The sequence below is a fragment of the Mus caroli genome, unplaced genomic scaffold, assembly GCF_978045245.1.
Source record: "Mus caroli unplaced genomic scaffold, Mus_caroli_1 scaffold_9, whole genome shotgun sequence".
Classification (NCBI taxonomy): domain Eukaryota; kingdom Metazoa; phylum Chordata; class Mammalia; order Rodentia; family Muridae; genus Mus; species Mus caroli.
The window spans coordinates 116,670,997-116,742,451 of NW_028227264.1; the positions used below are offsets into that span (position 1 = coordinate 116,670,997).

The window sequence follows — 71,455 nt, forward strand, 5'->3', positions numbered from 1 at the left end:
CATTCCTGTCTGCCCCAGCGTATGGCTTCATAAGAATTTATTCTTCATTTCGTGCACAAAAAGACTGTCCTAATCCCCTCTTTGGCTACTGGAGTATGTCCAGACCTTTTCAGTAGAAAAAGGCTTTTCTTCCTTGATCCCAGGCCAGAGTTGAAATGAATCTTAACTGGACCTAAATGGCCCAGCATCCTCGCGCCACCGCCGCTGACTTCTTGTTCAAAGGGGTACTCTGGGCGGCAGGTGGAGTTATAATTATAGATTAGAAAAGAGCAACATCAGCAGCTGTCACTTCTGTTTGTCCCCAGCTATAACTGTCATCAGTGGGCAAACTGGCACAGACAGGCCTCTGCAAGTGGAAAAACAGTTAACCCTGGACTCGCTACACGCTGGATCGCCACAGCAGCCGGAGAACAGGAGGAAACCCGGCTGGTCACCAGTGAGGGTGGAAGCCGGCACCTCTTCAGGGACGGCAGATCGTTTGAAGATTTCTCTTCCCTTGGGAGACTCCAAAGAAAGAGGTTAGTGCGCTAGCCGGCTTCTGCACTTGAACGTGACCTTAGTGCTTGGTGGGTGTCGGGTTTCTGACAGAGCCTGAACTGAGGGTGAAGGAGTGAATGGAAGAAAGGGGGGATTGGTTAGACTGTCGCTTGACGCGGCCTGCCTGGAGAAGAGCGTTGCTGTGCTGTTCTCCCCTGTCTGCTGAGTTCTCCCGAGGCAGAGAGACAAGGTGGCGATCTCAAAGCAAAGCCTGTTTTAGAGCAGGCACCCCACCCTTCTGTGGTGTCACCTACTGACTTAGGCAAAAGGCCCTGGTTTGTTTAATTAAAATCAACAACCATGGAGGACAAATCAGCACTCTGTTGTTGTTGCTGTGGATACAGCTGCCAGCTCTTACATCCTTAGAGAAACTGGATAAATCACAGTTGGATATTTGCCTGTCTAAATGAAACATTCTCTTATTTGTGATAGAATGTGTGATATAAATCGCTCTACAGGGAAAAAAAAATATGCGCTAGGGTTTGTTTGGTTGGGTTTTTGTGTGGGTATGTGTATTATAACTTTGACCTAAAAACTACATGTTTTCAGCCTGTGTTGCTCTGTGAGAAGCTCTTTGTAGTTACTTTGGAGAAAAGTTAACATTTTAAAGAGATCTCCTTTTGTTTGCACGTGACCTATACTACCCAGTTAGCTGAGTAAGGTTTCCAAACAAAGGTCGGCTTTGAGCCATCTATTCGAAGTCCGATGGCACATCTCAGCGAGAAGCCGAGGCATGCCAGGGAGCTCAAAGAAAACTGGGATTAGGCCCCGTTCTCATCCTGCCCATGTCCACGGAACGAATGCAGAACAAGGCGTTCTAAATTACAGACACACTAGGGATGTAGCACACACGAGACAGTGCCTGCCCAGCACACACAAGATTCGGTGCCAAGCAAAACGCTAAGTAAATACTACATACAGTGTCGGGTGGCACAGTCCCACCATTCCAGCGCTCACTGGAGATGGAGCAAAACTTCAAGGCCAGGTTCAAGGTCAATGTGGGATGACCCTGTCTTCCAAAATAAGAAAGAAAAGACTCAGTTTGTTTGTCTCTGATTATTTCATTGGGACTTTCCAAGGGGAAAGTGTAGCCTTTTTAATATCAAGTTTACAGCTCCCTTTGAAAGGTACAGAATTCCAACTGTACACCCTGAGAGCTGCTGAGAGACTCACATCTCAGAAAGATATCCCCCCCCCGCCCCCGCCAACCCACCCAAGTAGCCCATCTGTTAAACTGCTCTGGGGGCCTGGCTTCCTCCTGACAATAGCTCCTGGTTCCTAAGAAGGGATCAATAACTTTTTCCTCTTAGGAAGTTTAAAGGTGAAATCAATATTTCTTTAAGGATTTTAGCAGACACTGGCCCAAACAACAAGTATAGCCACTGCTTTTTAAAAACATCATCAGTTTAGCAAACCAACTTGTTAAATCCTCCTGCGACTAAGAAGTGGCTAGTGTGTCTCATGTGCTAATGTTGACTATGTATTGGGCAAAAGCTACAGACTCTAAACTAATGCTTATCGAATGCAGAAATGTCAGGGCTTCTAAAAACAGTCTTTCTAGAGACCATCTTCTTCCCCTTCTGTGCCAGGTTTAGTGCCGAGATGCTAAATGGTGACGCGGTATTATGTACAAGTTGTAAGCGATAAGAGGAGTGCGTGATGCACGGAGGGCGGGCAGGGCGGCTGATTAGTGTTTGGCTCTAGTTTCCTTCGGTTAAGGAAAAAAAAAGAAAAGTGTATGCCTATGTTGACATCCAACTTTACTTTTCACCCGTGTTTTGTCTTCTTGCTCTTCTAGAACAAAACTATCCAAGATGACTGTCACTTACTCCAGTAAAGTAGCAAATGCAACATTTTTTGGATTTCATAGGTTGCTCCTCAAGTGGAGAGGTAGTATCTACAAGCTGCTGTACAGGGAATTTATTGTTTTTGCTGTTCTTTACACAGCAATCAGTCTGGTGTACAGGTACCTTCGTTTTGCATGTCTCCTTAAATGGCCCCCAGGCGTTATGTAAGAATACAGACTCATAAACTGGATCCCCTTGGTTGCCGCTAGCCTCTGCATTATGTAACACCCCCCCCCCACCTCTCTGCATGAACCTCTCTGGCGTCCTCTCTTCAGGATAGGGTATTTTAATCCACACCTAACCACGCATTTGGAGCAATCGACAGCCACCGTTCAGACAATGGGCTCTAATTACAGCCCCACAGAGACAGAGACTGATCCCGATGAGGTATCAGCCTAGCTGCTTTAAGTGTCAACTGAAAGTTTTATGCTGACATCCTCATCCGTGTGCCGATTAACGGCAAAGCCCACAGACAAATGCTTTTGTGCTTCTCTCAGTGATGTCACGTGGAGTTTGAACATGTGATCTGAGAGCTTACTGCCACTCTATGTGGAGTTAACATATGGGTGAATAGTATTTACGAGGCAGCTTTCCTTCCCATAGTCTGGATGGTAAGCTCTGACCTGGGATGATGTCCTCCAACCTCACCAAAGAACTAAGGCCTGAGGAATAATGTGTTCTCTTTATGTCTTCTGATTTCAGGATGTCACATTTGCAAGAGAAGGTATCTATTCTTTATAACACGGGTACCTGTCAGGTTCATACTTTGAGGGCTAGCATATCCACCTCTCCCAACTGAAAAGCATTGTCTTAGTAACATTTCATCAGTGTGATTTAAAAAATGAAGCTTCAGGAGTTAATAAACTAAAGCTGAATTACATTGGAGGAAGCTAAAAGGAAAGCCTAAGATTTTCAAGGCTGTATTTCCATCTTAGCTAGGTATAAAATTTTTTCTTCCACCAAAGGTGAACTATGAGTCACGGTCTCACCTACATCCTTCTTTGAAACTATGAGACTCCACTTGGAGAGGTGGGGTATTCATTTAGTTGGCTGATCGTTACCAAAAGCAAACTGTGAACAACTATCTTGTTCACAACAAACCATCAGTACTTCCAGCCCAAAGCTGAGGATGTAGCTCAGTTGGTACAGTGCCTGCCTAGCAAGCACAAAACCCTGAACTCAATCCCCAGGCACCGATAGCACACACCTGTAATCCCAGTATTGAGGCAATGGAGACAGGGGGATCCTGTTCAAGATAACTTGCTGCTCGAGTTATAAGAAACTCTGTCAAAAAAAAAAAAGACAAAACACTATCATTCCATACCAGCATACATATTAGAACAGATTTTGTGGGACTTAGGAATTAGCTAGAATTAGGTAGAATGCTTTGCCTAGCAACTGTCAGGCTCTGAGTTCAGTCCCCAGTTCAAAAATAATCAGAACAAAAAACACCAAGGCAAAAATCGCAAGACTAGATTTTGTCAAATATTCTTAGAGTCCTCTAATATCTTTCAGTTCACTTATCTGTTCCTTGAACCTTCAGATATGAAATGGTGGCAGATTCGTGGTGTTCCAGTATAACTATCTCATTAGTTCATTCTTTACTAATGTGAGTTTACTGCTGCTACTGCTGTTTAGAAGAGAAAAGCCCCGAGAGCAACTGCTACATCCCTGGAAATGCTCCAATATCAAACTTACACCCCAAAACTCTACACAGATTTTTGTCTTTCCAAAGATCAAAGAGTACAAACATTAACAGCAATCACTTTAACTTGCTTTTTTCTTCTTTTTAAAAAAAAAGTCTCATTGTAAATTCTTATAAAAGCAGATCCTTTTTATCTTATATATTTACCAAGAACTGTTGGATTCATAGGTCACCAAAATCAAGCAGACCTGAAAATGTAACCATAGTTTGTGCTTTGCCTGGTATTGGCTTTGAGTTTATCTCTTCCAATTTGGAGGAATTTTGGCATAATACTCTCTGTGGTATTTTCTAGATAAGAATATTCATATATATCTGTCCAATTAGCATCAATACCACCCATTTTGGTGCCACATTTGAAGATATACAACTGCCTTACAGTTATTTATGTAACTGATATTTCTGGTCTTTACAACACCATAAACTAAAAAGAACCCTGAGACTCCTAGAGTTTTGACAATATCCCCAAGTCTAAATCTATGGCAGACCTGTTCTATACCTTGGCCTGGCCCAACTGATCCCAGGAGCTGTGCTGTCTACATTGAATACTTTAAAGTGTATAATTAAATACTTTACGTATCAGAAAGCCGCTCTGTGACTTGTTATCAACAGGACCCTCCCTGATTCCAGGAACTTGGTCGCCTCACTCAAAGCTGACACAAGAACTCCCCACAACCCCTATACCTCAAATTCTTTATTCACCAAGACCAGCTCCTGACAGTACTCTGCCGGCAGCCCCCGTGGCTGGACACTGCTCCTCTGCCTTCTATCAGCATTCCACTCACCGGCGGGAACTTTTGAGACTTGTTCTGAGAGGTCTTTGCTTAGGTTTCCTGTTCTTTATATGAACTATTGATCTATGCACATTCATATGTGGCCCCTCTTTCCACATTCTGGTAATTATTATTAATGTGTCTTTAGATTCCTTCTGGCTCTGAATTCCCTCACCGAAACATAATAATGGTCTCATTATGGGCAGGTGTGTTTAGCAATCTCAGAAAATAAGTTTGGGGAGATAAAGTCAGATCTACAGGAAAAGTTTGGAGCCCATGGCCAGATATAACAGTGAAAGTTTTTGCCTTTCAGATGAAATCAGTTTTATTTATATCCCAAGCATTGCAAATATTAAAGTAAACAATCACAATATTTCCCAAGAGGTAGTATATGCACAATCTAGAATGTATTAATTGGCTTGGTTAAATTAGTATGTTCTGGATTAAAGGTCAAGATGTTGAATGTTACTCAATAATGACTTAGTAACTCTTACCCACCAAATCAATACTCTCTATCTTTTAAGTATTCCTAATGAATAATTGAAAAATGGAAACCAAGCCTGGTGGTGAAGGCCTATAACCTCAGCTAATTGAGTGGTTGAGGTAGGAGAATTACAAGTTCAGGGTCTGCTTGGTCAACAGCAGCGGTTCTCAACCTTCCTAATGCAGTGACCCTTTAATACAGCCCCTCATGTTGTGGTGAAACCCCCCCCCCATCATAACATTATTCTGGTTGCTACTTCACAACTGTAATCTTGCTACTGTTATGAATTGTAATTTAAATATATTTGAAGATAGAGGTTTTCCCACAGGTTGAGAACCACTGGTCTATAACATGAGCTCAAGCCAATGGGGGCAACTTAAGTGAGAGAGACCCTGTCTCAAAACAGAAAAGAGTGACCTGCCGGTGGGATTCAGTGATTGTCTGTCTGACACGTCCCGGCCCTCCTGGCTTTAATTTCTCAGAAAGAAAAACAAAAGACTCTTTTGTAACATATCTTTCTCCAAAATCCAATGAACCAGTTATATAAAACTGTAAAACTACAAAGCTTTAAGAAACGAAGTGGTTAACAATTCCATTACTTAACGGCCATCAGATTTATGTGCTAAAAACCTTTAATACCGGAAGCACAAAGCAATTTTTTTTTAAATTTTAGAGGCATACCAGCTCAAGGGAAACCCCCCCCCCAAAAAAAAAGAAAGAAAGAAGGAAAGAAAGAAAGAAAGAAAGAAAGAAAGAAAGAAAGAAAGAAAAAGAAAAACAAAACCAAGCCAACTGAGATTAAGATTTGTGCTTAACTGTTTGCACTTGCTGTCTCCTGCAGAGCAGGGGCAGGAGTTCCGCATCATAAAGGGCTGTGCGTTTTATTTTTGCTCCAGATTGTTACTTACAGGAGCCCAAAAACGTTACTTTGAAAAATTATCAATTTACTGTGACAGATATGCTGAACAAATTCCAGTAACCTTTGTGCTTGGTAAGTATAGGTCACACGCAGAATGCAGCCACACAGCTGTCTCCGTTAGATGACACAGATGACCGCATGAGAGTGCTTCCGGGCTGTGAGGCTTGCTGGGAAAGCCGCTGCTTGCAATCGCGCACAGCCCACCCTAAAGTTCGCCTTCAGGGCTGCTTCCGCTAAGTTAGCATGGGACAGTTTGAGGTCGTAATCTGCTGTTGGACCTTTAAGCTTTCTCTTCACTAACCGTCCATTTTTGCAGTCAGTATTTGAGTTCTAATACCCACTTACTGGGTGCCCTGACCTTGTCAGGCATATATGGCATTTCCTCCCCTCCTGGAGGGCAGAAATCCTAAGATCTGGAGGATAACATACTTTCATAGCTCGAACCCCTAAGAAAGCTAAAATTCTGCTACACGTGTGTCCGCTGAGATGTCTGCTCTAAGAAACTGCATGATGGCGTCTGGTTATCCCAACAGGGTTTTACGTCACTCTGGTAGTGAACCGATGGTGGAACCAGTTTGTGAATCTGCCTTGGCCAGACAGGCTGATGCTCCTCATTTCCAGCAGTGTCCATGGGAGCGACCAGCATGGGCGCCTGCTCAGAAGGACGCTGATGCGCTACGTCAACCTGACGTCCCTGCTCATCTTCCGCTCGGTGAGCACCGCGGTGTACAAGAGGTTTCCCACCATGGACCACGTGGTCGAAGCAGGTACGGGGGGTGTGCGCTTGGTAGGAGCCACCAAAATGCTTTGGAAAGCACCTCGGTGTATTTATTCAAGAAGCCGGGCAGGAGCGTTCTTAAAGAGCAAAGATAAGTAGGTAAGATAGGACTCCTGCCCTCAAGAAGTTTCCTTGGCAGGTAGAGGACAGAAGTAGCCGAAAGCCAAGATGCCTTGAAATAAATACAGTGATGGTGATCGGTCATTAAAAGCAATTTATTTTGTTTATTTTGTTCTGTTTTTCACTTGTTTTTTTGCTTTGTTGGTGGTGTTTGTTTGTTTTACTTGTCTTGGCTTTGGCTTTGGTTTTGGTTTGTGAGACAGGTTATCACTGTGTAGCCCAGGCTAGCCTTGAACTCACTGCAATCCTCCTGCCTTAGCCTCCCTGGTGGTGGGATTACAGATGTGAGCCACCGAGCCTAGTTTATAGCTATTCCAGTTAGGTCTCAGGGTGTCCTGAAAACAGTAGAAGGTGGATTTTAGAGCTTGCAAGCTGTCCTGAGTCACATTAGCTGCAGAGTGGAAGGAACAGAATTAAAATTCAGGCTCAGAAACGCTATAATAAAATGTGTCTTGAAGCAAAGTTGATTCTGGACGGATCGCCTTGCTGTCGGGTTTCGTCCGGGTAAATTGGGTGAAACCCTCCTCCCCGGATATGATAGTGAAAGGCTCTCTCAGGGTGGACCTGTTGTCTCTCTTGGGTTTCATGAGACTGTAGATGTAGCTATTCTATGTAGGTTTCTGCGTCGTTCCTGGGTCTAGCAAGCTGAAAACGAGTCCCGTGTGAGGAGGTATGGTCCTCTCTGGTATGTAAATGTTTAGTGAAGAAGCTGTTCAGCCAGCCTTCCGAGGAGTGAGGGCTGAGTTGAGGTCATTCCTGGCCCACAGTGATGATCCGGGTGCTCGATTCTGCCTTCATTTAGGCTGCAAAGTAAGAAAACTAAAGTGTACTCTCCAGTGACTCTTTTTCCTCCAAGAAGAAAACTAGAGGGTTTTGTTTGTTTTGGTTTGTTTTTACTTTGATGTCTTTCTTCTTGTTTTGAGGTTTTTCATTTTATTTTTATTTTTATTTGATGGGTAGCACAGATAATATCTAAGAGCACACAGCACAAGGGTTGGAATTCTGACTCCACCGCTCACTAGTCACATGACAGTGCTTAGGTACTCAGCCTTCCTGTGCCTCTATCTCCACATCTATAAAATGGGCTTATGCTAGCACGGATAGGTTGTACATCTTGTAGGTTCAGTGTGAGAACTAAGTAAGTTGATATTCACAAAGCGCTCAGGGCAATTCCTAGCACCTGGAAAGGACTATGTACTTTCTTGCTACATTAAAGGAGCCATCCAGACCGGCTAGTACAGGATTTTGGTCACTTCTGAGGAATCCTCGTGCCCATGACAGCCCAGGTCTTCCAGATATATTTTCACCACAAGATTCAGAAAGTCGGGGCGGGGAAAGAAAGCAAGGGTGTATGTACGTGATAGGCCATTACTCCACCAGTGAAATGAGTTGATTCAGGCAGATTAGAGTATATTAAGGCAGGTTTGTTGGGAAGTTGCTCTAGGGCAAGTTCACTGCCCCCTAGACTGAGATCAAGGAAGTTACCATGGAAAGGGGGTGGGGGAGAGAAAGAGAGAAAGGGTGTGTGTACAGAGAGAGAAAACAGAGAGAGAGAGAATGGAGGGAAAGGGGGGGGGCATGGAAAATGCCTGGATTATATAAGGAAGAACCTCTAGAGGAAGGGCAGCCCAGCCCCTAGGCTGGAAAGTTCAAAATTGGGGGCAGGGTTTGTCAGGTAGGGACTGAGGGATGCTGGGAGAATCTGGAGGCCAGATCTGATTTGTTTATGTAAAATAATGCACCTCAGTTCCTTGTCCCTGGGTCCTAAATCAAACCGTAAGAAAGTTGTGGGGTACAAGGAACTAGTGGAGGATCCAGGCAGAAGGTTGAGTAGCCTGGCAAACACACAGGGGTATTGTGTGAAATGCCAGGATCCAAAACCGAGTTTAACCGCCTGCTGTCCCCCCCAGTGTATATGTAGGATAACTTCAGAATAACTAGCCTGAACCGCTCCTGGACAGTTTCAGTTTCTTACCCTACCACTGACTGACCTCTTGTGCATCTCAAGTGCATTGGCCTGGGCCCCACTTTGAACTTACTGACCGTAACAAACTTGACCCTTTAGATGTCATGCTTAGACCCCTCAGTTACACACGCTTCCCTGCCTCTCCCTCTGTCGTTGTATTTTAAGACAATCTTGTCACCTAGCCCAGACTTGTCTCTCATGGGATCAAAAATGTACAGCCCCATTCTTGACTCCATGTCACTTTCCTGCACAGAGGTTGACAAGCACTTAGTCCTTAAGGGGACACTTCAAAAGCAAACAACAACAGAACTCTCTCTGATTCCTGGGCAGAAAAGAAAGAAGGAAGAGGGCGAGGATTGGAGCCGTCACCACTAACAAATACCCACAAAGAAGATGGAGATTCAGACCACAGCCGTCCTGGGGACTGAGGAATTCTAGGGCGTGCCTTCGGGCAGTGAGTCTGAGTAACTTGTTTATACATAGCTAGAATAGTTCTTGGTTTAAAATTCTTAGTTTCTTAGGACTGGATGAAGGAGACAAAAAACCAAGAGATTAGAGGGAGCCAAATCTTTCTTAGAGCTCATGAACTCATACCAGCCATAAAAAGGCCCCGTTGATCCTGGGACAGTGGCAGATAGCGGGGGCTGCAGCAAAAGGGTTGTCCCAAGTTCAAGGCCAGCATGAGCTATAGAGTAAGTACCTGGCCAGACAGGAGTACATAGCAAGATCGTGCCTCAAAGGGCAAAACAGAAATGAAAGGGGCCGGGGTGCCTTTATAAAAGGGGCAGAGGATGCAGCTCGTCTCAGGAGTGTAAAGTGTGAGCACAGCTTGTGTAAGGCGTAGAGCCCCTGTGCTGGTTGGGAGAGCAAAGGTTCCAAGCTCCAGAGCTGCAGGAACAGCCCCAGAGGCCAGCACTTCCTGCTGCCTCAGCCAGCACCCTCTGTCCACAGCAGCGCTGACTCATGCAGCGTCTGGCTCCTTCCCCCATGGCCAGAGCTGACTCAGAGTCACCAAGGCTCTGTTCCCAAGGTGTCCCAACTGGACACATGCCTCTGCCACTCCCTGACTGTCCTTTGCCTGCCTGCGCCAAGGATTCTGGGAAGAATAGGAAGTTGGAGATAGTGGAAAATATTTGACAGATGTCCTGAGTCCAGAGTCAGGGCACCTACTCCTGCCTAAGGGGACAAAGCAGTGGTAACTATGCCACTACCCTGCACTCTGGGGACAAAATAAGTGGGTAATGCCGATGATAGAACCACAGCCACACACACATACACATATACATCCCACCCCCCACATACATACATATATACATACACACATATAAACACACATACACACATACATCCCACCCCCACCTACATACATACATACATATAAACACACATATACACATACATATACATACACACACATACACACACAAACATGCATACCCATATACACAAATACAAACACATATAAACACCCATACACACATATAAATACACATATATACACACATATACACATACACCTAAACACACACATATATACACACATAAATGTAAACACACATACACATATACACACACATACACAAACACACACCTTATCTACCGACTACCCTACTTAAAATCACCTGTAAGAAAAAAGTATGTATTTCAAGCTAGAGTGCACCTCAGTTAATGTTAAATCCAGCGATGAAAGATGTCTGTATCTCACAAGATCCCAGGGGCAGTGGTAAGTGGTCCCTGCCTGAATCACAGGCAGAGAGATACTGAGAGTTAAGATGGCTTCCTCAAAAGCTCTGCTTCCCACTGCTTCCCGGAGGGCTCTGGCTTGCACGGCCTCCCTCAGGGACATGGGAAGAACAGGGAAGGATGGGAGAATGGAGGCCAGCTACCTCCTCTGAATGTCCAGCTGAGCCTGACAGGCCAGGCCCTTCCCTGCCACTCTCTGAATTCCTTGGTTTTTACATGAAACAGTCAAGTTTTTATTATTCTGAGGAGTAGAAAGACCACACTGCATGGTACCAGGAAGATAGATCTGATTTGTTATCACAGGTTAAATTTCTCAAATTAATAATAAAAAGCTTGGATTTCTGCTTACTCTAGAATTGAACTAAAACTCAGTCAGTTGTGTTACAAAGCCCCTGAAGTGTGTGTGTGTGTGGCGGGGGGCACAGTTATTTATCAGGAAGACTGCAACAGAGGCTCTGCTACTTTGCCTGTTGACTCTGAAGTTGTTCTGGAAAGTTCTAGTCATTCCAATCACCTGCCCTGGAAAATGTCACTCGTCCTATGCTAAGGGCATAATCACGGATCTTTGCTAACTCCAGTCATGACCTTAATCAAGTATTTACATTTTAGAAGCGAGCTGAGTCCAAATCTTCACCTAAGACTTCACGAGTCTCAGGGAACAAAATAGGTCTCTGCAAAGAAACTCATCAGAAAATTACAAACTAGCAGCTCTCTGCAAAGAAACTCACCAGAATCGGAAAGATGGAAATAGAAAATTACCAACATACTCTTGAGAGAGTAAACAGTGAAGCTGGCAAAAGCTACCAGGCTCTTGCTCATTCAATAGAACTTCACTGGGGAGGGAATGTAGTTGGTTGGTAGAGAGCCTGGCCAGCATGCACAAAACTGTGGATCTAACACACACACACACACACACACACACACACACCCTTCCCCCTTCCACTGAAGAGAGCCAGACATGGAGGCTTGTACCTCTAATGGCAACACTGGGCGGCAAGTAGAGACTATTGCAACAGGAGTTCAAGGCTATCCTCAACTACATAGTGAGTTGAGGCCCACTTTGGTCGTATGAGAGCCTGTCTTAGAGTTAAGTAATTAACTAGTTTACAAATAAGAGGGTGGAAAGATGGCTCAGCAATACAAAGCATTTGCTAACCTTTTGAGTTTGGTTTGGCCTGGATTTAATTCTCCGCACCACGTGGCAGCTCAGAACTGCCAGAACTCCAGTTCTAGGGGACCCAATTCCGGGTTTCCCTGCATGCCAGACATGCCTGCAGTGCCTGCACATTCATGCAGACAAGAATTTATACACAGAAAAATAAATAGGTAAACAAATACATTAGAAAATCTTTTTAAAGAAAAAATTAAAAAAAAAAAAAACACATTTAGTGCACACTGAATGCCAGGCCATGGGAACACAACTTAAGCAAGAGCATAAAGGTCGCTGTGGACCAGTAACAATTACCATAGCTTTTGTTCTGCACTAACCATTGTCCGAGGCGAGCACAGACACATTTACAGCTGAACTTCGTGTCTCTATCATGGGTTTCTATCTCTTCCCCTAAAGCGAGTGGTTCCCTCTTGTGCTCCGCTAATAAGAACGTTTAAACATGATAACCTTTCAAGGAAAGTGCCCCTTTTCTTTTCTTAAAACCCTGGGACCTTAAACAAAGTTCTCAGAGCTTCTCCCGGGACCAGTGGAGTCCAGACTCCTCCACAGTTTTCAGCGTCTGACTCACATGACATAAAATGCCAGTGAGCTCTGGGCCTCCCCGTGGCTGAGTAGGAGAAGCCATGACTTAAGATGCACCTGCTGCAAGACCGGCCCTATTTGTGTTTCTGGCTTAACCAGATCATATAATCCGGGACCTCTCCCTGAGAAAAACACTTGGGTTTTGTATATTTATTCCTGCCCTTCAGCCGGCTGTCATTTTCTTGGGTGTGTTCCTGGTTCTCAGGCTCCTAGGGCTTCTTTAAGTGCCTAAGTGCCCTTAGAGGAGAGGTGGCCAAAGGGACCGTGGTATTCACACCTCGCCAGCTTCCTCCGCTGGCTGAACTTTTAGAGGCTGAGTCAGTTATTCCTATATTCTCACATGACGAGCCCGGACAGACAGAATGTCATCCTGTGAGGGAAACCTGGCTCACTGTGTGCATTCCTTGCTTCACTCAGGAGACAAAGCACAAGGCAGAAGTGGCCCTCCTTAAACTCATGGCCACCATGCGTCAGTAGACAGCCTCGCTGGTCAGTGACTAGAGTGGACGTCTGTCCACCCAGTAGTTCTGAAAGTATGACCACAGTCATTGAATTGTTGAGGGATTTTTTTTTCTTCCTTTTCTTTTTCTTTTTCTGTTTTTTTTTTTTTTTTGGTTTTTTTTTTTTTTTTTTTTGGTTTTTTTCGAGACAGGGTTTCTCTGTGTAGCCCTGGCTCTCCTGGCACTCACTTTGTAGACCAGGCTGGCCTCGAACTCAGAAATCCGCCTGCCTCTGCCTCCCAAGTGCTGGGATTAAAGACGTGCGCCACCACGCCTGGCTCTTTTTCTGTGTTTTTTAAGACAGGTTTTTGCTCTGTGTCCCAGCTGTGTGTCACCATGCCATGTCAGGCATGTTGTGTATTGTTGTCTATTGGTTTGCTTGTTTTGTTTGTTGGGAAACAGAATCCTACAGTGTCGTCAGGGTTAACCATGGAACTCACTATGTAACCTAGCCGAACCTGAAACTCAACAATCTTCCTGCTTCAGCCTCCCAGGGACTAAGATTACAGTCATGTGCCACCATGTCTAGCGAGAGAACTCCTATATGTTGCAGGCTCATGGGCAGCCTAGGGAATATGACTCTCTGGGGCTTAGGTACAGTATTCCAGAGATCCTATTCAAGAAAGAGACCCAGGACACTGCAGGATGTCTGGCTTCCAGGACACTGAAGCACCCAGCCTTCAAACCATTTTCCCCTAACTCTGCTGCACATTTTAGTCACTGAAGAACTACTGAGTCCTAAGGCCAGAGAGATGGCGCAGCAGGTAAAGATGCTTGCTGCCAAAGGTGCTGGCCCAGATTTGATCCCTTGGACTCACATAGTCAGAAGAAATAGTTCTCACAAGTCTCCCCTGACCCTCCCAAATATGCTGTGGCCTGTGCAAGCTTGCACACATGTATACATACATACAATAAATAACATTTTAAAAATTAAAAACATGACTGGGACCCAGCTTCTACTCTCAGACATGATTCAGTGCTAGTTTAACATGCAGCGAGCCTTAGGAAATGCTGCACATTAATTCTTCCTGTCGCCCAACTGGCTCAGCTCTGTTCAGTGAAGGCAAATGAAATTCAGGGGCATCCACTTAGACAAGGAGCTGGAAGCAGTAGGTGTGTTATGTCACCTCTTACGTGTGTGTGTCATTGCATAGAGTGCAGTGACCTGCCAAATGGAGTGCCTGCTTCGGGATGGAGAGAAGGATGGCTACGGATACTTCTGGTTATGTAGGGATAACTCTCTTCAGCCAGCGTCATCCCTTCCGGGGCAGGGGGCAGGAGCTGATGCAGAGGCCATGGAGGGATGTTCCTTACTGGCTTGCTTCCCCTGCCTTGCTCAGCCTGCTTTCTTATAGAACCCAGGACTACCAGCTCAGGGATGGCACCACCCACAACGGGCCCTCCCACCCTTGATCACTAATTGAGAAAATGCCTTACAGCTGGATCCCAAGGTGCCATTTCCTCCAAGGAGGACTCCTTTCTCTGTGATAACTCCAGCTTGTGTCAAGTTGACACAGAAAACCGGCCAGTACAGTACTATAACTCGTTGTTGGGTTCTTAAATCATTTTAAAAGTGACATTTTAAAAATCATTTTTAGTGGGATTAAGTGGAAACACAGGATATAAACTAGAAACAATGTTATCCTGCATGACAGTCAGGGAACACTTAATGTAGGAGAGATGGCATCTACTTTTTGAAGCAAGTAAGTCTCCCTGTGGCTCCTGACTTGCTGTGCTGCCCTGTGACATTGTCAGGATATTCCTCTGTCCGCTCTCAGTCTCGCTTAGGGTTTCTGAGTACCCTCTGTTGATAGAGGTCCTAAGCCTCTCCTAAAAGCACCCCCAGTTAAAGTGGTGGTTCTGTTGTTTGTACGCATTTGGAAATGAGCCAGGGACATCGAGCTCTTCTTGAAAACGCTGTCCCTGAGATGGCTCAGGCACTGACAGCACAGCTTTCTCTTAGAGGAAGAATTGGCATCACACCCACACTGCCTCTGAGCTGGGAGCAGAGGAGCAGTGGTGGTTCTGCTAACAGTCTCTCCGGAAGGCTAAAGACACCTGCCTCTGCTTCAGACAGAGGGAATCCAGGCCAACTATGCAGCAGACAGATCTGTGATGGCTGATATTGTGCCTGGCATTGATTTCATTAGTCTTTTGGCTGAGGGGCATGACAAACTTGCCTTCTGGTAGCAAATCCCACTCCATTAGAACTACAAGTTGTAATCAGTACAAGCAACCATCTCTAAGGACAGGTATGTGGATATCTTACCCTGAGCAGACATTCCAAAGAAAGCTGTTTTCCCAACAACTGGCATAAAAATAATCACTGGGCAGAACTGAGCCTGCCAGAAGGAAAAGAGACATTGAGAGACCTTCTAGGGGTGTGCCAAACCCCAGGTATGGCCTGACAGAGAGAGGTGTGCAGCCGCAGGGTGGTGGCAGACCAGACCAGCTACAGATCATCAATAACTGGAATTCATTTGCCTTAGAGATTGTTGCGGCCCGCCCGCAGTCCACAACACGAACGGTTCAACTGAGAATGGCAGTTCAGGCTGAAAAGAGAGGAATCTAGACGGGGCGGAAGAAAAGAATGGAGCCAAGACAACAAACATTCTGATCAAGGCTCAATTTTACTAATTCCAGACACTCAGTTATAAAGGAAGGGGGAGGGAACCCAACTTCCCGCCAAGTAACTCAGGGTCCAGTAGCAGGACGAACACGTGTGTGCCTCCAGGCAGCAAAGGCAGGTTCCAGCAGTGGGCGTGGCAGGACGAATGAGCCAGTAGCTCCACCCTTGAGCAGGCAGGTTCCAGGCTGGGGGAAGGGAGGCCACATTTCCCCCCATTAGATAACAAAACAAAAATTAAAAAAAAGGGGGTGGCCTGAGGCAGAAAAATTATCTATGTTCAATAATTCTGCCTGAGTTCCTAGGGCTAAAGAAAAAACCTGTTTCCATGGGATTCCCTAACTTTTCTAATGGTAAACTGTATCTGGCTAAGACTGTCTTTAAAGCACTGACAGAATAGCAGCGCTGGGCTGTAGGCTCTGACTTTATAATGCTAATTAGTGCTGAATAGGTAGCTACCTGTTTGCATTTTAAGTAGGGCGTTGGAACCCTGGCTGAGTTTAACTAAACAATTTTAGAATAACACTGAGCTGAAAATTATCCGAAATTTTGGGTGAAAGGCAGGGGAACAGGGAGAAGGGGGTAAGACTGGCTGGCTCCTAGTTCAAGGCCAGTTGGCTTTTTTATTTTTTGGGTGGGAGGCAGTGAAGGGCTTGCCCTTACGACAGCAAGGTCTCCAACCTCTCTCCCCCCTATTAATTAAGTTTAAATAGGCAATGCTTAACAGAGGTGATCAAATGATTTTTTTCATCCATAGATGAGTGGGCCTTTAACCTTGACTTGGGTGGACATTGACCTGATTCCTCCCGTGAGCATTGTAACAACTCACATCTGTGGCTCTTGGTATCTTTTGGGGAGGGGAGGCAGAGCCTTAAGTATTTTGGGTTTTTAACTGGAGTCAGATACCAACCTCCTTCAAATCAGGTGTGTCGCACAGGGAACTCAGAAACGGTCAAACTGGACCTTCCCTCCGCAGTAATCTCCTGCGCCAAGCGGTACCCATACTGTATTCATATGATTATGAATCAGTAGCGCAATTCTGAGTTATTGCGAGGTCTCTATATGAGACTTGTCAACCTCAGATTTAGCAAGGCCAAGATAAGAATTATGTCAGTATTAACACCATTAATTTTGGTTAAAATAGGAGCTGAAAGTCTTTCCTCTTCATCCCTGTTATTCCCAGTAGCCTGAGGAACTAAGGACACCTTGCAGTAACAGCAAGGGTGAAAAGCCAGAGGCCAGCTAAGGGACTAAGCCCATCTCTATCAAAATAAGAACTAATCTTTGTAAATATATATGAAATTTCTACTTCCCTAGCTCTCCTGGTAAATCTAGATCTTATCTTAGACTGAAAAGCCACATGCTGGGATGTCCTTGGAAGGGAGATTAGCAGTACCACCTGTTTGCTCGTAGGGGCGGAGAACCAGAGAATGTAGATTGACCTGCTTGAGAGAAGGAAGAATTCTAAACAATGAGAGTGTAGCAATGTAAATTTTCTGTTCGGAGAAGTCAAGGTACTTTATTTAGATGCAAATTGTAAAGCTAAAGTTAATCTCTGGCCTCTTGTAGGGGAATTGGCTCAGAGGAAAACAGTTTTTCTGAGAGCTTCCACTCCCAGCACAAGAGGAATTTTAGTCTTTAGAATGATACTTACGAGAAGAGACAGAATCTGTGTTTACCTGATGAATTAATCTCTCTGGTAGCCACCGTGCTTCATCTTCATCTCGTGAAAAAACACAAACCGAGCCTCTTCCCCAGATTAGAACTGGATCTGGACCCTTCCATTTATTAGTCAGGGCGTCCTTCCATTTTACCAATGCATAAGAATTAGAAGTAACTGGGTGCCAGTGGCGTTCCGCTGCAGACTGACCTTTAATGTCAGTTTGCAAAAAGTTTAGGACAAATAAGGTAAAGGCAAGATGAGTGACCTTGGTGACCTTGGTGACCTTGGGGGAAATGCTCTGAATTAACTTTGCTAGGTAATTTAGAATATAGGAATCTCTAATAATTGAACTGAATATTAGACCAGTCTAAGATTGAGTTAGAATGGCTGGTCACACTGAAGAAGAGTGAAAAATCATTATGACTCTATTAAATGACTAATTTTACTAAGTCTGAATATACAGTCTCTGATGTACTATTGCCATAAAGTTAAAAGGCTAGAAGCTAGTCTAAACTGGAAAAATGACAAGCAAGGATTTAAGGTAAACTTCCCTTGAGAAGCATTAGTTAATAAAATACTTTCCACTTAGGAAACAATATATACTGAAAGATTAAAACTTTTGGCTTCTTGTAAAGAAGCAGAAACAATAAACATTTTTCTTACATAATGTAAAGCTATATTAGCCATACGTAGAGGCAAAATTTTCTAGTGATTACCAGTTTACTAGAAGCAAAAATCTTTGAATTTAAGCATTATTTTAAACATCTGAATAGATCTGTAACACTGTTAAAAAGAAATTTTCTTGAACACAGGGAAAAACTTTTTTAGGCATTGTTTGCAAAACAAAAGAAAGGGCCACAAGCCGCTCTGGGACTGCCCAGAGCCCTGTATTGACTCAAAGGTAAAATACTTTTTAATCTGAGCATTAATCTTAAATTTGCAATCAAACTGCAAGCTGCAGTCAATGGAACAATGGCAGTTTTAACCATAATTTTTAAGTTTTTGTGCAAGGTTAGGATAATACCTACAACTTTGGGAAAGCAAAACCTATGTTTAAAACAATTTATCACTGTTAAAATCAATATTAGAAGCATTACTATCATATTACGAAGTTTGGATATCAATTAATACCTATGAATACCTATTAAAGCAAGCTTTAACGCTTTAATAAAGAGGCATTGCTTTATATCTTATCTTAAATTTTACTATTTAGGATAGGAACCACATTAATCATTATCTAAACTAGAAATATCTTAAGAGACTCAGCCTCTGAAGCTTAATCTCAAACTCTAACTCGCTTCAGGGCCTCACCAACTTTCTCCCAGGTTCCACAATCTATCGTTTCTTCTTCTTTGAACCATGGACAACAGCTATCTATCTTATCTAAAAAATTTCTTACTAATTGTACTTCAAGCCTTACTCCTTTTTCCTTAAGCAACTCCTGAAAACTAAAAACAACCGCCTGATCCATGACTTTGAACCCTTCCTTCTTCCACCTAAGCAGCTTTCTAAAAAGCTGCGGCACACCGCCTGTCTCCGTATCTAGTTCCGATTAACGAACTGCTGACCCCAAGCAGAAACAGTGTTGGGTCAGCACTGGTTCAAACTTGATTCGTATCCTACCGCATCCTCAGCAACACTTTACAAAACTGAAATTTTTTTTAGGCTAGCGCTAGCATGTGTACCTGTCCGTTGCTCCGATGCTCCTCCGATACAAAGATCCTTTCCTTTCTTGTGGAGCTCCACACAGCAGTCGTTTCTCTTAGCATCCCTCTGCCATTCTTCAGGTCCCAGTTCTGGCGCCAACTGTTGCGGCCCGCCCGCAGTCCACAACACGAACGGTTCAACTGAGAATGGCAGTTCAGGCTGAAAAGAGAGGAATCTAGACGGGGCGGAAGAAAAGAATGGAGCCAAGACAACAAACATTCTGATCAAGGCTCAATTTTACTAATTCCAGGCACTCAGTTATAAAGGAAGGGGGAGGGAACCCAACTTCCCGCCAAGTAACTCAGGGTCCAGTAGCAGGACGAACACGTGTGTGCCTCCAGGCAGCAAAGGCAGGTTCCAGCAGTGGGCGTGGCAGGACGAATGAGCCGGTAGCTCCACCCTTGAGCAGGCAGGTTCCAGGCTGGGGGAAGGGAGGCCACAAGAGATGAGGATAAGGAAACATTTTTCAATTTCAAAGCATTGGTGTCTGGGTATCGTGATGTGAGATGCTGGTGAAGATAATTTCTCTCCATAACCAATGCCCTCTCAATGGGTTTGACCCCCACTCTAGAGATTTTCTTTCAATTGACCATGGACTTGACTTCCAAAGTAGGGTTGCTTTAGATGTTGAAGCCAGCAGGAATGCTGGCGTCCTTCTTCCGACTGTACACTCCTGGACGATGCATTCAGTTGTGCTGCTTCTCCTCTCTCAGCACCTAGTAAATTATCGATAACTTTGGGCTGAAAACTTGAAAATCACCAGCTTTCTTCCCTCCGTGTGACCCGTCTAATCAATAACTCTACTTCCCGGAGTGTAGGACCCAGCTCCGGCTTCAGCATTGGCACTAAACGAACCCTTGCACTGTGTACCTGCTCTGTCCTTAGACGCCAAGAAAGGACTTGCTAGCACAACTTGATCTGCACTCAGAAATAAAATAATAATAATAGCAACAACAACAGCAATAATAACGAGACACAAGGTCGTTCTTTGACCAAATTACAGAAATTGCAGTCTGTATATAAGTGGGGTCTTTTTTTTTTTCACATATCAGTGTATGCGTATGCACCTTGTATGTGCACATGCACACACATACATTCGGGTGCAAAACTCCTCCTCTCTAACACAAATATAAACCACCAGAGACAAGAATCTTTCCTTCTTTAGCATCCTCCCCTACCCAAGTATGCTTACACAGAATATGTGAAAATATGGCAATGCACCAGTGCTTAACTTTGTGTGTATAATATCCTTATTGTTATTTTGTATGAAGGTTTTATGACGGCAGATGAGAGGAAATTATTCGACCACCTCAAATCGCCTCATCTGAAGTACTGGGTTCCCTTCATTTGGTTTGGAAATCTTGCAACCAAAGCCCGGAATGAAGGCAGAATCAGAGACAGCGTTGATCTACAATCACTGATGACTGTAAGTGTCCATGAAAAGGGTGCTAGTCAGGGTTCAAGAGGGTGCCGGATGTAACAGGTCAGACCAAAAAGTTTGCTCTGTTCTCCAAGGAGCCAGGAAGCCATCATGAAACCCCAGAGTGTGCAGGGCATGAAGGCGCAGGACTCCCTTAGGCTCCTTGGAAGTATTTGCTGTCCGCACAGCACGCTCTTCCAGAGGCTTATGGGAAAGTGTTAAGTCAGCATTGCCAAAGACTCCGAAGAGACACATTGCCCACGGGCATTTTCTAGTCCTTGCTTATGAATTCTAGAATAAAATCCTCTTTTTCTTTCTTTCCTTTTTTTTTTCTTTTCAATGATGGGATAAAACCCGAAGGGCCTTTTGCATACTAGGCAAGCAGCCTTCTTCTGAGCTGACCCCACCACCACCTAGAGTAAAATCCCAAGGTCGACCCCTGCCCAAATCTGAATAGTCTAAACTTAAGTCAGCCTTTTAGGTGCTCCAGGGAACAGTGTCTTGCGAAATAAAGGAGCTCAGGATTCATCAGAGAAGTCTACGCAGGGGCTGGGTAATCTACCGTGACAGCTCTGATGGTCCCGGGTGTGGATGTGGCTAAAGTGACTATATGGTTTTCATGCTGAGGTAATATTAGATTTCAGTCTCATATGGATAAAGAAAGGAATCAATGACCCTCCAGCCTTCCTGTTACCGATAGATTTCCTATCAATATGGGCATTTCCATGTCTTTTCCAATAGCTATAGCAAGAATGTGTTTAAGGAGAGAAAAAAAAAGTTTGCCAATCCTTTTTTACCAAAATAACTGGTAATCACTTATTTAAAATATTAAGGTTCTTAGCTTCCCATAAGCACCCAGGGCCAGTTGAAGATTCCAAGTTAGGAAAATGAACTTACCCTACAACAGTCTGCCATATATATATATATATATACCCAAACATCTTCATCATTTTGTTTTTGTTTTGCCTTTTTACAAACTGCTCCGTGGTACCCTTTAGGTCCTCATTCTCAGAACATTCCATCCACAGCAATCTTGGGGGCCGGCCGGGGGGGGGGGGGGCGGTTGTTCTGAATCCCAGCTAATGTTTATTACCGTGGTTGTCATTTTAGTAAAGTGTGGTTTTGTTTTGTTTTGTTTTGTTTTAATCTGTTTTGGGCTTAGGAAATGAATCGGTACCGCTCTTGGTGCAGCCTCTTATTTGGTTACGACTGGGTTGGCATTCCGCTGGTTTACACACAGGTATCGAACACTGTGCATGCGACTGCAGTGGGGACGGGGCAGGAAAATAGGAACCCAAGGTCAATCTTGGGTGTCACTCCTCAGGAGCCATCCATGCCACGTTTAGAGATAAGATCTCTGAGACCTAGAACTTGCCAGCTTTCATTTAAACTCGCTGGCCAGTGAGGACCAGGATCTCCCTATGTCCACCCCTTTGCCCAACATTGGAGCTGCGGTTCCTGACGTTTTACAAGGGTGCATGGACTCGAACTCGGGTCCTCATGCTTGTACTGCAAGCACTTCATTGGCTGAGCCGTAGCCCCAGCCCCACGCATGCACTTTTTGGTTTTTGTGGGGTTTTTTTGTTTTGTTTTGTTTTCCATCTCCCGCCTGCACACGTGCATGGACGCCAGCACTGTGCTCTCACGCCGCCTTCTCTCTGTCCCAGGTCGTCACCCTCGCCGTCTACACGTTCTTCTTTGCGTGCCTGATCGGAAGGCAGTTCCTGGATCCCACCAAAGGCTACGTGGGACACGACTTGGATCTGTACGTTCCCATCTTCACTCTCCTCCAGTTCTTCTTCTACGCAGGATGGCTCAAGGTAGGCGACAATCTCTGTATCCCAGACCCTCTGCAAACCCACCCCTCCCCCACCCCCACCCACTCCACCCCTGGATCCTCTACCAAGTCTTTGGCAAATAGTGAATAACTCAAGGGTAGACTTAATGCATACTAGCTCACAGACGAGCTTTTCCATCAAGATTAAAATGGCAAGCACAGCCGGGCGGTGGTGGCGCACGCCTTTAATCCCAGCACTTGGGAGGCAGAGGCAGGCGGATTTCTGAGTTCGAGGCCAGCCTGGTCTACAAAGTGAGTTCCAGGACAGCCAGGGCTATACAGAGAAACCCTGTCTCGAAAAACCAAAAAAAAAAAAAAAATGGCAAGCACAGAGGCTGACCGGCAGCGGTCTGAGGCGGTTCATTATGCAGAGAGGAGAACCTCTTACACTATGTCTTTTTCTCCAAGTCTCTGTGTGCTCCCAGTAGGATTGCGGTAATGTAATTAAAGCCATAGCTGCACCTGTGTTGGTCTCTAGGCGCAACTGGGCAGAGGAAATGAGAGCACCATGCCTTTGAGAGCAGACCTGAGCTTTAAGGCTGTGACAGATGCCGGGGTTGGTTCTGCTCCACTTTGTAAATCATCATTTGCAGCCCCCTGAGTTCCACTAGCTGTCACACCCATGAAATGCATTCCATTTTCAAAAAAAGCTCATCTGGATTAAGAGCAGAAAGCTCAGGATTAACGGTGACATTTCCTTTTGCCGAAAATTTGAAAGAGTGTCAGAGCAGCGAGAGAAGATTGTCCAGTCATGGGTGTGGAACTGTGTCTGTCCCCACCACCACCACCTCCACTCCTCCCCAGATGTAAGTCTGTAAATATCAGAAGCCCCATGTTCTATTACTGTTAATATGTGACAGAAAAGAAGCCAAAAGGCAACAGTTTCCTTAAATAAAATGCCATCCAGTAATACTTTCAGAGAGACTATGGAAACAAAATTTCTAAATACTTGCAAACAGTCCCCTGTGGTCAGGTCTTTGGGTAGGGACCAACTCCTCTGTAAATAGTACTTCTTTCATTGGCTTCGATCTTCATAAATATGTTGGCATTTCAAATCATACTCCAAAGACAAGCAGCATGTCCTTCCAATGGTAATAATGTTTTTAACCAGATGGCAGTGATTCGTAAGAACCTTTATTCATGGAGTGGTAAATAGTAAGAGAGCTGAACCCTTCTGTTAGACGGGAGAGTGGGCTTTATCCTTTTCAACCTAGTCACCGCTGCTCAACCACACTACCCCCCTGTTCCATTGTTTGGTTTTGTCCTTCATCATTGTGCCAAGCTCCTTAATTGTCTGTCTGCTTGTGTCCTTGGTAAGTGTTCAGCCTGAACCACAAAGAGGTTAGTGGCTCCTTTTTCTGGTAAGATGTCTAAATCTCTTTCCTCTAGAACCATTTTTAAAAGACCAAATACAAAAACACACAAGCCTGGCTCTGTTCGAGATAAGCCAGGGTAATAAAAGTGCAGTGCCCATACCAGCAAACCGTGTCCCCGTTTCCAGAGAACTGCTCTATCCAAAGTGTTGGAAACACACCTTGATCTTTCTTACTGCAAATGGGGCCTCCCAGGAAACTAATCTCCACGACATACTCAATGCACAGAGATGTCATTTCGACTATGAAATACAATCTGCAAGAACATATACAAGACTGATGCCATAAAAGTGAAAATAAGAATATAACAGAAATACTTTTAGGGCTGAGATAATGGCCCATTTCGTTTAAGCAAAACCTTGAGCAAGAAGAGGAAGACAGCTCTCTGCTTCCCCACCCTTGCCACGCTCTGACAGCCTCTGGGCGCTTTATTCAGTGTTGTTGCCTAGGTCTGCCCTCGCTCTCAGTAAATCAGAGGGCCTGGGGGAGGAAGGGACCCAGGCACCTGGTTTGCTGGGAGTGAGTTTTGCTTTGCTTGCTTATTTTTGTCCCATTGAACTTCGGGGATAGTGATTTCCACGCACAGCAGAGACTGGGGATAGCGGTTAGGTGTTTTAGCTTAAATCCTAAAAGCCAAGAGGATAGTTTCTTTTTTTTTTTAACTCTGTGTGACTGTGTGTGTGCAATGTGGTACATGCATGTGAGTGGGCAGGGGTGTGTACCCTTCTTAATGTATGTGGAGGCCAGAGTACAAGGTAGAGTGTCTACCTCTTCCTCAGTCTGTCTCTGCTCCATCGCCTTGAAGCAGGGTTTTTCTCTCCTCGTCCACCTTACCATTTCACTGGCCAGAGGACTCCCAGAATATACCCACCCGTCTTCCTCCCTACATTGCTGGTGCTATATATAAGTAGGCCCAGCCAAGCCTGGCTTTTTATATGGATGCTGGGGGTTTGAACTCAAGTTCCTGGGTTTGTAGCTTAAGCACTGTTACCTACTGAGTCACCTCCCTAACCCCAAGTGGATAGAGTTTCTACCGCATGGTCTCAGAATCTAGGAATTAATCACACACACACACGTGCATACACATGTTTAAAAAAATGAAATAAAATTGTTCAAAAATGTTAAATTTGACGTCTAAAGCTTGTGTTTAAAAGGCCATTCCATTCAGGAACATGGTAAGAATGTTTAGTATTGACCAAATATTAGATGATATATCTAATGAGAAACCAGCTAGGTGTCTCCCAGAAGGAGAACTAACTTCTTAGATAAGGTTCAATCTTTCGTGTAAAGCTAGAGAAGCCTGCAGGTCCGGCTTGTTCCAGGTCCGGCTATCTCCAGCTCTCACATGCAGTCACCTTTGTCTTACAACAGGATATTGTGTTTTTATTGCTTTTAATTTTGTTATCCACTGGGCTTTTACAGACGCTTGGAAGCTCAGACAACATGCCTCACATGTCGCTAATGGCCCTGAGGTATTCACTGGTTTGCTCCTGGCTTTCCCTGGGGTAGGACAGCCCCATCTAGATGACCAGACGGGTCCTTTTGCAGAGCAGGGTCTATGAAGGGGCTTACTTGCTGATAAACATCTGTAGAAGAGCCTACTACCCCGTAGGCTGCATCTATTAAAAGTGACTGTGAATGATCGACTAGGGCAGGGGGTGAACCTCCAGCTCCTTCTCCGTCGTCACAAGCAATGCTTCCATCCCCCCTGTGTTCTCGCCTGCAGGTTGCAGAGCAGCTGATCAACCCTTTCGGGGAAGATGACGATGACTTTGAAACAAACTGGTGCATTGACAGAAACCTGCAGGTGAGAGGAGCTCCCCTGTCCTTTGTGAACAATAACCATAAATCCCGTGGAAACCCAAATGTAAGTCCCCAGGCTTGAGAGCCCTAGCCAAACACTTTGCTGTTCCTTTGGGAACCTGGAATGTCCCAGATCTCATCTCCATCGCAGTTAAGTAAGTCAAGCCGCCTTTTCCCTGTGAGCAGTGGTCTGTATAATCTGTCCTCTTCCATCCAGGACAGAGTGCTGTCTCAATTCATTCTCTTGCCTCCTTTGATTTGTCAACCAGAGAGATTGGCAGTGGTACAGACTGGCATCCAGACATAATCTGTGTGAATTCCTGACCACCACCCACCAGCCCCCAGTGATCAGACATGCAGGGAAGGAGCCTAAGCAGTACTGGCTTCTTTCTCACATCTGCAGTCAGGAATGAGTTCCTTACCCCACCCTAGCCACTCAGGAAGGCACCAGGGGATTCTCTTTCTAGGGAGGGATCCCTTCAGAACCTGGGTCTGAAGCCTTCACCCATCCATCTGTTTGAAGCCCTGCCAGTCCGTCAGGGAGGAAGCATAAAGTTTCCCTCTCCATCAAAACTGGATTCCCAGAGGCTTAATAGTTTATCTGTCACTTTGTCTAAGCCAAGACAGAGAGGCCGTTACTGCCACGCAGGTCTGTTGATACACTGCTTTCCTAAACACACAAGTGTAGTCCAGCCTGGCGGGGTGTACCTGCAACCTCAGGACTGGGTAGGCCAAGAAAGGAGGACTGCAAGTTCAAAAGTGGATGGAGATACAGGCTGAGACCCTATTTCAAAGAAAGAGAGGACGGGGTGGGGGCTGAAGTTAAGGCATCCTGGAAGTGGAAGAAGATAGAGGTGTGTTTGTGGGATGGCAAGAGGAAGGACTGAGAATACTCATCTCTGCACTGCCTGGTGTTGAATGGTAGCTGTCAGGGAGCCACCAAGATGGTGCTATATCTGAAAACAAAACAACAAACAAACATGAGAAAGGAATCTTGCTAATGACATGAAATGCCACACCAGAGCATGTGGACAGAGGGCGAACCGGGACACACAGCTCCACTTACACAGGAAAGAATACTTGCACCTTCCCACGGAGACCCGGATGCAGCTATTTTGTCTGTCTGGGCTTTCCTGTTTTCCCTCGGCCCCTGCCCTGTTCTCCAGCCCCGATTCAGCTCGGAACTCCTCCCACCTGAGCTGCTCTAACAATTCGACCAACGATTCCAGGTCTCTCTCTTGGCCGTGGATGAAATGCATATGAGTTTGCCCAAGATGAAGAAGGACATTTACTGGGATGATTCTGCTGCCCGGCCACCATACACACTGGCGGCTGCCGACTACTGCATACCGTCCTTTCTGGGCTCCACGATCCAAATGGGGTAAGCATGTTTTTAAAAACCATGGATATTTCAAAGAACTTTAAAAAATGTACTGTGTGTATGTATGTATGTATGTATGTATGTATGTATGTGATAGGCATGTGACATGTTGTGCATGTGGAGATCAGAGGGCAACTGTGTAGGGTCAGCTCTCTCCTAGATGGATTCCTGGGATCACTCGGATCGTCAAGCTTGCGTAGCCATGTGATACAGACATGGTTGTTCCAGAGGCCATCTCTGAGTCCCAAACAATGAAGTATGATCATACCCACCCCCAACTATCCCCCCAAATTCCCCAAAATATCCGCCTTCCAACCCCATTATTTTTTTCTTTATTTTTTCTCCTCCTCCTTCTTCCTCCCTTCAAAGTCTAATTAATGCTGCCAATATGTGTACTAGAATATGGGAAACAAATCAGGGTCGACATCATCAAGGATGATTCTCCCTCCCACAGCTCAACAGGAAGGGGTGGGGCCTTAGAAGCACTACTACCCCACCCCTACCCGGCATCAGTGGTACAGCTCAGCCTAGCTTTATCTTATACAGGTCTCGTGATTTTTTTTTCCTTTGGTTTTCTTTGAGACAGGTTGTCTCTGTGTAGCCCTGGCTGTTCTGGAACTCACTCTGTAGACCAGGCTGGCCTCAAACTCAGAAATCTGCCTGCCTCTGCCTCCCAAGAGCTGGGATTAAAGGCATGTATTGCTAGTGTGCCCTCTCCTGTCCAGCAGTGTCCTGGCCCTGACTCTCCCCACGCTCAGATATCTAGCCTCTACCCTCTACCTGCAAAGCTCTGCTTCTGCTCAGACGTCTCCTAGTCCTTATTCGTTTGTATGCACTATTGTTCCAAAAGGGCCTCTGAAGCCAAACACCCTTTGAAACCCAAAGCAAAGTACCGGAAGCAACATTTCAGGGCTGGGGAGTAGGGGTTGTGGCAAACGATGAAAGAGACTCCGGCACCAGGAAAGTGACGTAGGTGCCCTCCCCACAGAAGGTTGCCCACAATAACACAGACTTGTTTCCAAGGCTGGACAATTCCATCCTTCCAGGCCAGTGCTCCTCCTCCCCCGGCCGATCGCTCACTCTTGAGGAAGGGCAGTTGCCCATTGCTGGCCCTCCTCAGTAAATCTAGTTCCTTCTCAGTCACAGAGCAACACAGCCACCTAGCAAGCCTCTCGGTTTCCAGAATCAATAACATGAGTCTCTGTGAGCTTGCTTTTAGGTAATTAAATACACTCTGTCCTTTCCCCAACCCCTTCCACGGAAGAACACAATGTATTTGAAGCTCTACCGCGTGGAGTACAGGAGGCAGACTCCACAGCCACAGCCAGAGTCTGGGAATCTGCCTGACACTCTGTGTCCCTTTCCTGATGCCCACTTAGCTGTTTCTGCACCGTGGCTAAGATTATTGAAGGAGATGCAAGACTTTTGTTTGATCCCCATACTTGCCCTGGTCATAATTTTGCCAACTTCTGTGCTTCTCAAAAAGATTTAAATTGTTCTTCCTATTCCTAAATTTGAAAACATAGACAGCTGGCAAGATCTTTGAGATGATGTGTGCTCCCACAGGTGATGGGGAATAGTCAATGAGATTGTAACCATAAGATACTGGAGACGTGGTTACAGAATTCTGTTATTGTTATCAGTTAGTCGGGCCTTTGATTTGTGGGTTCCAGACTGAGGCACAGAAAGACTAAATAAATCTAAGTTCTTTTCCATATTCAGTCAACTGTAGGGACAGAAAATGAGACAAACGAGAGGAAAGCAGAAGATATATTATTTAAAACTGCAGGAAAAAATTATCATTTGTCTAAGAGAAGGCCTCTCATCAAAATGACTGACTTATCTGCCTGGTATGGAGGGGCCACAAGGGAAAGCCAGCGGAAGGGAGAGTGGTAGGGTGGGAGAGGGGACAACAGACTCGAGACTCTGAGAGGTCCCGCTGAACTCCGCTGGAAATGACTAATCAAAGCAACCGTTAGGCAACAGCTCACCTGCTCTGGCTTTTCTGCAAGAGTGAGGACCATCAAAGGGACACTTCACACTCCCGAGACTTTCCCTGTGGGAACACGGGCCATGGGAGGTCAGGCCTCCACAGAGCCGCCTTTGTGCGCCATGACTACCAATGCTTCCTGTGGTTGTGGTACTTAAGGTTTCTAGTCACCTGAGACAGAAAAACAAACTCAAACCAATGGACCTAAAAATCAGCCCGACTCTGGGAAGGGCTCACTCCAGAGGTTGGGGGAATGCGAGGGGTTCGCGGTTGTCGAATCTTTCTCTTCCCATTCTGGGCCTCTGTCCCAAGGCTTAGCTTTCAGGCAGCCTCTCCTCCTCAAGCAGGCAGCGAGCCGCTCCAAGCCTATAACCTCCCTAATCCCATGGAGAGAGCACATGATTCCTCAACTTTCCAAACTCAAGTGCTGGCTTCGCCACTGTTGGCTAGCACATCCGTTCTCAAACTGACTACAGTAGACAGTGGGGAGGCACAGGATTTAGGTAGCCAAGGCTGGCTCATGTGTCCCTGCAGATGAGAATATGAGGAAACATTTAATCATACTCTGTGAAAGGCAGCGGTTCTTGACCTTCCTAACGATGCGACCCTTTGATTCAGTTTCTCGTGCTGTGCTGACCCCCAACCAAAAGATTATTCTGTTGCTACTTCATAACTGTAATTTTGCTACTGTGAGTCGTAATATAAATATCTGATATGCAGGATGTCTTTCATTGTTATGCACTGACCCAAAGGGACCGAGGTGTCCGATCCAGTTGGTTTATCTTTTTATATCACCTTTTCAGACATGTAGTCAGAAATTCTAAAATCAAGAAAATGTCCTTGAACACTGAACCAAAGTCCCCAGCAAGGGCAGGCTGGGGAGCTGTGCTGCTCGCATTCATCAGTTAGAAAGGACTCTCACATTCACACAATATGCACCTCCACATGAAAGAGAGTCCCCTTTGTTGTCAGTATTAAGGAACACATTCAAACCATAGGTTCTCTTTCCCCACGCTAGCTATGCATCATGAAATACCACCCCCTCAAATCTGAAGTACAAATTTAAACTATGTGTGTACTTGTACCGTTACATATAGAATGCGTTCATTTTCTCGGGTAATTCTTTTTCCAGATTCCTTCTGTGGAGTAAATTGTGTGCCAGACACTAGTCACAGCTGTAAGAAAGAGAAAGGATGAAATAGAGAGGGAGTAGGTTAAATGTCATCCAAAGGCATGAACTCCTGGGAGAAAGGAAAGGGGCTTGGGCTGGCCTAGAAGGGGGTGAGGTCTGATGCCATAAAGGAAGCCAGGGTGACACCTGAGGCGTTCACAGCATCTGGTATCATAGTGTGTTAATCCAGAGGCAGCTTCAGTGAAGCCCATCTGTCTCTGTTCAATCAGATCTAAAAAGTGCTATTTAAAAAATACAGCTTCATAAATTCTTTTTTAAAAAAAAAGATTTATTTATTATATGTAAGTACACTGTAGCTTCAGACACTCCAGAAGAAGGCATCAGATTTCGTTACGGATGGTTGTGAGCCACCTTGTGGTTGCTGGGATTTGAACTCAGGACCTTTGGAAGAGCAGTCGGTGCTCTTAACTGCTGAGCCATCTCTCCAGCCCCTCATAAATTCTAATATCAAACCAGTACTGATGTTCCATCTTCTGATTTTGTATAGAATATGCTAAAAAAAAAAAAAAGGCAAAGCTTCAGAATCAAAACTTGGAAGGAAAATTCCCTGCTTAAAACTCAGAAAGGAGGACTGGGGAGACGGAGCTGAAGTAGCTGAAGCATTTGTCACAGGCATGCTGTGACATGCGCTCACAAGCGCTTATACACACACGAGCACACACGCACATACACAGAATCTGAATGAAGTACCCTATTAAATTAGAAAGACTTAATAATCAGCGGTAATTGCCGTATAACCTTCAACCCGAATTTGGCAAGCCAGCCCATGGGCTGATCGAGCAATGAAAAAGTCCTCTTCCATGTTTGAAATCTTCCCGCCATCTCACCGGAAGTCACTTCAGCCTCGTGCTTAGTTTGCCCTTTTGTCCTGGCTCGAGACACTACTGTTTTAATGAAGGCATCTCTCTGTTAGTTTAGCCACGAAGACATTATCAACCAAGATGAGGAAAATTCTGAAGACAGCCAAAAGAACTGTTCACTCACACCCAAACCCTAAGTGAACATGGGTCTTGGCAGGACAGTAACAAAGACTTACAAGCCAGCTCTGTAATCCCAGCACTTGAGGAGTTAAGGCCAGCCTGGGACTATAGAGAGAGAAGGCTCAGTCTCAAAACAGTGATCAATTAACTAACCAATTAATTAATGAGAAAATAACACTTATAAAACAAGGTATGTCCCTAGAGTAAATGCTTAAAAGAAGCACTGTTGTTAGATAGAGAGATAGAGAGAGAGAGAGAGAGAGAGAGAGAGAGAGAGAGAGAGATAGATAGATAGATAGATAGATAGATAGATAGATAGATGATAGATAGATAGAGCACATTTGTGTAATTAGAGGATCGGGATTGTGGCATGATAAGCATACTTAGAAGTTCTGCCAGAAAGACAGATAAACGTGACTCATCATTTTCAACACAAATGACATTTTCCAAAACAAGTCTTAAATTTTACCATTTCTAACTAGAATGAACTCTTAGCTGATTGGTCAATTTCTCATTTCTCCTCTTCTCTCTACTAAGTGGATCCTTTTGCCACAGGGATGTGTGCATGTGTGTGTGTGTGTGTGTGTGTGTGTGTGTGGTGTGTGTGTGTGTGTGTGTGTGTGTAGAAATAGAAGGAAAATGCTTTTATCTTCATGTGATAGCATTATGGGTCACTCTAGAATTCCATTTTTATTACTTGAGTTACCCATGACAGCAATGTTGAAGATGATGAGGGACACAGTGTATGTGTCACGAGATGTGACAGACGACTCCAACCCTGCGAAACGGAGCTCCAAGCATAGCAGCAGTGCTTGCTCTCCGTGCAGCTGACTACCGAGCTCATGCTCACACGTGTACGTGCAGTCTGCTCATGGCTCCCGTTTAAATAACATGCCACTCCTCCGAACATTTGCAGTAATCTTCTAGAAGGATCCACGTGGCAAAAGGATCCACTCAGTAAAGAGGAGAAATAGCCCAGTCTGCTAAGAATTCCTTCTAGCTAGAAATGGAAAAATCTAAGACTTAATTTTAATCTAAGACTTAACGTCATCATTTGTGTTAAAAATGATGACTCTCACTAGTCTTTCTGACAGAACTTCTAAGCATGTTTACTTTGCCACAATCCCCATCTTCTAATGATACAAACTTGCACTCAGTGTATACAAGTATCCAAGCTGGCACAGTAGATAATAGTAATTATCAAATACAGGAAAGTGCATATCATAGCAAGCAAAGATCTTGCTAAAGTTCATTAATTATATTTTTTTTCATTCAATGTATTTCTAGCCTGGTATTTTCAGTAATCATTTCTTAGCCAGTATGTTCAAGTAATTTATTTTAGCTTTATAAGAAAACACATTGTCTACTAGATATGATTGCATGCTTATGTTATAAACCACTAAAAATAGCTCAAGTCCTGAATCACCCACTTCCTCAAAAATGTACTCTTGGCACATTGATCTTCTTTCCCCTAATGTGCCAGAAAGGAAGGAGCAGCAAGCCTCCCATAGAAACGAATGTGCGCTAGGTTCATCACCGCCTCGGGGACTCTTCCGCCTGCCCAGACAGGGTCACCTTGGGTGCTCAGTCCTCACCTTTAAATAGTATCAGGTGTGCACGGTGTAATTATCTTTGCCAAGAACATCTGCAGAATACAATAGTATTGGGGTGGGGGGCACAGGGCTGGGCTGTAGTGTCTCAGTCAAGCCGTGGGGACTGTGACATCATAGCTGAGGTGGTATCGTGTAGTTAGAATCGCCTCAGGACCGGGGCGGGAGACCAAGTTTGTCATAACTCTTAGTCCGAACTCTCAAATAGGCCACAAAGAGGTGGTGGGAAAGTGAAGGATCTAGGGCAGTTTCCAGCCTGAGTGACTACCCAGATGACTGTCCTCCAGGAGGCTGGGTAAACCCAACATTCTGGCCATTAACTTTTCCTCCTAACCCTAAGCCCCTTGTCTCCCAGTTCAGCCCGAGGGTTACTTGTCCATTTGTAAAGCTGGAGTCACAGCTTTGACCCTCATTCCACCATGCATGAGGTTAAAAGTAAGTGTTCTACCTATAGGGCTGCAGACCCCTTCCACTCCTTGGATACTTTCCCTAGCTCCTCCATTGGGGGCCCTGTGATCCATCCAATAGCTGACTGTGAGCATCCACTTCTGTGTTTGCTAGGCCCCGGCGTAGTCTCACAAAAGACAGCTATATCAGGGTCCTTTCAGCAAAATCTTGCTGGCGTATGCAATGGTGTCTGCATTTGGAGGCTGATTATGGGATGGATCCCCGGGTGCGGCAGTCTCTAGATGGTCCATCCTTTCGTCTCAACTCCAAACTTTGTCTCTGTAACTCCTTCCATGGGTATTTTGTTCACAATTCTAAGAAGGGGCAAAGTGACCGCACTTTGGTCTTCGTTCTTCTTGAGTTTCATGTGTTTTGCAAATTGTATCTTGTATCTTGGGTATTCTAAGTTTCTGGGCTAATATCCACTTATCAGTGAGTGCATATCATGTGAGTTCTTTTGCGATTGGGTTACCTCACTCAGGATGATACCCTCCAGGTCCATCCATTTGCTTAGGAATTTCATAAATTCATTCTTTTTAATAGCTGAGTAGTACTCCATTGTGTAAATGTACCACATTTTCTGTATCCATTCCTCTGTTGAGGGACATCTGGGTTCTTTCCAGCTTCTGGCTATTATAAATAAGGCTGCTATGAACATAGTGGAGCATGTGTCCTTATTACCAGTTGGAACATCTTCTGGATATATGCCCAGGAGAGGTATTGCGGGATTCTCCAGTAGTACTATGTCCAATTTTCTGAGGAACCGCCAGACTGATTTCCAGAGTGGTTGTACAAGCTTGCAATCTCATCAACAATGGAGGAGTGTTCCTCTTTCTCCACATCCTCGCCAGCATCTGCTGTCACCTCAATTTTTGATCTTAGCCATTCTGACTGAACTAATCAGTTCCCCCAGAGCTCTTGTCTCTAGCTGCATGTGGATCAGAAGGTGGCCAAGTCGGCCATCAGTGGAAAGAGAGGCCCCTTGGTCTTGCAAACTTTATATGCCCCAGTACAGGGGAACGCCAGGACCAAGAAGTGGGAGTGGGTAAGTAGGGGAGTGGGGGGGGGCAGATGGGGGACTTTTGGGATAGCATTGGAAATGTAAATGAAGAAAATACCTAATTAAAAAAAAAGAATGCTAGTTAGCAACACTGACTTTTTATTACCAAGTACATGATAAATATCATTTCTGCTGTGACCCCTTCATTTTCTCTTTTTCTCTTATCCATATGCTCACTCATTTTTTACTTGTTTGATTCTTAATTTAATAAAAGAAGGATGAGGGAAAAAAAGAAAAAAAAAGTAAGTGTTCCCCTCTAATGGGCTTGGTAGCTCTGCCGCCTGTGGCCAACTGCCCTCTGCACGGGCCTCTGCCCTGACAGGCCCTTAGGCTCCCACCAGCTCTTGCTGGTGTAGCCTCCTGACTGAGAGCACCACAGTTTTAAAACAATCTAGCTGACATGGGAACTAGAACTCCCCATATTAAGTCCCATTCCCCCAAGCTCCTCGTTTGAATTATGTTAAGACAACTTTTTATTATTTAAATTGTTGAAACACTATTTCAAATGTGGATCAGAGAAAGGCCAGCGAGGTGAGATGTGCTCTCTCAACTTCCCAAAGCTCTATAATCACACCCATTAAACTCGGGAGGTCAGAGCTGCTTTGAAAACAGAACAGAACACATTAAGTCTTCCAAGTCATTCGCAGGGGCCATTTCTGGTCTTTCTACATCAGACACACACTAAGAAAGCAGGCGCTGTGCTGTGACCTTTGGAAGCCAGGCTCTTGCCTCTGCTTGTTACAATTACATGGGATGGAGATTGTTCCACACCACGGAACAGGCTTCTCTATAGCTGACCCTGCTCACGCCCTTAGCGCTTGTCTGACGGCTTTGCAGGCAGGTATTCAACAGATGCTTTTAGATGCCAGGCCTTATTATTCTCTTTCAACACTGGATGTGAAACTAGCTTCCACTGAGACGTCTCTCTGCTGCACCGCATGTTTTCCTTCCTCCTATACTTCTTTCAAAAGCAGTCTGTGTGGGACAGCCTTGCTCATTTCCACGGGTCCCGCATCTGTGTATGGGTGACTTACAGAGGCGGCAATGTCCAGCAAATGGCAATAATCCTGAAAGGCCAGGGCGGGGCAGAGCTGACTCCCAGCTCCCATCATGTAGTTAGCCCTGGCCTCCTGCCCTGGGTCCCAGCTTCTGCCAGCCCTTGTACATCCTCTCCACACACAGCCAGTGCCCCGATCTGTTAACTAGCTGCTAAGTCATCCTATCTAAGGATTTCAACTGTCTGGGGAAACCCCCAACTGCAGTGACCGGTTTTTAAAGAACTCTTTCAAAGAAGAAAAAGGCCTTGACTGGCGAGCATTTTTACCACTCCCTCTGGCCCCCAGGGACTGCTTCTGAGAGCTGCCAGTGACTGACAGAATCCCTTTCACAGCATTTGTTCTCCAAAGTCCTCTGATGTGTGCCCCCCTTTCAGCTCCCGAGCAACATAAAAGGCAGGTAAAAATGTCATTGCCACCGGTTTGCCATGTGTGGTGTTAAGTCACAGAGAGTCACATGAGTCTCCCAACTTGGCAGGGATAGTGTCTGCCTGGGTGGCAGCATCCTGCCCCTCAAATCCCCAGAGTCATTTGTCCTACCTGAACAACTCTTTCTCTCCACCTCTCTAAACCAGTGGCCATGTGGCACCTCCCGGGAATGTCGTCCTGTGTCCGATTACCTGCCTGTCTCAATTCAAATGAATTTCTGAAATACAAACTGGCTGTTTCTGCCAACATCTCTGACACGAAGCAACAAAGTGGGAGTGTTCCTAGCATGTACTGTTTCCGCTGTGGTTGTTAAAGTGCCATTATATGGGGGCCTCTGGCATGTACTAAAAATATACTTTATAGTCAAAGGAAGGCGCAGGTACGTTCAGTCCCCAGCACCTCACCAGCCAGGCGTGTACGGTAGTATCAGGCCAGTACCTGGGAGGTGGAAACAAGAGGAAACATCTGAAGTCTCTACATAGTGAGAGCAAGAGCAACTTAAGTACACTGGACTTTGTCTCTCTCTCTCTCTCTCTCTCTCTCTCTCTCTCTCTCTCTCTCTCTCTCTCTTTAACATATCCTCTAATCTTCAGGCCATTCTGTTTTTGTTTAGTTTTTTTTTTGGGGGGGGGGGGTTGAGACAGGGTTTCTCTGTATAGCCCTGGCTGTCCTGGAACTCACATTGTAGACCAGGCTGGCCTCGAACTCAGAAATTCATCTGCCTCTGCCTCCCAAGTGCTGGGATTAAAGGCATGCCCCACCACCGCCCGGCTCATTCTGTTCTTCAACTGAGTTTCTGCATATCAGAACATCAAAACACATTGTGCATAAACATACACACTGCACACACACACACACATACTGCACACACTAGATGTACACACACACATACACATGTCATCACACAAGAATATCAAAACCCTGGCTTTTAGAGGAAGAGCACTGGCGTTGAGTGTCAGCAAAATCCTTTGGTGGCCCCAGAACTCCGAAGAAATGTCACTCATTCTGTACTTACTACTGAGGAGCTGTGTGGTGCTCTGTCCTGGCACAGGGACCTTGAGGACACCCCTCATTGCCCCATCATGAGATCCATGAGACCCCAAGTGTCTTCCCCAAGGCCCAGTGCCAGGCTGGCGGGATCCGTGGGACCCGTCCAAGGCGCGTTTCCTACCCTACGAGCTCATCAACATTGCTGTTCATGTAGCCTCTCCAGGGCAGGCAAAACCAGGCCATTTCAGCCTGGAAGACAAAGCCTGAACCCTCACAACACACCCGAAGACTCTCATCCTGGCCAGGACCAACACCAACTCAAACGCACACTAATTCCCACTCCCTTGTTCATCGAAGTCACCACTTTCTCGGGAAATGTCCTGTCTGTTCTTCATCTATGCAGGTCTAATTTCTGAAAAAAAAAAAAAATGCTGGCACAAAAACTTAATTGCAAATGTAGAAAGTAATAAGGTATATGGTGTAATAAATTGTTCATGGTTGAGGCTGGATAAAGTCAGCCATAAAATTTAGCAGGTAAATCTCGTGTGTCCACACCACAATCTTATGAGGCAGGAAAGAATAATATGGTGGGTCTCCCCAGTGTGGATCAGTTAGGCGACCTTCCCCCAGTCAGCACGCTCGCTTGTTGGGTTTCTGCAATGTGATTTGGGGGCTTACTGTGATTGCTATAGGTGAGTGTACCTCTCCTCTATACTCGTGCACAGTTGGAGGGTTTTTTTTAATACTACTTGGTGAGTGTGTGTGTGTGTGTGAATGTTTATGTGTGTCTAGTGTGTATATGTGTATGAATGTGTAGTGTGTGTGTATATATATATATATATATATATATGTGTGTGTGTGTGTGTGTGTATAAAGTATATGTGTGTCTGTGTGTCTAGTATGTGTAAGTATATGAATGTTGTATATATGTGTGTGTGTGTTTATGAATTTGTGAGTGTATATACATGTGTGTGTATGTATTGAACACACACAAGCCTTTGTGCATATGTGGAGTCAGAGGATAACTTAACAAATACCTCGTCTCCCCTTCTACCATATGGGTTCCAGAGATCAAACTCCATTCATCAAGATGGGTGGCAAACGCCCTTATCCACTGAGCCATCTTGCCGGTCCATTTTGTTTTGTTTTGTTTATTTGATTTTTCCCTTTTGAGTCACAAAGTTCTGAAACAATACAGATTTTTGTTCTAGAAGACTATGACCCTCTCTCTGACAGTTAGGGTAGCTTGGATGTCATCAAGGGGAAACAAACCAAATGAATTGTCAATGTCCCAAGAAGAAAGTATATGTCTGTCCCATAAAGCGTGAGCCAGCAAGACCTCATATTCTCAGAGCATCTCCAGTGTGGCAGTCATAGTGTGCGGCTGTGTCTGCCACTCCTCTGCAAACTCCCCAGCTAAGTAGATTGCTGTAAAGCATGACTAATGAGGTCCTGTGAGCTGACCTAATGAAACCCAACCAGCAGGGTCACCGGGGCCACCAAAGCGTGAGTCTGCATCTCCCTAGGCGGTGTAACCAGATCCACACTGGCTCTGGAGGGAGGGCCAGGAGACTATCCAGTAGCCAAGGGCACTGCCGGGGCTTCAGAATAACAGCCCGCAGTTGTAATCGAGCCCCATCCCAGGACATTTAGCTGAGCGATCATCTCATCCATCTTTTATTCATAAACGCAGGAGCGTGTCTCCTTTGGCTGTTCTCTCTGTGCTCTCACCTGCATCCCCACCAGCCTTTTCCTTTGTGTCACAGAAGACGCACCTGGCATAAGGCACCTTTGTTGCTGTGGGTATGGTCACTGGCCCTGGACTGGGACAGCATGGCTGCTGCTCCCTGAGCCAGCAGGAACCACTGGCACCTCGGTTCAAATGTTCAAGTTGTTCTTCAAACCCCAGCAAGGCTGAAACTGACAGAGATGTGGGGCAACCCTCGACTCTGAGACAGGAGTAGACCTCACTGCCAAAGGGCTTCCTTGCCTCACTTAATTATTTTATTTAATCCTTGAAGGGGATTGAAAAGAGTAGACATGGCATCCTGCATCTTAAATGCCAGCATTTCCATCAAACCTACCCAGGGACCCCAGCCACACAGAGAGCCCACCTCACCTCCACGCGTCCTATCCATGACTTTCTGACTCCTCCTCACCAAGCCCTTGACTGAGTAGCTGAAGTGTCAAGCTCTCTCCAGATGTATCTCAGCTCCTTCTGAGAACTGCATCTCACTTGTTATACAGTCCTGGGCGCTAGCATCTTTTGATGCCTGGGTGGCAGGCTTTATATCAAAGTGAAAAGAAGCAAAAAGTGTTGGAGTAAGGCTTCCACTTTAGCCTCAGTAGCTCCTCAGGCGCGATGATCCTCCCGGACCTCACTCTCGGGGCTTTAAAGTGTTTTAACAATAGCAACATGAAGGGCGATCATCATCACTGATAGCTAAGGGAGCATTAGCAGTCTTTTGCATTCCTGATCTCTTGTTTAAATTTATCTGGGGGCAGGACACACGTGCAGCACAAAGGCAGTATGACAGTCAGAAGACAACCCTGTCAGGTCCTTTCCCTTGGGTTCTTGGGATCAAGCTCAGGTTACCAGGCTTATACGGCAAGCACTATGCGCTGAGCCATCCCACCAGTCTGTGAAGCCTCTGGAGTTTAGCTATGATCCATTTTTTTTTTTATAAAGTGGGGTGAATGATGGGTCACGGGGAAGTCTGTCTTTATTTCAACTCTAATAAAAAGAGGAAAATGCACTTTTTGTACAGTGTATACTAGCGTTCAAGTTGCTAGGTCAGTAATTTTTCAAAGTGCAGTCTGGAAACCCTCGGAGGTCACCGAGACTCCGGAAGGGCGTCCATGTGGGTAGAACTATCTCATCCTAACACGGTGGTGCTGACCCTTCATGCCCTGCCTTTATTAGTACATGAAAAGCCCCTCTGGTCTCTGCCGCTGGTTTCAGTTACAAAGTCAACCACAGCCCAAAGGTGTTAAGTAGGAGGTGTCAGAAACAACTCATGGATCATAAATTGCATCCCACTCTGGCAGTGCGAGGGTATGTGGGGCTCTGACAGCACCCCATCTGGCGGTGAACCAACCCCTCTGTCCCGTGTATCTGTAGTGCGCGCCCTACCTGGCCCTAACTTCCTACCCAGCTCAGTTATCAGGTCGACAGAGGTACCCGCATGGAAGTGCTTATGTCAGAAAGATACCTAGGTCCACAAGAGTAACAGCACTGATAGTTTTGGGCTCTGTCTAAGAGAGGCTGTGAGATGTGTCCCTTACGTGAAAAGTGAAAGTTCTTGATGAATGAAAAATATGTGCCGTTTGTTAATATGGACAAGAACGAATCTACGCATGGTATCGTTAAGAATGGGAAGAGAACCCATGATAGTTTTACTGTCATGCGCGACGCTGCTAACATTACAGAAGGATAGTCAAGATGGCTCGGCTGGTAAATATAGACTTGCCACAGAAGCCTGATAACCTGGGTTGGATCCCTGAAACACACTCTGAAGGGAAAGAATTGACTCCAAAAAGCTGCCCTCTACAATCACGCCATGACACATGTGTGCCCACACTCACACACATACATCATACACAGACACATAGTAATAACATTTTTTTTTTTTTTTTTTTGGTTTTTCGAGACAGGGTTTCTCTGTGTAGCCCTGGCTCTCCTGGCACTCACTTTGTAGACCAGGCTGGCCTCGAACTCAGAAATCCGCCTGCCTCTGCCTCCCGAGTGCTGGGATTAAAGGCGTGCGCCACCACGCCCGGCCTAGTAATAACATTTTTTAACTTAAAAGTTATTTAGCCACATAGTCAAGGATGGTAGCGCATACCTGTAGTCCCAAAACTTGGGAAGTGGAGGATATCAGGATTAGAAGTTCAAATGATCCTAGGCAGTATAGTCTGGGATACACAAGACTCTGTCTTTAAATAAGTAAGTGATAGCCACGAGTGGTGCACGTCTAGCTAAGACAGGAAAGGTATTCCCATCCTGCTGGGAATCCACTGGGGATCTTGGAATGTAGCTCTCAGAGATAAGGGGAGACGTCTGTCTATTCAGTGGAATTTTCTAGAGGAGACTAGATATGTGATGTCATCACTTCATTCCTAATGGACCATGCGTTCATAACATTCTTTCCCTCTACGTCTCCTCCGTTATCATTTTGAATGTGTAAGTGGCAAGTCGCTGTGACTCACCTCTTAACTTTGTGACCAACCCCACGGTTCATCCTGCAGCTACTCTGTCTTCTGTCATGTGCTCCCTTCAGGCTGTCCGGGTCCGACTTCCCCGCAGAGGACTGGCTGTGGAACTATGAGAAGCATGGCCACCGGCACTCGGTGATGAGGAGGGTCAAGCGCTTCCTGAGTACCCACGAGCATCCTGGTAGCCCCAGGAGGAGGCGGAGCTTCGGCAGGCAGGCCAGCGACAGCTCCATGTTCTTCCCCCCAAGCCCAGCTCGGGATCTGCTGGATGTACCGTCCAGGAACCCCCACCGAGGCTCACCCACACGGAAGCAATCCCGCTCCCAAGAGGGCAGCCCCAAGCTGCACTCCAGCATGGGAGAACTGTCCACCATCAGGGAGACCAGCCGTACCAGCACACTGCAGAGCCTGAGCCCTCAGTCCAGCATGAGATCCTCCCCTACCAAAATGCCCCAGGTCCCTGAGGTCCTAATCACTGCCGCTGAAGCACCGGTGTTCTCAGCAGACAGCCAACAGCATGACTCTACTACCTCCATCTTGAGCCTCGAGTTCACCGGGGTGCAGCCGAGCGGGACTGAGCAGCAGGTAGAGCCTTCAGGGAAGGTGACCCCACCTGGAGACCCCAATCCCCAGACTACGTCAGCCAGTACTGAAAGAGACTTGTTCAAGTTCGAGGAAGATCTAGATGATGACAGATTCCCCAAAAGGTGGAGCCTGCCAGAGTTTCTGGAGTCCAGGCACACCTCGCTGGGAAACTTAGGTCCAGATCCTGTGAGTCCCCGGGATGCTCTTCTTTTACCTGACACAGAAACATCCTCAGAGACCAACGGAATCCATCCTGGGGCTGGCTCTGCCCTCTCCCCCGACATCCTGTACTTAATGGAAAGCTTGGATAAGGAAACAGACATCTTGGAGTTTAACAACGAGCATACTGGAGAATCCCCAAAGGGAACACCACAGCGCCCCAGGACCTGGTTCTAGCCCAGCTCCCTACTTTACATAAAGCTGTCCGCACCAGTCCCGGAATCGGCCCCCAGGAACTGGCCAGCATTTGGAGAAATGGTCCTACTATACAAGCTACTTAGAACTCTGAAGGGCATTATGATCAAACACATCCACATTGTCTAGCACACAGGGGCTTTCATGGAAGTTTTACAGCCCAAATTGATTACCGTAACCAAATAAGGGATATCATATAAATGCATATGGCTTATACACTTACACTTGATTAGCTTTGGGAAGAGCCAAAACAGATCATAGTCCAATACTGTAGAAACAAAGGCCCAGACACAAAGTGTCTTGTTCCTTTCCTGGCTCCTTCCCGTACCTCTCTCTTTTCCTTTAGCTACAGAGACAAGAGACAGACCATGCCATGCCCAGAGATCCTTTTCTGCTTAGAGTTGTTCCACTGACTTCCTGACCATCTCACACCCACCTTCTATAACATTGCTACCATCTTTCCTTAATCCTTAAACTCCCTCAGCTCCAGAAAGTTCCACTTCTCTTCAAGAACTATCTCATTGTCGGATCTTCGTTTTTCTCTCTCTCCCTCTTTTACTCTTCCATTTTTCCTCTTCCTTTCTCCCTGTCTAGCTCCTCCCATGACTCTAATCTGTCCCTCTTTCCAACTCTGTCACCTGCTCAAACTATAAGACACTAGTACAGGAATCTAACACACCTAGCCTCCCATGCTTGCTTCTAGACTTGCCAGAGAGGTGAGTGTGGTTGATGGTATCCACCATCATCTCAAACCCCCTGCTCCTCCTCCTGCTCCTCCTCCTGCTCCTCCTCCTCCTGCTCCTCCTCCCGTTCCTGCTCCTTCCTCTTGGACACGGAAGGACAACAAAGCTAAGGGGATATGAAAACTGCACAGCTGAGTGCTACACCAATGAAGGATGACATGGTTTGGATCTTCTGAACACAGTCCTAACCAAAACCATCCCAGTTGTGTCACAGCATGGGACCAGTTACTATGTCAATCTGCTTGTCTTATTATGAAGCAGGATATTAGAGCTTTGTGGATTACAGGGTCCAGGACCGCACAATGAGAACAGAGTTGCCAACCGCCCTTGAGAAGCCTGCACGTTACATTGTGCAAGCTCGAAGCCCTGAAAAGCTTTGCGTCCTGAGGGCTAGCCTTTCCACCTGTCATGTCCTGAAGCTTGAGATGTGGCTTCAGGAACAAGAAAGTCTAATAGCAGTGACACTGATTGGGTGTCTCCATGCTCCTTGCAGTCAGGTCTGAAGTCCACAGATGATCTCAGAATCCTTGAACGAGAGCGATGAGACCAACACGTACCTTTAGCTCCACTTTACAGAGATGAAAGCAGGTGCATCTGAGAACTCATTTTCCTGAATTCATATAGCCAGGTTATCTGGCTCAGAGCCCACACTTCCTTACTATACCACGCTGTCTGTGAGGCCCTGGATCTGCTAGCACTTTGTCCCAGCTTCTAGAGGATTCTCCCATCAACTAGTCACAGGTTTGTGCCAAACCTCTCCAGCCCTAGAGACCTCTCTGGATTCCCCCCTGCTCAAGGCAATCTTGAGCCACAGAGGAGAGCAGAGCTTCCGTCTTTGAGCCCTAGGCACCGTCGTCTTCATCTGTCGTTACAGAAGCAAGCCGGCAAGAACCTCCTATTCCTTCTCTCATTACACAGTCCTGACATGCTGTGTTATAACGAGTGCGCTCCCACAAGACCTCAAATCTCAACAGGCCGCTTAAGGGGCCAAGGGCAATGACCCCCTCCCTCCCTTAACTGGCTTTTCTTAAAGGACTAAAATGGTATGCTATTAGAAGAAACGCTGTGCACAGATGGTTCCCTAAGCTGCTCCACACCATTTGCACCCAAGAAAGGACTGTAATCCCCAAAGCATTATAGACAGATGAACCCATGGCCTTTCTACAAAGCCAGAGCCCCTGCCCTTCCCAGTCACCACGGCCCTCAGGCCCTTTCCTTGAGTTCTTCCATTTAAGCCCCGCCCCCTCCCCCATCTTCTTCTCTTTGGTTCTATCCATTGCTCACATACAAACAACTTTCTACTTAGCTGCCTTTAAAGTATAACCAGTTCTCATTCTTAAATCCAATGCCATCAGCTGGACGCAGAAGAACAGTTTTATGAAGAGATGGGAAGGTGTCCCTTATCTCTATTCCTGTGCATCTCTTATGCGCCTTTAATGCCGAGAATTCTTTAAGCTCCTCAATATTTCCTCAAGATTTGAGATTGCCTCTGCTTTAGTTAAGGCTCCTATTGCTGTGATGAAGCACCACGACCAGAGAGCAAGCTGGGGAGGAAAGGATTCACTCAGCTTACACTTCCACATCGATAGTCCGTCAGTGTTGAAAGTCAGGACAGGAACTCAAGGAGGGCAGGAACCTGGTGAAAGGAGCTGATGCAGAGGCCGTGGAGGGATGCTGCTTACTGGCTTGCTTCCCCAGACTTGCTCAGCCTGCTTTCTTATAGAACCCAGGACTACTAATTCAAGGATGGCCCCACCTACCATAGGCTGGGCCCTCCCCCACTGATCACTAATTGAGAAAATGCCTTACACCTGGATCTTATACAGGCATTTTCTCAACTATAGCTCCTCCCTCTCTGATGACACTAGCTTGTGTCATACTGACATACAAAACCATCCAGTACTACTGACCCTTTGACAACCTGACACACGAACATCACTATTAAGCCACCTCTCTGATTTATCCCCCAAGATCTAAATAACGTCAAAAGTCTCACAGTCCCTAACAAATCCAAGCACATTAAATTTTCAGTCCCTTTAAACGATCTAACCTCTCAAATCTAAAGTCTCTTAACTGTGGACTCCAGTAAAAGACTTTACTTCGAGAGGGAAAAAAATCAGGGCACTGTCACAATCAGAGCAAAGCAAGATCAAATTCCAACCATCCACTGTCCAGGATCCACTCGTGATCTCCCGGACTCCTTCAAAGTGTTTGGGTCACTTCTCCGGCTCTGCTCTCTGCAGCACACGCAGCTTCTCTTCTAGGCTCCAACTGGTTCCAACTGGCTCCACTCCACTTCACTGCTGCTGCTGTTCTTGGTGGTCACCCCATGGAACTGGCATCTACAAAACCACTGAGATTCCTTGCTGCAACTGGCTGCCCGGTCACCAATAGCCTGTCACAGGCTCTTTTCCTGGTCCCAAGCCTCAACTTCTTTGCATAACCTTTTCAGTCCTGGGTTTTCTCCTGCCACTGTGGCTACACCTACACCAGTGGCCTCTCCTGACCTGTCCCTGTGCCAAACCTCAGCTGTTCTCCATAACCCCTTCATGCCTTCAAAACCAGCACCACCTGGTGACTCACACATTACCAAGTTTGGTTCCCTCCTCGGCTGCCTCTGGGAAAGAGCTTCTCTATGCTCTCAGAAAACACTTCCCAGAAGATTTCACCTCAGTGATGCTGGTCTCTTCTTAGCTCCAGCTAACCAGCATCAACCGTCCCAGTAACACTAAAGTTTCACCTCAGTAGTTCTGGTATCTTATTAATCACAGGTGACCCTTCATCCACAGCTAACCAGAACCACAGAATCTTACTTAGATCAAAATCGCAAACAGCCCTGATCAAGTCTTTAATCTTCCCTCCGAAATGTCACAAGCCAGGCCTCCATCTTCTGCACAGCTCTCAACATTATCATCTTCCAAGCTCCCACAGAACATCCTACTGAGCTCTCAACACTCAATGGCTCTTCTAGCCCAAAGTTCCACAGTTCTTCCACATTCTTCCCTAAAAGATAGTCAGGTATGTCAAATCAACATCCCACTGCACTGGTACCAAGTTGTCTTAGTTAGGGTTTCTATTGCTGTGATGAAACACCATGATCCAAATGCAAGTTTGGGAGAAAAGGGTTTATTCAGCTTACACTTCCAGATCTATATAGTCCATCAATGGAGGAAGTTAGGGCAGGAACCTGGAGGCAGGAGCTGATGCAGAGGCCATGGAAGGGTGCTGCTCACTGGCTTGCTTCCCCTGGCTTGCTCAGCTTGCTTGCTTATAGAACCCAGCATCACCAACCCAGGGATGGCACCACCCACAATGGGCTGGGTCTTCCTCCATTGATCACTAACTGAGAAAATGCCTTACAGCTGGATCCCATGGAGGCCTTTTCTCATTTGAAACTCCTTTCTCCCTGACGACTCTAGCTTGTGTCCCGTTGACACACAAAACCAACCAGTACAGCCTCCCATTTTGTCTTCACACTAAAAATGGAATTGTGACTTGCTCAATGAGCCCAAATGAGGAACTTTTCCATCCTAAAGTGAGTCTTTATCCCACATGACCAGGGCTCCAAAATAAAAGGATGTATCTTCTTCTGCCTGGCTTCCTCACCTGCCTAGATCATTTTCTTCTGAGTTCTGCCTCATAGACAAATAGCCAAATGTCCCTGTGGTTTGACCAATCCAAGAACAGGCTTAGCCTAGTCATGTTTTGACATGATCTGCATGTTAGGGTGAAGCGAAGCCAAGCCTTTGTGTATTTCCTCCCAGCTCCTAGGGACAGCTTGGCCCTGACTCTGGGGTTCAATTTCAATATGATTTTTTTAAAAAAGATTTATTTATTTATTTATTTTCTGCATAGGAGTAAACCATTTCTCTCTTCAGACACACCAGAGGAGGGCATCAGATCCCATTACAGATGGTTGTGAGCCACCATGTGGTTGCTGGGAATTGAACACTCAGGACCTCTGGAAGAGCAGTCAGTGCTCTTAACCACTGAGCCATTTCTCCAGCCCCAATCTCAATATGATTAAGAGCCCACTGATTTTTCCTCTCCTGTCCAAGCACTTAGAGCTGCCTGATCCCTGGCCGCTCTCCCTTCTTCTTCATTGTCCCATCCTCCCAGTCCAGGGCTTCCATGACTCTGGGCATTCACTTTCAGCCTCCTTCAGCCAAGTGATAGAGAACATAGATTAAATGGGATAGGGAAATATAAAATTTACTGTCAGTACAAAGAAAAATCAATGAATCACCTCGAAACAACTTCAAAAACTTGAACAAAGCCGTATATGGTGGCATGTGCCTATGACCCCAGCACTCAAGAGGCAGAGGCAGGAGTGCTGAAAGTTCAAAGTCAACCAGGTCTATGTGATGTGTTCAAGGCCAGCCTGGGCTATGTAGCAAGATCCTACTTACCTCTAAAGTCCAAAACAAACAAACAGCAGCAAGACATTGAGAAAGAACAAGGCAGTTAGGGAGCCGGGCGTGGTGGCGCACGCCTTTAATCCCAGCAGTCGGGAGGCAGAGGCAGGTGGATTTCTGAGTTCAAGGCCAGCCTGGTCTACAGAGTGAGTTCCAGGACAGCCAGGGCTACACAGAGAAACCCTGTCTCAAAAAAAAAAAAAAAAAAAAAAAAAAAAAAAAAAAAGCAATTAGGAAACTGGACAGATACCCATCTTTACAAACATCACATTCTCATCTGGAAAATAGGTTGCTCACTAGGATTCCCGGCTCATTCTTAGCCATCATGAGCATCTAAGGGAAAGGATGGGCACCTCAGATTGTCCTGTGTGACCAGCAAGCATGACTGTGACTAGTGTTCCAGGGATTTATCACCAAGTTCTTGCTATGGTAATCTGTTCTTCAGGGTCCCTTGGGATTCTCTGTCATTTAGAAAGATTCCCTTCTGACACTCACAGCATTGAACCTCCGACTTAACGGTTTTGTCAGTCTCTTCAGACGGTTTTTCCTCTCTGATGCTTCCCAGCCTCCACCATCTTCCTTCTCCCTGGCATTTTTCATCATTCCTTCACATACACACACACACACACACACATACACGTGCATGAGCACACATGCCCATACATGTGTGTACACATGCACACATGTGGGTGCACACATGTGCACACATACATACGCATACACATGTGCACACATGTGCACACACATGAGCATGCACACACACATACGCATGCACACACACACACATATACACATACTCACAAGTGGGTACACACATGTGCACACATGCATCACACACACATACACACATGCACACATGTGTGTCCACACAACACAACAGCATCCCGGGGCAGATCACCAGAGCTATGAATCCCTCATCTAACCCATTATGTATATCAATGTCCTCCATCACAAGGTGGAAACAGACTTTTACAAACTTTGATTGCAGTCGTCCTTCCCACTGTGAGTCTAGAGGACTTAGAACACTGGCTTCAAAGCTGGAAGGTTCCTTAGGACATCGGCTCTCCCCGATGCTGGTCCTCATCAGCTGGTTAGGAGTAATGCAAGCGTAAAACCAAACACAACACCCAAAGAAAACGCAAATCAGAATCTAACCCACTGCCTGCCCCTCCTCACAACCCGCAACCTGGCCAACAGCAAACACCAATGCCTGTGCAGCCCAGGACAGAACCAGGGAATTACTTTGTGTCTGACTGGATTATCTCAGGCAGGGACTGCACGCCTTTCCAGACTTTTGGCCTTAGTCCTGTGAACCCAACTCATAGGACAGTTCTCCCGTTGATAGGACGGCTGAGTTGGGAAAAAAACCCAACTGAGCAATATCAGGACTCTCTGACTGCACATCTTACAAAATCCAGAAGACCCCAACCTTCCCGTAGAGCTTTTGAGCCGTAATCCAACTTGAATCCTTCACCACACTCTACGCTGTCACTCGCATCTCTGAGTATGCCGTCAGCACGTCCCCGACTGTGGCAAATACGAAATTCCCTAAAAAATCTCACATGAGCCAGACCAGATATTAACTTTTTGTTTGAGCTTCTTTGTTTCTGAATTTTAGAAAATGGGCCCAGTTCTACCTTGTGCCTTAGGTGTCAATGGTGCCATGGAACCCTCTTCTCTGAGCTTCTACTTTCAGGACAATTGCCTCACAGAGATGAAGGGGAAGTACATTTTGTGTCTTGAAACAAATAAGACATTTCTAAAGTTGATTTTTTGCAGAAATTCTATCCTGTTCCAAGTTCCTTGGGTAGTGTCTCTGCATCAGATGCGATCATGCACCCAGGAGACACTGGGCAGTGTCGAGAGAGGTTTTCAATCATCATACTGGTACGTAGTGGAAGAGGCCAAAGATGCTATTGAACACCCTGTGATGCACAAAATCAACTTTAGTGCTGGTTCCCCAAATAACGTGTACCCAGAAGCAAGCATGGTTCCGTTTGTCTGTCTGTCTGTCTGACTGACTGTCTGTTCAGGTATTGATGCTGGGTTTTGCCAATGCACAGAACAGTGCACGGGCCTCCTTGTTACAGATATTCAGCTTCTACACAAGAGGCCGGTCCCTGATGCCAGGGGAACCCTGCTCTACTGAATACAGTGCTGCCCAGAGAGCAGTCTACAGGGACGGGGATGGGGTGGGGTGGGAATGGGAGGGTGGGGGTTGTGGGGATCAGTTAGGGTGGGGAGGAAGAACAGCCATGCTGCATGAGATGATGGGCACCAGAGGAAGTCAGCTTTCATTTTGTTTCTTATGTGGTTGTAGTCAATAACTGTTATTACTATTAACAGTCAAAAGGAATGCAGGGACTTTGATATCTGGCTTGAGTCTGTGGACTTGGTTGTTGGCCACCTGTGGCAGGGCTTGTTAATTGTCCCCCAGTATCCTTAGGGGTGGCCGAGTGAGACAAACAATTGAAATTTAAAAAAAAAAAAACATGAGGGACCCTCTAGAGACCTTTTTTTCTTTTATTATATGTTTTTATTGGTTTATTTAGTTCTTCGTTCATTTCGTGTGGAGACGGAGGGTAGGCATGTGGAGATCAGAGGGAAACATACTGGAATCAGTCACTTCTTCTGCTATGTGGATCCTGGGAATCCAACACAAGCCACCAGGCTTGGCTGCAAGCACCCTCACTCGCTGAGCCATCTCGCTGGCCCATCACATCAGCCTCGGCCACACTGCCTTTACAGTAATATCCTGAGCCTGCTGTGTCACCAGCATCCTGCTAAGGCCTCTCAGCACCACAGTGAGAACCCGAGCATCAATGTCAGCCTTCCTGTTTCCCATCAATAGTTTCATGTCTAAAAACTCCAAGGCTCGAGGTCTCAGAAGTTCAAGGCCACTCTGGGCTACCTAATGACACACTGAACCATATATATGTGATATATATAAATATGTTAAAAACATAACATAAATATGTTAAAACCATATATATATATATATAATAAAACACATCTTAGGAATTAGTGGTGTTGCCCTTCAGGGAGAAGGCAGGAAACCAGATCCTGGCAGGAGACTCTCTGGTTTGAATGGAATATGCCCTCCTACAGGTCGTCAGGTCAACTTCCACTCCTGCCAGGGAAACCAGGAAACTCCAGCTCGAAAGGGGGTTTCTTTCTCAACCTTATCTGGAGGCTTCCACATCGGCAAGCAAGACCGTTCTGCTTTCTCCCATCTGTCTACTTATGAATCATCAATGCCCATGCCGGTGTTGACTCCCAGGTCCAGGAGTGCCCCCTGGCGGCCATATGACCAACTTATTTCTCTTCTCCTGGTGGGTAAAGCCAGCCAGCTATCTGGTGAGCTACACAACTCTCTCTCTCCCGCCCAGAAGCAATTTGGATGTTGATGACTAATAATAAGCATTTACCACGATCCAAATGTGTCATCAAAACCTTACTCAGACTGTCCCCTTTAAGACTCACAAATTCTATGATCTATGATAATATCCTGCAGTTCACAGTTCAGACTGCTTGGCTCTGGGACACCCAGACCCCTCTTATATATTTTAAAGATATGTTATGTGTACGAGTATTTTGTCTGTATATACATATGTGTACCGCGTCTGATGTGTGATGCCTGCAGAAGAGGATTCTGGATTCCCCGGGACTGGAGTTACAGTTTGCGAGCTGCCATGTGAGCGCTGGGATTTGAATCCTGGTCCTCTGGAAAAGCAGCCAGTGCTCCTGACAGCTGAGCTAACTCTGCAGCCCAAGAAGACACTTTCCACCAAACACTTTCTACCTTCCATTTTGACCCATGATTCGTCTCTGATTTCTACAGATTTGCATTCCCAGCAACAGGTGGTTCTTAGGACATCCAGGTCAGCCTGACCTGGAGTTTACGCCAGCATATTCCCCACCCCACCCCCCCACCCCGTGTCCCAGAATGCCCCAGGGTACTACCCAGAAAGAGCCAAGGTTTCTAAGGAACAGGTCACGTGGGGTCAGGTGGGGGTGGGAGGATGGTCAGAATGCACTGTTCTCCCTGCAGGTATTCTAAAAGGGACCGCTGGGGACTTGGGGCTGCCTCACTTCCGGCACTGGATATTAAAGAGCCTGGTCTTAGGCTCAGAGCTTGGTGAGCCCTGGACAGTCAAAAAACCGGGCCTGAGATTCTGGGGGAAGTTTTGCTATGGGGATGTGGCTCTCCCCACAAATCTTTCTACTTTTCAGTTTCTTCAAAAGCAGTTCCCTCTTGTTGAAGCCTCTGGGCCTCACATCAGGACTGAGACACCCCCTGCCGGATGCAGCCACTGTCTGTGCAGGTCGGAGCTCATGACCAAGAACTCGCTCATGTAGAGTGTCCAGTTGCAGCTTGTCTCAGAATTTGCAAGTGAATGTGAAAAATAATGAAAGGAAAGGAGGGGGCATGTCTACCTCTCGAGTATGGAAAATATTTTTATTGTCGATATAAAGGAGAAAGTAGGCAGAGGGAAGAGTCCAGGCCAGCAGACCAAACCGGACTGCAAGAGGCGTGGAGTGGGAGGGGTGGGATGAGGGAGAGCAAGCGGGGAGCCGCGGGCTAAGGCAGCCCAGGCAGCCCAGGCCAAGAGGAAAAAGAGTAAAAGGGCAGACAAATGGACCCGGAAACCAAAATGTCTGGATTATATAAGGAAGCTCAGATGAGGGGAGGGCAGCCCAACCCCTGGGCTGAAGAAGTTTAGGGTAGCGGGGCTGGGTATGCAGCAATACCCTGTACCAGATAGGGATGAAGGATGCTGGGAGAGCCTGGCAGCCATTTGTCTCTGGTTTAAGACCTAACAGCAAGCCTGGGGAACAGGGAATCTGAGAGGGCCTGCCTGCTCCTGTCTTCCAGTGTTTTCTCAGTAACACAGCAGGGACTCCACTAGAGCCAGCGCTAAATTGTGACCACTTGGAGGGCACGATGCGGAAACTCAGACCCAGAGCCCCTGCAGGAGGCCTTACCTTCCCATCTTCACCTAAAAGCAGAAAATGGTACCAGCATCTAAGGAGCAGCCTGGGTGTGGCATTTAAATAATAATAATAATAAAAAGCCCTCAACTTGGGGCACGACAAGAGAGCAGCTATTATTATTAAAACTAACTGCAGAATCTGCTGAAAGTAAACTTTTTTTTTTTCCAAGAGCCTCAAGTGTTTCCTGAAGCAGAGGTTCAGATTGAGCCAAGTGTTATGCCAATGTTTATCCTGTACCCGTAAGCTGGACCAGTTCTGTTACTCTATCCCTTGGATCTATTCAACGATAGAATTAGATAGATATTTTACAAACTAGGAAATCAAGACGTGTTAACGGCCGTGTGGTAAGGTGTTTGCCTAGCATTGCACAAGGCCGTCGGTTCATCCCAAGCATTAAAAAACAAAAGCAGGGCTGGAGAGATGGCTCAGTGGTTAAGAGCACCAACTGCTCTTCCAGGGGTCCTGAGTTCAATTCCCAGCAACCACATAGTGGCTCACAACCATCTGTGATGGAATCAGATGCCCTCTTCTGGTGTTTCTGAAGACAGCAACAGGGTGCTCACATACATGAAATAAATAAATCTTTAAAAGGAGAGAGAGAAGGGATGGAGGGAGGGAGGGAGGGAGAGAGAGAGAGAGAGAGAGACTGAGAGAACAGTGTGTTAGGCATAGGATTTCAGAGGTTTCAGGCACTGTAGCAACTTGGTCCCATTTGAGGGAGAGCCTTTGAGGTAGAAAAAAACGTCATGACAACATCCGTGATGAATAAATATAAGACCAGACAGGAAGGGACTAGAGACTAGAGACGGTCTTCTCTAGTGCACGTGCCCGGTAATGTAACTTTCCCAGGAGGCCTCACTCTCCTGGAGATTCCATATCGTCCCAATAGCACCCACAGGCTGGAGACCAAAGCCCTTCCAGGTGAGCCTGGGAGAGGCCATGTCAAACTCAAAGGATTCCAGAGACTAAAGGGAAATTTTGCATTTTTCTATCACCATGGGAAAATAGGCTGTAGTGAACCAGGAGGGTATAGAGCTGGCCAGATCTTCAGATCTTTCCGAAACCAATCTGAAAGGCAGATCTAGGAAAGGGAGACACCACCACCTTCAGGCTGGCCCCGGGCCCAGCCATCTGAGTATCCAAGGACTTCCTGGAATAATCTTTCCCCACATCTGATGATAGCACTAATATAAAGGGATTATAACACAAAGCAGCTTCCGTGTATGAGATACTTTGAACCCAGTATCTCCATGACCTCAGGCCGAGCCCACTTTGGCAGATAAGTAAACTGAGGTTGTAAGATGTCACCCGACCCCAGTCCAGAGCAAGGTGGATGTTAAAACTCTCGACTCTCCGTGCGCACAGGGCCCACACAGTTCATGTCTGGTTCATCATGTTGATCCCTCTAAGTGTCTTAGGGAGATGTGCAAAGCAACAATGGATGGGGACCTTGTTGATTATAGCTTTACGATCTGGAATTTGAATGAAAATTCAAACAGCAGTGTATTTCTCAAGCTTGACCTCTGACCCACATTCCACACTTAGCCTACGTCTTAGCTGGGGTTACTATTTGCTCTGATGAAATACCATACTCAAAGGCAGCTTGGGGAAGAAAGGGTTCGTTCATTCATCTTATGGTTCCACATCACTGTTCATCATTGAAGGAAGTTGGGGCAGGAAGTCAAACAGAACAGGAAGCTAGAGGCAGGAGCTGATGCAGAGGCCATGGAGGGGTGCTGCTTACTGGCTTGCTCATTGTGTCTTGCTCAGTCTGCTTTCTTATAGAACCCAGGACCACTAGCCCAGGGATGGCCCCACCCACAATGGGCTGGGTCTGCCCTAATAGGCTTGCCTACAGCCCAATCTATGGAAGCATTGTCTCAGTTGGGGCTCCTTCCACTCCAATGACTTCAGCTTGTGTTAAGTTGACATAAAACTCACCAGCAGAACCTACATTTCCAGATAAAAATATGCCTAGTATTTGTTAACGCTAAAGTCTCCCAGCAGAGAGTCTATGCTTCCTAGCCTGATAGCCTATTAGGGACACAACCTTCTTCTTTCTAGAAAAGGAGAAAGAGACATAGAAAGATAAACAAGGAAACAATTGATAGAGTTCAAAGAGACCTTCAGAGTCCAAGTCTAGGACCCTTCTGTAGTGGCTATTCCTGGTTGTCAACTTGACTATATTTGGAATGAACTACAATCCAGAATTGGAAGGCTCACCAGTGACCCTTATCTGGAGGCTGGGAGATAGAAGTTTCTGATCTGGATCTTGGTATGGAGATCTTGAGGCATAGTGGCTATGGATCCCAAAAGATTAAATCTCCGAGTTCAAGGTCATCTGAGATTAAAGGTGTGGTGGAACACACCTTTAATCTGGGCTACACCTTCTGCTGGAGACAATATAAGGACATTGGAAGAAGGGAGTCTTGCTCTTGCTCCCTCACCTGCTTGCCGTGTGGGACTGAGTAACTGCTAGATCCTTGGATTTCCATTCACAGCTACTACTGAACCATTGTTGAGAATTGGGCTGCAGACTCTAAGTCATCAATAAATTCCTTTATTATATAGAGACTATTCATAAGTTCCATGAGTCTAGAGAACCCTGACTAATACACCTTCCAACCACACTACCACACACAGTTCAGGTGGGCAGTGTCTAGCAAAGATCTACACCAACAGATTCCCGAAGCATTGCGATACTGCCAAATGTCTCCTCCCCATGAGTAAATGAAAACGAAGAAAACAGCTAGCTCACTGTCTTAGTTAGGGTTTTACTGCTGTAAACAGATACCATGACCAAGGCAACTCTTATAAGGACAACATTTAGTTGGGGCTGGCTTGCAGGTTCAGAGGTTACACCAGGAGAATAAAAGATACTGTCACAGTGTATCCAAGCTGAAAGGTGACAACCAAGGAGACACACTGCCAAAAACTAAAAGTGTGCCAACTGTTCTGCGAAGGAAGAGTTCGGGAACCCTGATAGACCAGTCAGGAGCAGATCCAATGCAATCATACCAAGTCTTTATTTACAAGCTCGAGCTTGGGCTGCCCACTTGCCAGCCCTGGGGGAGAGAGGGAGTGAGTGGTTCTAGCCTGGCAAGCATCTAATTGGAGAGTTATTATGGCCTTTACCATAATTGACTGGTGCTGGGAGTCAAACTATAAACTTAACTTCTATTTCCCACTGCACTGGTGGTTGTTAGAAGACCCGCTGTTGGGGGGTTATTCTGATAACTCCAAATTTGCTGGGGGAGATTAGCATGGAGATGCTGGTCTTGTTGGGGGTTAGCCTAGAAACTGGAGCTAGTCTCCAGTTTCATTGGGGGGTAACCTGTAAACCAATTCTAGCTACTGGTCTGTTTACCTGAGTTCAAATTCTTTAAAATGGAGCCCGAATTGAAAAGATTTGGCCTCTCACAACCTCCCCGATGTCCCCTCATCTGAAACTATCTAAAAGCATACCAGCCCCAGACATCTGCTTCACTGTTTAAAATTTACATCTTCTTCCTACACACTTGACATCGCAATGGCTCATCGATTCCCAAAGCTTCAGGGCTGCTGCTCTGTGAATTCCAAAAGGGTCTTAGTTGCCAGGAGTTCTATCGATGTGACTCTCCTTTCCGACTACGGCAAACGTCTATATTCCAGTGAGACTCGAGGAGACACCAGGCACGCCTGACAGAGAAGATGCAGAGGGCTGAGTGGAAACCCCTGATGTTGGCCAAGTCTCCTCTCTGCTCTGCGTATTGACTGACACCCACTGGGTCCTCATCAGAAGGACAGCCCTGTAATGCACGTGCCTGGTAATGTAACTTTCCCAGGAGGCCTCACTCTCCTGGAGATTCCATATCGTCCCAATAGCACTCACAGGCTGGAGACCAAATCCCTTCCAGGTGAGCCTGGGAGAGGCCATGTCAAACTCAAAGGATTCCAGAGACTAAAGGGAAAATCTGCATTTTTTTTTTATCACCATGGGGAAATAGGCTGTGGTGAACCAGGAGGGTATAGAGCTGGCCAGGAACAAACGCATGCACAACTACAGTCAACTGCAACAAAGGAATGTATTGTGATATTGCTTCATTATTACCGTTATCTCTATCATCTAGATGTGGAGTTGGTCCTCTCCTTATATCGCGACAAGGGTTCCAGAAATCAAACTCGGATCACCAGGCTCGTCCAGCAGACGGCCTTAGCCACTGAGCCATTTTCCTGGCCCAGAAATCCATAAAAGGCCCGTTGTGTGTGGAGTATTTCAATACTAGCCCACCCTCTGTGTTAAATTGAAAGAAAATCTTCCCCAGGACTATAGACAATTTGTTCCGCTGAAGAATATAAGCTCCTAGCTGTTTAATCATCTGCTGGGTGATTGGGTGATCCAGTCCCCAAGAAAAAGACCGACTGGCTCACCACTGGCACAGACAGCTAAGGGCTCCTCAACCTTGGAGCATGAGATACTAGAGGTAGACGATTCTTAGTTGAGGGGAGGGTCTGTCCTGCACACTGTAGACAGTTCAGCAGCACCCCTCCCCCACTGAACACTGCTGTCTCTCTCTCTCTCTCTCTCTCTCTCTCTCTCTCTCTGTTCTAACAGTTTCCTCTCTGTGCGAGGTTGACCACCAGGAGCCGTTGAACGTAGGCGTCTTGCTCCAGGGTATCCAGCAATCATAATTCTGTGCCAAAACCAGCCAAATAAACCAAGTATTCAACTGCTCTCGAAGAAACACACAAGGTCTGTTTTCCAAGGGTGGTAATGTTTCCTCAGCTGTTTATTGTTGAGCCAATAAAGTTTGTGAATCTGAAAATTGGAAGAGGGGGGAGGAGGAGGAGGAGGAGGAGGAGGAGGAGGAGGAGGAGGAAGAGGAGGAAGTCAGCAGATAGACTCAAGGTCCTGATTCAGATCATTAATGCTCTCTTTAGCAACAGTCTTTGTTGCTTTCAATACTAAACTCTACCGCCACCTTGTGACTGCAGCTTGTGAGCCGAGTATGGTAGTATCCCTCTGAACTCATCAAAATCTAATTTACAAAATATAGTAAAAACAGAAATTCTTTTATTTTTTTTTAACTTTTAAAATCATGGAATCAATCAGGTAGCGGTGACGAACGCCTTTAATCTCTCGGCAGAGGCAGAGGCAGAGGCAGAGGCAGAGGCAGAGGCAGAGGCAGAGGCAGAGGCAGAGGCAATCTCTGTGAGTTCGAGGCTAGCCTGAACTACAGGGAGAGTTCCAGGACAGCCAGGACTACACAGAGCAACCCTGTCTCAAAAAAAAAAAAATATAATAATATAATATAATATAAAATGCCAACCAAACAAACAAAATCATGGGATCCGGTTAACTAAATGCCACTCTGTCAAGGAGCTGTTTTGACGGATGGCTCTGGTTTCAGTCTTTGCTGGTGGTGTTTACACTGACAGCTGATGAGTTCATTCCTGTGTGAGTTGTTCTTCTAACACTAATACAGTTATGGCTCTGAATGTGGCTGGATTCTTCATCATTAACCTCCCACTGAAGACCTTTTCACACTGCGTGAATGTTCAGAAAACCACTCAGGTCCCAGCTCTGGGGAGCAGCACACATTTCATCTTAGAATAGACTGTTCACCAATAATCACATCGATACAGAAAGAGACATCACCTGGCAGGATCGGGCAGTCACGGGAGGAAAGGGGAACCCCAGGCCAGTTCTGGGCACTTGTAGTTCTTTTTTAGCTGTGGGCACACAACTCACCTTACATTTATTTAGGGAGCACCTCACTTTGTGAATCTTGGAGTTGGAAAACTTCTACTCCCTGTGACTGAATCTGAGAACTCCAGCCACCCTCAGCTAGGGTGGGACAAGGACAAATGGCTCCTCCCTCTGCGCCCCGGTTCAGCTGCTAGCGATACAGAGACCCGGAAGAAAACTAAGGTAAAGCCCATCTCTGCAGAAGAGACGGCCAGGGGCCAGGGCAGCACGGAGTATCATGGGTCAGAGACGCAAGTCAGCAGAAAATTACTGCCCAATCAGGAGACTTGGGCTCAACTACCCACTGTCACTTGGGGGTGGGGTGGGGCTGGTGGTAAAGTGCTGACCAGAAGTCCTGTGTGTTGGAACAAGGAATAAGGAAATACTCTACTTTCCCAGCCCCGGAGCATTCCCTGCCCCTGCTGGGGTGAAATGGTATCCTCAGTGGCATGGGGGCCCCATTGTTAACTACCAGGTTCCCTGTGCCCGTTCATAACCGGTGTTCAAAAAGTATGTGACGTCACTATAAAGGCTCTCTGAGCCACTTGTCCCTCGTATGAGCAACGGCGTAAAACACTTAATCTATGTCTAAGAATTTTATGTGCTATACCAAAGTATGTGGCACGGGGTTCAGCACTTAGCAGGTGCTCAGTAAATAACAGCCAGTAGCAATACCTCTATTGTTATCATTTCTAGGGACAATGAGGGCGCTGCTTCATGACCATTTGTGGTCACCACTGGCTAGGCTAAATATAGAGGTAAAACCTCGCGAGCACTCTGTCCAGAGACTACTTATTATAATAACACAAATACACAAAGCAAGGAGAAGACCCAAGATAACAGCCCTTGACATTCAAGGCCTAGCGAGGCCGAAACCACCAGCTTTGGTCACAGTCCCGTGAGTAGGAAGTGAGTGGTGACAGGTCCTGAGGGCCACTCGTTGTCCTGGATGCTCCTGGCCTGTGGCTCTGCTGGGTCTTTCACAGGGTAGCTGTTGGAAACGGAGCCTGGTGACTCTTCCCACCAAGCCAGGCTGCTCTTTCCAAACAGCAAGCAAGCTGGTGGGCCAGGTTCTTTGTTTTCCGGGCTAGTTTTACATTTTATTTTGTTATTATCTTTGTTTTGCTTTTAGATGGGGGTCTCACTCTGAAGACCGAGTTGGCTGGAAACTTGCCACGTAGTCTGGGCTGACCTTAAGTCTGCAGCAATGTATCTGCCTCGACGTGTCAAGGACTAGGGTTACAGGTATACACCATCATGCCCAGCCAAGTTTTAATTTTAAAATAATATATGCCCTTTTAAAAAATTCTGAAGGCACTAAAGAGTGCAAATGGATGGTTAACATACCCCAATGTCATCCTAAGTCTCCAGGAAGATTTCTTGTAAACAGACACCATTACTTCTTAACAAAAATATTTACTCTCACACAAGGATGTATGCATAATTTTTTATAGATGGAAATTATAAAATTGTCTGAACATTGCTTGGGTTTTTTTTTTTGTTACAGACTTCTAAGTATTTTCTCAAGTCAATTTATATAGACTTATCTGTTTATCTTTAACAGTTATCTAGGTTATAACAAGGTAATATAAGGAGATCTATACTCTAACAAGGTAATACAAGGAGATCTATACTCTAACACAGTAATATAAGAAGATCTATACTCTAACAAGGTAATACAAAGAGATCTATACTTTTAACAAAATAATATAAGGAGATCTGTACTCTAACACAGTAATATAAGGAGCTCTATACTATAACAGGGTAATACAAAGAGATTATACTATAACAAGGTAATATAAGGAGGAGCTCTATAGTCTAACACAATACTATAAGGAGGAGACTCATAACTTGGTCAATTCACTTTTCGCCTACCCAGATTCCATGGGGTGCTGAGTAGGACACTGGGGCTACGAGGAGGGAAGGGTCTGTCCCAGAGTTTACTCGGCATCCGGGATGACCCAAAGTGCTGCCAGTTTCAGCATGTGATTTCCACATACTTTGCTGACTTGTAAAGTCACCCCAGGTGACAATATTTGGCCAGTGAGTGGGGAAGACTCTGGAGGAGGGGGCGGAGCCTGTTTCCTGCTGTACAGCACAGAGCCACATCGGGGTGACAGTAAGCACTTCTGCATCCATTTCCAGTAGACAGATTTTTAAATTAATAGTTACTTTTGTGTGTGTGTGCACAAGTGTGCAAGCTCCCACAGAGGCCAGAAGACGATGTTGGATCATCACCCCACACCTCACATCCAAAGCTGCCGTGAAAGGCAGTTGTAAGCTGTCAGATATGAGGGCTGGCTGGCGTGGATATGGCATGGATATGAGGGCTGGCGTGGAACCTGGGTCCTCTAAAAGGGCAGCAAGTGCTCTCCACCTTTGAGCCATCTCTCCAGCCCACAGCAGCCAGACCTTGGAGGCCCTCATTCTTGGAACGGTCTGGCTCATTGTTGCTTTTCTCAACTGGACGTGATTATGGACAAGAAGTACAGAGCTTTAGTGGCCAGTTAAATGCATCTGGAAAGTGCCCCCCGGGGGGGGTTACATTCTAATTAATTAATAATTACATTCTAATTAATCTATGCTTTTGAAGGCTAGTCGGCCTTTCCTTCTTGTCCTTTGTCAAAGAGAAGGTTTTTGTGTGTGTGTTTGTTTTGGCAGAAATGGAGACGGACCCCAGGGCTTCACTTCTGCCACACGAGCACCCTACCACTGAACTACACTTCCAGCTCAAACGTACCCTTTTAAAGTGTGGCAAGACGCTAGCTGGACACAAAGCAAGACTGTACAAATCAGAAGCTATTGCTCCTGATTACATATTGGTTAAGGCTTGTTGGAACTGGAGAAAATCTGTAAAGGATGTAGGCCTTTGGCAACACTTTGAAGGATGCATCCTGGAAAACTTAGCAGCGTGTTGTTGTTGCTTTGTGCCCCACTCAGGATTGAAGCAGGGCCTTGTTCGGGTTGGGTGAGCTCTGACACTGAGCTATGTCTCAGTCCCTGCTGCTCTGACATCTGTATGTACAAGGGTGTTTAGAACAGCCACACATTATAAGTAACCTACTGGTCCAGTGTGGAGAACCGTTTAAATCATTGAATACACATGTGAAATACTGTGTGAGAATTTAAAGGAATTGTATACTTTATAGCTGCAAGTACAAAATTATGTCCATGATGTGACCTTTTAAATCACACGTAATTTAAAAAATTAATCATTTGTAACAAAAAGGAGATGACTATGCATTCAAATATTTACAGTTTTACCTACATAGTACAAATATAGGTGTTTTCATTTTTACTTCTCCACCTTTGTCACAGTATTTTATCATTAGGGGGGAAAATCAGGAAAGAGTAGATAAGAGATCGGGGCTTAAGTGATTAAAGTAAATATGTGAGTTGGACAGGACGTCCCAGACCCTGCCTGTCCGGCCTGTCACCAGACACTCAAGCTGCTATCAGGAGCACTTTATTCTGTCAAAGTGACTGGCTTTTGTCACCGAATTCCGGGTTATAAAGAGAGGGTAGAAGGGTTCCCGAGCAGCGAGCAGAGCCAGCCCACTTCCTGACAGAGTTGGTGGGCAGGGGCTCGCCCTGCAGCCCGTTTCACATGGGGAACACCATCCGGGCCCTCGTGGCTTTCATCCCCAGCGACCGCTGCCAGAGTTATGTGGTGGGAGACCTCCGGGAGATGCCCCTGGACAGGATGGTGGATCTGAGCGGGAGCCAGCTGCGTCGCTTCCCACTGCACGTGTGCTCCTTCACGGAGCTGGTGAAGCTCTACCTCAGCGACAACCACCTTCACAGCCTGCCTCCCGACCTGGCACAGCTGCAGAACCTGCAGATCCTGGCCTTGGATTTCAACAACTTCAAAGCTCTCCCCCGGGTGGTATGTACCTTGAAACAGCTCTGCATCCTCTACCTGGGCAATAACAAACTCTGTGACCTCCCGGATGAGCTCAGCCTGCTCCAGAACCTACGGACCCTGTGGCTCGAGTCCAACTGCCTCACCCGGCTGCCCGATGTGGTGTGTGAGCTGAGTCTCCTTAAAACCCTGCATGCCGGTTCCAACGCCTTACGTCTGCTGCCCGGCCAGCTCAGGCGCCTGCGCGAGCTCAGGACCATCTGGCTCTCTGGCAATCAGCTAGCTGACTTCCCCTCGGTACTGCTTCGCATGCCCTTTCTGGAGGTGATCGACGTGGATCGCAACAGTATCCGCTACTTCCCCAGCCTGGACCACTTGACAAATCTGAAGCTGGTCATCTATGACCACAATCCTTGCAGAAATGCCCCCAAGGTGGGCAAAGGGGTTCGCCGTGTTGGGAGATGGGCAGAGGAGACACCAGAGCCTGACCCCAGAAAAGCTAGGCGGTACGCACTGGCCAAGGAAGAGAATCAAGAGCCACCTCCTCCCCTTCTTCCTTCCAGCTCTTGAGCAGCTGCAGTTGAAGGCCAATTCAAAGGTTACCCAACTGCTCCGAAGGCATCTCATGAGAGAGGAAGGGATGGTCCTGGCTCATCCCAGGGCTGATGGAGAGCCAGGTGAGATGCTGTAAAGGAATAGGGCGAAGAAAACATTTCCAGCCCCCAGCACCTCTTCCTAGCGGAAGGTGTGTGCTGTTGCTGGCCTGGAATCCAGGGTGACTGTCACTCCTGTGCCAGAAGCAGCTCCTTCACACGGGCTATTTTGAAACACCAAAGAGCAAGACCGGCCACAGCGCGCTTCCACCACGCAGAACTAGCTGGTCACAAGGCTGGTGAGTGCTTCAAAGACTGTATTTGCTAAAATAAAGAAAACAAGCTGCTCAGTGGTCTGACTCTAGCTCGCATACATGCCTCTTTCCTTCCCGTGAACTTCTGCATAGTACCAATGTACTGCTGTTACTAATTTGGTTCCTGAAAGGGACAACTCTACCTACTCAGTCTTGATTCGAAGGAAAATAAAAAAACAAAGCTGTGGTCACACAGCCTGAGCCCCACCCCCCCATCCTACCCCCACCCCCGGGCGCACTTTAGCCCCTGCTGTAAACGCTACAAAGAAGCCTTTCCCTGAAGCTCTGCCTCCCAACTTCCCAGTGGTTCAAGCCGGTTCCATTCATTTTCCCATAAGGTTTGACCTAAAGTCCGCTCAGTTTACTGTCATCTGAAAAGCCAAGCCTTTTTTTCCTCTAGACAGCCTCCTGATTCCTAGGGTGAGGGGCAGGCTGCCCCCCAGAACAGAGCCATGCCTCCCGAGAGTCACACTTTGTTAAAGGTAGACCGTAAAAATCAGCTCACCTAAAACAAGTGTCTGAGTTTGAAGTGGAGGTCTCAGCTTTTATCTTGGCCTTTTTTTTTATCATAATTTGTTCGGGTTTTTTTGTTTGTTTGTTTGTTTTTTTGTTTTTTTTTTGTTTGTTTGTTTTTCGAGACAGGGTTTCTCTGTGTAGCCCTGGCTGTCCTGGAACTCACTTTGTAGACCAGGCTGGCCTCGAACTCAGAAATCCGCCTGCCTCTGCCTCCCGAGTGCTGGGATTAAAGGCGTGCGCCACCACGCCCGGCTTTGTTCGGGTTTTTGTTCATAGGGTCTGTTGACTGTCTACAAACGTAGATATTTCGAATGTATCACAAGTGCATAAATTACTAAATTACTGTCAGTATATGAATAACCTTTTCAAAACACCAGGGCAAAAATTGTCATCTTAACTAAGACAAGCCATCCTGAGGTTTTATAAAGAACCATGGGAGGACCGACCTTCACGAGCCCAGTTCTGGAATGTCAGAATCCTTTCAGAAATACTGCTGGCTAAGTCAGAGGAGGTCCTGGAGTGTCACCAAACCTTGTCACCACCTCTCTGGTGCAGAACATCGGCAGCCCAGTGATCAGACCGTCAAGGACGCCTTTAATCATTAAATGGAGTAGTTTATACCATAGGGACAGATTTCTCCTTACAGCTACGAGTGCATATTCCTACTAGATTGCTAGAATGGGTTTTGTTGTTGTTGTTTGGTTTTGGTTTTTTTTTTTTTTTTTTTTTTTTTTGTCTATTCTTTTTCAGGTAACTGAAGCCATACTCAGCTGATTCTAAATGCAATTGGCAAACAAGAATTTGCCTTCCAAGGACACTTCTGCTATAGCAGTTTACAGGTTGCTTTTTTGCCCAGTCTTCCATCTGTCTAAAGATGAACAGGCCTGTCTTCTGCAGCATAAGCTGCAGTCCACAGCCTTGAGTTGAAGCTAACCGACCAGAGTTCCCATCGGGCATGCAGCTGCTCTTATAGATCACTAGCATTTGGAGTATAGCCAAATCGTTCTTTGTTTTTTGTTTTTTTTTCTAAATCAGTAAGCTTGCAACATTCATTTTGTTTTTGCTGCCAAAAAATTGTTTCCACTCTTAAGCTTTCAATCATGTTTATATGGTATTTACATTTCTTTCAATTTAGTGGTTCTCAACCTTCCTAATGGTGTGACCCTTTAGTACAGTTCATGTTGTGGTGACCTCCAACCATAAAATTATTTTTGTTGCTACTTCATAACAACAGTTATTTTGCTGTTACGAATTATAATGTAAATATTTTGGGGGACAGAGGTTTACCAAAGGAGTTCGTGAGCTGAGAGCCATCTTCTGGTGGTCTTAGAGATACTAAGATCTCATCAGCAAAATAAGGAAGAAAGGCTGAAGCACCGAGTGTTAGTTATTGTTCTTCTGGATTTTCAGTCAGGAAACCCAAAGCACTGAAGGAAATCCCTTGCAGACCATCCCAGGTGGGGATGAAGGGAGGCCAGGTCTTCCCTACCGACCTCTCCTCAGTTATCAGAGATGAGTATGGACTCGTACCAGCTTTTACTTGACACAAGCTAGATATCGCTTGGGAAGAGGGAACCTCAGCTGAGAAAACGCCTCCACCAGATTGGCCTGTGGGCAAGCTTGTGTGGCATTCTCTTGATTAATGGTTGGTGTTGGGGAGCCCAGTTCACTAGGGAAGGTACCACTCCCGGGTCCTGGGTACTATAGGGAAGTGAATGAAGCCACGAGAAGAAAGCCGGCCAGCACCACTCCTCCATGGCTTCTGCTTCAGGTTCTCCTGACTTCCCTCCCTTGGGGATGGAGTTATGTGTTTTATCACAGCAATAAAAACTCCAGGACACAGCTAACTTGTTTTGAGACAGCCTCAATATGATGTCTCAGCTGAACTCAAAGCTTAGACTCCTACCGTGCCTACCCACTTACCTTTAACATTTGTTAGGGAAATAAATAGACCACCAAGCTTTTCTATTTTGCCCTAAGTGGCATACCACTGTAAATTGTAATTTTGTACTCCACAGGTGGGGTTTACCAGACTAGCACATACCTGTAACCCCAGCACTCAGGAGGCTAAGGCACAGCTAAGTCAGTCTCAAACTCAGGGGTTAGGGAGGGGCATGGCTTTTGCCTTGAGTTGAAAACACCTTAAGAGCACAGGCCACAGCCATCAGAGAACACTGCAGTACCATGGCTGAGGGAAGCCCCCCTCCTAGCTACCTGGTCTCAGTCCCCATCTCAGCCACTTCCTGTGTGTCTGGGTTCCACCCTCAGCCTTCATAAACTAAAAGCAGGACCCTAAACCCAGTCTCCCTTATTGCTCATGCTGGGAGTTTTAAAGTTCTGTAACAATTGTGATCTACAGAAAAGTTCCCACTTCTGAAGACGTTAAAATGCACCCACAGGAACCTAGCAAGGTAACGAATCTGGATTTATCGCATGTGAGTGCACTGGCGGGTTTTAACCAAGTGTGACTGAGGAGGATAAAGGGCACAGGAATGGAGACAGTAACAATAGCAGCAAACTGTGATCCTTAGGTTCACAGCTCAAATCCACTTCAACGGCCATGGAGGAAACCGGTCACATATGTGGAAACTGCCACTGGAAACACTCAGTGGTTAAGGGGACTAAGTGTGGTTCCTAGAACCCAAGTCAACCAACCACCTGTAACTTTAACTCCTGGGGAACCCAACTCCTCTGGCTTCCAAGGACACCTGTACCTCAAATACAAATGCCCACCCCACATTTAAAAATAAATCTTAAAAAAGAAATCAGAACCCAGAAGTTGCTCCGAGAATCAGGAAGAGGTTCCCTCCCACACCCTGTCAGCATCTCCCAAGTTAAAACAGTGGCAACCCAGTCCTCGTGGGAGTCAGCCCCGAGAGACCAGTGCAGCCTTACTGGATCCTAGAAGCCTGCATTTTCTATGCACTGACACTAACGTGTCATTAACAGCTCTTTGAAGTACCAATTTGTATTTTTACATGTATTTATTTGGGGTTTGGGTCTCGCCACAGATGGAGGTCAGACAAGCACCTTTGACCACCGAACCATCCTGTCCACCCCTAATAAATTCCTGGTATTAAAATAGAGAGGCTAGAGAGATGACTAAGTGACTAGTGCTCTCAGAGGAACTGGGCCCTCCTATGTTAACAAGGCTGGCTGTGACTAAGTGGTTACTTAGCCTTTCCAGGGCTGGAGTCAGGTGTGTATCATATGCTACGGGTCCAAGCTCAGGCCCTCACACATATGTGGCAAGCACATCACTGACTGAGTCACTTCCTAGCCCTCTAACTTTCAAAGTCCCTCTGGCCCCCATGACAGCATCCTGTTGCCCTGGCAGCCAATAAAACACCTAAGCTTTTGAGAGCTCTTAAATTCTGTGCACGCTTCAATATTCTGATTAACTTCCACATATGTGTCAAGTGTAAATTAAACCGAATACATATCTATGCTCATTTCCTTTGTCTACCAAAACAAACACCTTAACAAAACAGTCATAATGACATGTAAACAAACACACTTAGGAAAATGTCACCCTATTAAGGCACCAGACAGAGAGCTGCGGATGGTTAAATGTTACTTTTCCAAACTTCAACAGAAATAAAAATGCTGTCTAATGGAACTAAGAAGGGGTGCTCATATCAAACTAAATCAGAACTCTACCTTAGGGTACTTCTACTCCAAACTAATGTTCAGTAAAAGCCATGCATGACTCTGTGTGTGTGTGTATGCATAATTAAGATAATTACTTTATAAAACGGTAAAGTCAGTAATTGATTAGGCTGAAACAACTCTACAGAGATACGACTGCTTCCGTGAGTAGATTTCAACAGGATATGTACAGAGCAGTAAGACATTAAGGGCTAAGTAACTGGACTTTTATTTTAATACACAGTATGAGAAATGAACTTGTAAATCAACTGAATTGTATGGAAAATGAAACAGCAAATAAATTAGACCCATGTTTAACAGAGAAGGTCAGCTAATGTTCAAACTTAAGGCTGTCATGGACAGGTCAATTCCACAGTCTTCTTTAAAGGTTGAAGTCTTCCAAATACAATTTTGCTATGAACTGGCCCAGAGTTCATCAGCAAATGGGAATGCTTAGCAGGGGTGGTGATCGGGGACACGTTTCCTGTAAGAAAACAAAAAACAAAAAACACACTAATTAAGGAAAAGTAAAAAATGAGAAGTATGGTTTCAACTTTTTTTTTCATTGACTACAAACAGGGCGAGAACCTCTGTCTCAGTAGTCACTGCGGGCCCACTTCCCATGAGGACATAACGCCACACAATCACTGTCACTATTAGGAGGACACAAAATTCGTGCATTGTGTAGGCCCGTACTCAGCAGTTCTCAGTGTCTGACCCAAACACCTACTCAATAAACAATACACTTCCCAAAATAGGCTAACCTGGTTTTTGCTTTCTTTTCATTTCGTGAAGATCAAATCTTACTACATCCTAAGACTAGACTTGAACTTGCAATCATCTTGCCCCAGTCTCTAAGGAACACACTGCCACACGTGGCTTACGTCATGATTTTGAATAATGTAAGGATTAGGAAAGTTTACCAAATTCACCAGTTACATTACACCAAAGCCAAAGAACGACTCAGGGGTCCTGGATGCCAACCTACTCAGGTTGCCCACGGCCACGCTAGAGTGAGGAGAGAGCACAGCATGCCAACAGTCACCCTCACACCTCACTCTCCAGTGACACACAGTGACAGAGACAGGAGAAGCTGGAGCAAAGGAACAGGCATCAGTGAACTTTTAACTTTGTTAAAATGCTTTTAAAACATTGTTTATATATGTATGATGTATGTGTCTATGTATAAGAGATACATTTTAGAATTATACAGTGCGGGGGGGGGGGGGGGGGGGGGGAAGAGTGAGATTTTTAAAAATCCATGGTATGTAAGATGCAGGGGCAATTAGTGAGCATCCCCAGGAACTCTCAGAAGTTTCAAGGTTACAGAATTTTAAACCTGCCTCTAACAATCTTCCACTTGGATATTCAGGCTTCCTCTAATGGCCGCCGTCTCTGCTCACTCACAGAACCTGCCATCTGCACTTCACGTTTCCCTTTCTGAGAGAAACTGTACTTTGAGGTTTCTCTCTCTTCTGAACCTACTACAGGATCAAGTTTATCCCCCACACTCCACCACCACTGCAAGCCAAACCAATGCTGGGGAGGCTTGGCTTCTAAGTAACCCATTATCACCCCAATTCTTTCCCTTGGCACCCTGGGCTCACGTTCCCTCACTGGCAACTGTGCCACCCCAAGGCAGTATGACTGACATAACTAAACCTGTGAACCCAAACACAGCCTTCCTTTGTCACAGCAACATGAAGCTGGCTGAGGCACTTCATTTAACTGTGTAAACGCATTTTCAAGAGAATTTAAAGTAACCTTCTACAACGTGAACCTGGAAAGGAGCCTTGAGAGTGTTTGTGAGCCACATGTGGGGCACCTGCCACCCTAGCCCTGGAAGCTCAGGGAAGGGGATTCTGAACTGGAAGGCAGCCCACATTACACAGCAAGACCATCTCCAAAAACAGAACCACCAATCCTGTAAGGGTATCCAGGAAAGCAAGCAGCCCGACTCATCCTGGTAAAAAACACCAGATACCCACACACTCCCGGATTCCTGACCTTCAGAAGCCTGGCTCTAACCCTTCCAATATGAGTGTGCCCCTGGCTACCCAAACCAGTTTCCTCCTAAGCCTTTCTAAGAACTATGACTACTAAGTTTGTGTGACGGAATTGTCCCATTAAACACAATTATCAAGCTCCCTGGACTTTGGCCTGTGTTTCCCTAGGAGCACGAGCACTCTGGTACCTTGGTGCTGCTTTGATAATGTTGTCCACTCGCAGGATCACCTCTGCTGCTTCAGCCGCACTCAGAAGAACCTGTCGCTTCACTTGAAAACTCTCTGTTATCCCCAGTACTGCCATATCACCGATGGTACCTTCCTTCATATCTGAAAAGGTAGTTATTAAAGTAAAAACAAAAAGGCATTAAAACATTCCTAATAACTCATAATAAAACGAAAGCTGTTACTGCATCTCACTGCCTGATTTAGCTAGATCCATCTATAAAAGCACTATTTAAAAAAAAAAACTGGCAAGAAAAATTGTTAGGCCTGGCAGTGGAGTCACACACCTTTAATCACAGCACTGAGGCAACAGAGGCAGGCTAATCTCCGAGTTCAAGGCCAGCCTAGTTTACAGAATGAGTTCCAGGATAGCCAGTCTTGAAACTAAACAAAATGACAATGACCCCAAACAACTGCTTTCTAAAGGGTTATGTTTATACGCATGGAGCAGTGCTGCCTTACCAGAAAGGTTTGTCTGCAGTGGACAGAGTCCATGGGGAGCCTGGTAACTGGCCAAAGTACAGGAAACTAATGCCCGAGTGCTCAGCCCTAACCAGGTCTCTGAGAGCACCACAGAACAGGGTAGAAACGTAAGGGGTGAAGGAGTGTTCTGGAATGCTGTCTTCTGGACCTGAGATGCCCAGTGCACCCGTGACTTCAGCAGCAGTGACCACCTGCACACAGCTAGGCACATTAACATTCCATCCTGGAGAGAAAGGGGCTCCTAAGATCCCATCCTTACTGAAGCTACTACGGCTACTGGGGAAGGATGAGTCTTATTCCTCAGGGTACAGCCTGGATAAGGTGCCTTTAGCCCACGTGAGTAGGAGAGGGACCTGGGAAAAAAGGGTTCAGTGAAGGATAAGAGGTGTCTAAAGAAAAAGGGAAGGGGGTGGGACCAGAGCACATTATGTGCGTGTCGATATAGATATACAAGGTGGATATATGTGCAACTTATTTTTAACTGAAGAAAACTACTTTCAAAGTGACTGCAGACGTCCATTTGTTTCTTACCCAGTCCAGCAGTTATATGGCCTTCACTGTGAGCAGCTCGGAGCTGTGCCACCAGATCTGCACTATCATAGCCCGCATTGTCGGCTATGATGGTCGGCAACTGCAACATGAAAGGGACAGACAGCTCTTATTCTTGCCCCTTGCTCCCCCTCTTTCCCCCCATTCCCTTCCCCTTCTCTCCATGTGGTCATAGCTGGACTCAATACTTCTCTACTCTCTCCATCTCCCCACTTTTCTCTGCCTCTACTACCCTCTTAGCTCCCCTCCCTATGCCCTGAATAAACTCTATTCTATTCTTTAAAAAAAAAAAAAAAAAAAAAAAAGTGATGAATAACCACCAAGGACCACACTGTCTCTAACCTAGAAAGACAGCTGAATTTACAGATCTGACGATCATGGAAAAGCCTGCTTCCTGCTCCTCTTCTTAAAGACAAGCTCTTACTATACAGACAAGGCTGGTCTCACATTTGAGATCCTCTGGCTTCAACCTTCCAAGTGCTGGGATTATAGGTAAAGACCATGCCTGGCTGTCTGTTTCTTTTTGCTTTTTTTTTTTTTTTTTGGTTTTTCGAAACAGGGTTTCTCTGTGTAGCCCTGGCTGTCCTCGAACTCAGAAATCCGCCTGCCTCTGCCTCCCGAGTGCTGGAATTAAAGGCGTGCACCACCATGCCCAGTTTGGCCGTTTGTTTCTTAATAAGAATTCATGATTAGGTATAAAATGTAGAATCAAAATATAAAACATTGTGAACTACTGTAGTTTTGTCAAGGCAAAGAGAAAAATTTTTTCTCTATGACACAAAAATATATTCAGTTTAAAATCAAGCCCATGAAATGTATGTTCACCTCTCTCTTCATAGCTTACCATTCTCAGGGCTTTTGCAAACGACTCCATTGCTACGGCTTCTTTTCCTGGGGTTCTGCTGGCAAGCTGTGTCACAGCATGGGCCATCAGCATCTCAGAACAGCCTACAAATGTAACCCAGAACTTGTTATGCACTCTGCCGTCTGTTTCTATAAAAGCCAAGATGCTCATATCTAAGTCAGACCTACTGTCAAGAAACAAAGCATGTAACATTCTCTAAATGCTTACCTCCCCCGTAAACTGTTCTAGGATCTTTTACAGTCTGAGCAAGAACACAAAGAGCATCATGCAGAGATCTTTCCGCTTCATCCAGAATTTGCTGAGTGGCACCACGAAGCACAATGGTGCAAGCCTCACCTAAGGAGAAACGTCACACGCGTCAATCAGTGACCGTCTGGCCACTCACCACAGCATCGTCTGCACTCCACTAAGTAACGACTTAGTAAGTAACGACTAGTAAGTAACAACTAGTAAGTAACGACTAGTCAGTAACAACTAGTCTTGGGCTTTGGTAGCAATGCTTCTCTGCAAAAATCCATGTTCATAAATGTTCTGAGTGATCAAGAAAAAAAAATTCTATGCTAAATGTACACATTTCAAAAGGCAGCAAGTATCAACCTGACTTCAAGACACTG

At 46.0% G+C, this 71,455-nt stretch overlaps 3 protein-coding genes across 3 annotated transcripts in view; 2 read left to right on the plus strand and 1 right to left on the minus strand.

Annotated features, from left to right (window-relative positions):
* The first annotated feature begins 2,351 nt into the window (after positions 1–2,351).
* On the plus strand, positions 2,352–41,925 carry Best3 (bestrophin 3). Its single transcript, XM_021174887.3, has 9 exons — positions 2,352–2,503; positions 6,240–6,334; positions 6,796–7,029; positions 20,390–20,544; positions 21,701–21,778; positions 22,206–22,358; positions 25,475–25,555; positions 26,781–26,932; positions 40,966–41,925. Exons 1-9 carry the CDS (start codon positions 2,352–2,354, stop codon positions 41,879–41,881), a joined length of 2,016 nt encoding a protein of 671 aa, XP_021030546.1. The 3' UTR covers positions 41,882–41,925.
* An 18,940-nt stretch (positions 41,926–60,865) lies between these two features.
* On the plus strand, positions 60,866–66,801 carry Lrrc10 (leucine rich repeat containing 10). Its single transcript, XM_021175267.3, has one exon. It carries the CDS (start codon positions 61,388–61,390, stop codon positions 62,210–62,212), a length of 825 nt encoding a protein of 274 aa, XP_021030926.1. The 5' UTR covers positions 60,866–61,387; the 3' UTR covers positions 62,213–66,801.
* Positions 66,802–66,924: 123 nt separating this feature from the next.
* Positions 66,925–71,455, minus strand: part of Cct2 (chaperonin containing TCP1 subunit 2) — a 14,292-nt gene continuing 9,761 nt past the window's right edge. The window contains exons 13-17 of the mRNA XM_021175236.3: positions 71,049–71,177; positions 70,821–70,924; positions 69,959–70,058; positions 68,908–69,049; positions 66,925–67,197 (exon numbers count right to left, since the gene is read on the minus strand). Coding sequence (XP_021030895.2) covers positions 67,167–67,197; positions 68,908–69,049; positions 69,959–70,058; positions 70,821–70,924; positions 71,049–71,177 — 506 coding nt within the window. The 3' untranslated portion in view covers positions 66,925–67,166. The remainder of the gene's footprint in view (positions 67,198–68,907; positions 69,050–69,958; positions 70,059–70,820; positions 70,925–71,048; positions 71,178–71,455) is intronic.

Bases quoted from the DNA above. Each gene is read 5' to 3' on its own strand.
- Best3 (XM_021174887.3), top strand. From the start codon at position 2,352: ATGACTGTCACTTACTCCAGTAAAGTAGCAAATGCAACATTTTTTGGA. The intron at 20,545-21,700 runs GTAAGTGTCCAT...TTTTGGGCTTAG, and splicing joins ATCTACAATCACTGATGACT to GAAATGAATCGGTACCGCTC. The intron at 21,779-22,205 runs GTATCGAACACT...TCTCTGTCCCAG, and splicing joins TTCCGCTGGTTTACACACAG to GTCGTCACCCTCGCCGTCTA.
- Lrrc10 (XM_021175267.3), top strand. From the start codon at position 61,388: ATGGGGAACACCATCCGGGCCCTCGTGGCTTTCATCCCCAGCGACCGC.